The sequence below is a fragment of the Coenobita brevimanus genome, chromosome 93 (assembly GCF_032717465.1).
Source record: "Coenobita brevimanus isolate Jiangsu-jjx chromosome 93, ASM3271746v2, whole genome shotgun sequence".
NCBI classification, from domain to species: domain Eukaryota; kingdom Metazoa; phylum Arthropoda; class Malacostraca; order Decapoda; family Coenobitidae; genus Coenobita; species Coenobita brevimanus.
This window is the reverse complement of record NC_137046.1, coordinates 41862714-41934802: the sequence shown is the minus strand read 5'-3', so window position 1 is coordinate 41934802 and position 72089 is coordinate 41862714. Positions and strand designations below refer to the sequence as shown.

The 72089-nt window shown below is 41.5% G+C and overlaps 1 protein-coding gene across 1 annotated transcript; it reads right to left on the bottom strand.

Moving 5' to 3' along the window:
• Positions 1-15771: 15771 nt before the first annotated feature.
• LOC145412524 (transmembrane protein 19) lies at positions 15772-63604 on the bottom strand. The gene is made up of 7 exons (XM_080282417.1): positions 63381-63604; positions 55720-55827; positions 31760-31897; positions 28146-28295; positions 25533-25637; positions 19611-19826; positions 15772-15923 (listed from the first exon to the last, which is right to left on the bottom strand). The coding sequence occupies exons 1-7, from the start codon at positions 63475-63477 to the stop codon at positions 15772-15774; spliced, it is 966 nt and encodes a 321-aa protein (XP_080138543.1). The 5' UTR covers positions 63478-63604.
• Positions 63605-72089: the final 8485 nt, after the last annotated feature.

The window sequence follows — 72089 nt, the reverse complement described above, 5'->3', positions numbered from 1 at the left end:
TAAAAAGGTTGCAAGAATACTGCAGAACTTTGAACCCGTTTTTTGATGTTTAATGATTTGGCATGAGAACATTTTACATTGCATGACCCCTCATATCTATTCAACTCTTCTTTATTTTTCACCAAAAGCTAAAATTCCAGTAAAGTCAGTACTTTTCCTGGAAATAATGTAAGGATTTATCTTTGGGATCCAAACTGGAAAAATCTCAATGATATGTAAACAACCATTTATCAGTTTTGTTTGATATGATGTGGTCAGTGATTTCCTAAAACCACAAAATTATCATATTTTAAACTCTCTTCTTTTTCTGATTTACTAAGACCAGCAAGCAATGTTAAAACATTGTGTTACTTGTGCTACAATAACCTGACTGAAATAAAATACCTGTACTACTGCCAATACACTCTGAAGGAAGAGTAAGACATTGACAAATACTGTATGCATATTTATTATCATAAAAGACAAACTTTGACATACTGAACAGATACTATCCTAGCTGATGACTGCTAAGGCACTGGGCAGTACTTAGGTTGACGCCCCACTAGACAAGTACAGTACTGCTTAAATACTTTGATGGTGGCTCTGGTGTGTATGCATCAGCTAGCAAGCACACCATCAGCCACTTCACTGTGAATACAGGAGCAATAAAAACTTTCATTGATGAGCAACTGGGAGACATCATCAATGGCTGATGCCACTATCTAATACAGGTAGACTTTTTTGTTTATGACTTCTAGTATAATTCTTAAGTAAGAGTTGTTTAGTGCATATCAACTTACCTACTACAATTATTTTCCTTTCCCATGTTCTTACAATATATATATATATATATATATATATATATATATATATATATATGAGAGCAAGAGAGAGAGAGAGAGAGAGAATGCCAACACAAGATCTGTTACTCATGCACTACTCAATCAGTGCCAGTCACCAGTGAAACATTCTCTATTTAACAATAAATAAATTGCCTGGAAGTGAAGAAACTATAATTTTGACATCAATATTCCAAATTAAGAACATATTATACTAGCGCCTTGGTTTTCCTGACCAACCCACGAAAATTTAAACTAATAAACCAGTATACAGGTATTCTACAGGATAAGGCATATCCTAAATCAAGACAATGAAATTATTCTACAAAATATAAGAAAAAAAGGTCTTGCTGTCTTAGCAGTGATTCATAACAAACATCAACCACAGCTAACCTACTTTGCCTCAAAAACAACATTTATCATGGCTGCTTTAATAACTTTATGCAATGTAACTGACAAGAAATGTACTGTAACCCTAAAAAATTAAAGAATTATGCATACCTCTGAGGTGCCCTACACTTAAGCATACCATAAGTGAATCAGATGCAAGAAGAGAAGGGGTTCAGGGAAAGGAAGCAGGAGTTTAGGGTCTGAAGAGAGGCTACGAAAGAAGTATGTTCCAAGAAGTTCTGACACTGAAATGTCAGCATCAAGCAAGGTGCAGACTGAGAGAGATAATGTATGGACAAGAGGAGATGAAGACCCATGAGAGGCAACAGGAGTCAAGAGTACAATCAGATACTGTTATTAGAAATGTGATGGGGACTACAGTAGTCAATTTCTTCTACTTAAACTATGCAAAATTATTATTTATCAATCATCATCCTTCTTATCTCTTTTTCACGCCAAAGGACGGGGTGACAAAAAAAAAGGCCGGGGGGGGGGGTACCCAATTCAATAGCCAGACTCATTTACACACCATTCAAACAGAATCCAGGCACTGCCTCACTGTGGCACATCTGAGGATCATACCACCTCTTCCTCCATCTCAAACACTCACAAGCACAACATGCTGCACTGCCAAGCTTATGATTTTTACAACAATATGTCATGTTCATATATAACATTCTTAATGTATTTGCATTCATAAACATCAATGTTTCATTTTATTCATAAAGGCTCCAACATGCTTGCACCTAATAGTGGTTCTCCATGCTGCTTGATTTCTAGTAGCCTCTCTATTCAGTCCCATATTCCTCAGGTCACACTATACGACTTTCTCCCGTCTTTTTCCAACTGCCTCTGGCAACTCTACGCTCAATATTTACACCCCTCACCGTCTGCATCCAGTTGCCATCCTCTATCCTCTCCACATGCCCAAACTATCTCAATCTACCCCTTCTCATCAAAACAGTAATACATTCAAGACCCAATCTTCCTCTCAACCCTAACCCCCCAAGACTATCATTTAGAAAAGTACAACACATCCATCTAATCATTCTCATCTCTGTAAGTTTAAACCAACAAATATCCTCCTCCATCACTGCCTAAGTCTCACTACCATACACCATTACACTCCTACCACATGCTGCACACAAGGACCTCAGCAAGGAGGGTAAGTCTTCTCAGTGTCAGGAGAGGCAACAACTCCCTGAACTTCTTCCACATATTCCTTACCCTTGCTACTGAGCTAGCTCCAGTTGCACCTTCAGAATTTATGTTCCCCAAATAACGAAACTCCTCCACACACTCAAGATACTTCGGCAGGATTAGTCATTTCCTGCCTCTGTAGGCACTCCTTTTAATACCACACACAAAAAATCTTTATTCTGCTGCCTCCCTCTAATACTACTGTATCTCTCATTCAGCCACTAATCACACAGACTGAACAAAACTATGTCACTTTCCACACCTTTACAGCGAACTGCACAAGGCCACATTCTTACTTTTACAGTACCATCACCTGCCCTAAACATACACATATATCATCACTTTGTTTCATCAGTGTTTACTCTCTGTTGAATGCTGTGAAGAGTGTGTTTGAGAGTGCTAAGGCTGCAGTGTGTGTGGATAGTGAACTGAGTTAATTTTTCTATTTGAATTTTGGACTGAAACAGGGATGTGTCATGTCTCCATGGTTGTTCAATCTGTATATGGATGGGGTAATAAAAAGAGGTACTGTACAGTACAAGGTAGGGCAATGGATGTTGGAGTAACCCTAATGAGGGAGGGCAGTGTTTGGAAACTCCCTGTACTGTTGCTTGCAGATGATACTGTATTGTTAAATGAAGACAAAGGGGAACTTCAAGGCTTGATGAATGAGTTTGGAAGTGTGTGTAAGAAACAGAATTTAGAGGTGAATGTAAGGAAGAGTAAAGTTATGGTCTTTGAGAAAAAGTATGCCGCTGAATGTACAGTGAGGCTGGATAAGGTGGAAATAGAAAATGTGCGGGTGTTTAAGTACTTGGGTAGTGTAATGACTAATGAGTAAGGATGGAAGTTTAGAGAGTGAAGTGCTTGAAACGGTACAACAGGGAAGAAAGGTTGCTGGTTCTTTGAAAGCCGTGATAAGGAACAGGGAAGTGGGCATGGAAGTATAAAAAAAGTCGCTGGATGACAGTATTGATACTAACCCTAACCTATGGAAGTGAAGCTAGGACCTTGCTGGAAGGACATACGTCAAGAGTGAGAGCAGTGGAAATGAGTTACCTGAAAGCAGTGTGTGGAGTTACATCAAGAGACAGACTGACGAATGAGGAAGTGAAGGAGCATTATGATGTGGATGTGGATGGGACAGAAAACATTAGGAAAAATACACTGAGGAGGTCTGGCCATGTGGAGAGGATGGTGAGTGAGAGACTAACAAGGAGAGTGTATGCGAGTGAGGTGGAGGGACGAGGAGGAGGGAGGAGGCCAAGGATGGTATGAAGGGATGGGGTGGAGAGGTATATAAGAGAGGAGGGTGTGAGCTGAGAGTAGGGCAGTGAAATGGCATTGGACAGGGCAACATGGAGGTGATTTGTTTGTGGCCACCCCTTATGGGACTGAGGCATCTATCAATAAACAGACAGATAGATACTCTCAAACAAGTGTACCCGATTTCATCTGTCCACTTCCTAAATCTTCTGCTACCCTCTCATTCTCCAAGGCCTGCATTCTCACCAGTTAAAAAAGCTCCCTAACACCTCCTCCACAGCATTTTGGTTTTGCTTATTACACATGACCATCATCATCTTACTGCTTAAATCATTCTAATATCACCATACTCTTCATAGGTAAAGTACAAAATTACATCAACTAGTTGGATCAAAAAATAAATCAAGAAGTGATATCAGGAAGCCTCCTTAAATGACGAGAACACAAGTTCAAGTCATCAACACTCAACATCTCCCATGGCAATCCAGTTTTTAAGTCACATGAGAGACCTTCAAGCACCATGATAAACAAGAAAAGGCTTTAAAACTGACCCCTGGTGCATACAAACATGCACAGAAAACTCATCACTCAAACTTCTGTTCAACCTCACTCAATGTGAGTACCCTTGTACACTGCCATAACCATTCTTTCCAACTATTCATCAGTCTAAGCATCCTCACTGCCCACTTTGCCACCTCCCTGGGCACTCTGTTAAAAGCCTTCTCCAGACAACAAAAACAAAATACAACTCTCCCTTCCCTCATATATATTTTTCCTGACGCTGCTGAACAACGAATATTGCATGAGTGGTCCCTTTGTCTGGCATAAACTGAAACTGCATCTCACCAATATTCACCTTACCCCTATCACATCTTCCAGGAGTCTCTCCATTACCTTCATTATCATGTCCAAAAGCTCTTTGTCCTTATAATTTCCACTTTCTAGGGATGAAAAGAAGAATAAGAAAACGAGATAATAATGAAAAAAGAGCAAAGGAAATGACAGAGGAAGATGGTAATGGTGCAGTGAAGCTGGGACAACAAAAGTTAACCCTTATGCCATTGGCATTTGGGCCAAATCTGGATAGGAGGGAGAAAGTGTAAAATTTTTCTGGTAGTGACAGGTGTCACCACAGCTAATATCTGCTTTTTAAACCTCCCAAATCACACTCTCTTATATCTATTTTACCTCTGAATAGTGAAATATGTCTTTAGAATGCATATTACGGTAAAAGTTCTCTCGTTCGGCATCTGGTCTTATGGTATTTTCCATCTTTCGGCGGTTTTCATAAATAGTCCCAATCAGCTCAGCACATATGCTGAGCTGATCGGGAGCTGCAACGGGGTCGCTGTCGTCACTGGTACCGGTGCACCCATAGTTGCCAATCTGGCACTGCTGGTGCTAGATCTAGCACTTTTCATAATAATTTAGCACTTGTCATAATAATTTAGTGCAAGTAAATATTAGATATTCTTCCACATCTACTGCATCTTGAACTCCAATTTAGCACAAAAATCTGAACAGTTCACCTATTGCTTAGTGCGTTTTAAAGTTATGCTTAACACTTTCAAAGATTTCTGTTTGCCAACACTGCATGCATCGTTGGCCATCATGACTTGTGAGTGTTTGGCTTTGTAAGCGGGACCTTTCGAAAGTTTGGAAACTTTATTGTTTTTTTTTTTTTTTTTTTTTTTTTTATGTGTCCGACTCTGGGCATAGGCTTCACAGCCTGCTATCAAGGCCCAGCAGTCCTCCTACATGCCATACACCTCTACACCTCTACATGCTATTTTATGGTGTACATATGTAAATACACCTAGGTTAAGGTAGGTTCACATGTACTGTATCATTAAATACATTAAATATGAGTTGCTTATTAAATATTTATTGCTCAGGGTTGACTAATAATACTTGCTAGACACTGTGATTGCATTTGGGTGCCCAACCATGATTGCTAGAAACTTTTTGGAAGGTTTTCCCAGTCACCCAGCAGTTTCTGCTCTTTCGGCACCTGCTTGGTCTCGAAGATGCCGAATGAGAGGACTTTTACTGTAGTATGCATGCCTGGGAATACTAGAGTTTGGAGGTGAAGCTGGGGTCATGTTTGAGCTGTAGTTCACATGTTAACTTTTACATAAAAGGTTCCATTGCCTAAGATACATGGCTTCAAGCTACACTGGACCCTAGGTTAAAACCTTTACTGTATAACTCAGAGGGATACTGTACTTCAGTGTGCTTACACCAATATATAAATCATAAAAGTGAGAATGCCAGCATTATAAATCATGAACAAAACACGTATTGATTACACAAAGCTGCTGCTTTTTATATTGCAATAAATCTTTGTTTTCTGTTTTTGTTGTTGTTGTTGCCATTGGGATGCTGGCAGTGTCACTAGGGTGAATGCAAGAGCAACAGGGAAACCGATCACCCTCACCAGATCTCCAGTGAGGAGATTACCACCCTGGCTGCTGAACTCCGAGTGGATGAGGCATCCCACAACAGAAGTAGCACTGAGACACCACACTTCACCAGAACAGAATAATTGGGAAAGTTTGGCTCCCAGGAGATCGCCTGATAAGTGATGCCACCACAAAGAGGTGTTCCATTGGCACCTATGTTTTCTGTATTGTGCAACAGTTACAGCAATACTGTATTTTACTTCTAATGTTTTGGTACAAAGCACATTCGAAAGAATACAATACAAGATACATTCAACAACACCTGCCAGCAGGTTATGCTCTGCACAACCAAGAAATTATTTCCATCCATTAAAAATCTATCACAGATATGGATGTTGAGTATCAGTTGTGCATTAATCATACCTAACTCAAACTGTGATTGCATATGATTTTCCTACAACAGTTTTATATATGAAAGTGGAATTAAAAAATCTAAGAACAAAATGCTGTAGCTACAGTGTAATCCCGGATATCTAATATCAAGATAACCAGGATTATTAGACAGCCAGGATTTTTTTTTTTTTTTTTTTTTTTTTTTTTTTAACTAAAGGAAAAATAAATGCAACAGAAAAAATTTCCACACACCAGATTACATGTGTCCTCCATTCATAAAAAATCTGTAACAGTTGGACCTGAACTACTGTAGTTGAAGTCTGGGGGGAAACTAATCTGAGAGAGCAGGTTCCAAAGAGAAGCGGCTCATGATAAGAATATCAATAAAAATAAAACAGTATGTGCCACACTGAATGGCCGCCACATCGTGGGGTAGTCATGTGTCACTTGAGACTAGGTGAAGCCTGGTAGTTAGGTGGAAGCATTTTTGTTCTAGGGTATTTTCCAGTTAATCCCCTTCCCAGCCCTCCTCTCCCCTCTCTTTCCTCTCCTCTAATTCAGTCACCCTCCACAAATAACCAGTCTGTTTTCCACTGCCAGTCATTAGAGAAGCTGTTGTGCTGTCATGATAGACTACTACTTCTACACTCTGTTGTGCCTAAAGTGCAAACTATACATAAGCATGTTGTGCTCATCTTGAAACAGAAGCTGGACATATACAGTACAACAGACTTGAAAAAGGTGAACATTATAAGACACTATATATAAGCATGTTGTGTTCATCTTGAAACAGAAGCTGGACATATACAGTACAACAGACTTGAAAAAGGTGAACATTATAAGACACTGATGAAAGAATATAACAGGAAATTCCATGATTTTTAATATCAAGACTCAGGGACCCAAGCTCAAGGACTATTTCATGAAAAGAGAGATGGGTAAGTCCTTTGAAAAAGAGCATACTCTCCAATGCCCAAAACTGAAGATCTAGGCTTAGCAGTGACAAGTCGTTTTGCTTAGAAAGATCTAGGGGACCATCTACTTCCGGTCCTCTTATTTAAGAAAAAGTGAGAAAGATTCACAGTAAAATGAAAATAGAAGTTGGGTGTGATTTTTTTTTTATAGGATGGTTAAATCTTTAGTTGGTCTGAAAGTCATGAAAGAGTTTGATCAATCAAGGACCATGTAACTGTGCTGTTATGACTAATGCAGCCGGTACAGTACTGTATTCCCGGGATGAAGTTATTCATAGCAGGTAAATATGGTAACCCTCACTGCTGTTTTGTACAGTATGCAATGAACACCAAAAATCAAGGCATGGTGGTGCTTGTACAGTTTTTTATCTAACGACTCCAACTTACACCGCATACAATAAATTCATCTTAGAACACATTTGAGCTGGCAGAGAGGACAAAAATCTAGCTGACAGGAATAAAGATTTGCCTTGTTGGATAAAACCACTGTGCTTCTAACTCCTACTGCATGTATTTATTTTTTTTCGACAAAACACCTGTGTAACAAGTGAGGGGTGGAGTTACGGTGGTCAGAAGGAAAAAAAAAAAAAAAAAAAATAGACAGGCAGGCTGCAGCAGTATAATGTAAACAGCTGATGTGTCAGCACGGGAGTTATGATAATTCTGCAGTATAACTATTCTTTCCATATTATCAGTTCATCAATAAATATTCAAGATTTCTTTCATTAGTTTATTTTTTCATGTTATTTGAGTAAGGTACCAGAATGGACATACTTAGTGCATTTTGCACTACTGCAAGACACTCCACACATGTGAATGTCTATGGGTTGTGTTTAAAAGGAGGTAATATTTAAATCAGAATCTGTCAGCGTCACCTCAGAAATGAGAGGTGACTATTATATGCTGTATATATTGCAGTGATCTAGCCTATGTATGACAGTACAGTTACGACTTGGTATGCTATGGTTTGGTATGCAATAAATTGATAGAATGATGAAGTTATGCTATACAGTGCAATCTCCAATATCCATATTCCAGATTTCCATGAATATCAGTTTTATAAAAGAAGTTTAAGAGTCAATTTCCAGAAACAATTTTTTTTTTTTTTTTTTTAAGAATATATTTACCATAAAAAATCCTGTTTTAGCTTCCAGGATCACGGTTATGCTGACAAAATAAACAAACAAAATAAATAAAATAAATGAAAAGCCACAGCAGTCTACAGTAACCCAACCCAGTATAAGCTGAACTCACTTGAATGACAAGATTAATTTGGTAAATTTTTATCCTTGATGCTGTCCCTGTGGACAAAAATGAAGTCACAGTTAATTACTGAGTTTTCACATGAATACCATTAATGTGGGATAATATACAGTAGCATGGATACAGTGAAGAATAAGGGGAATGCAAATTAGGTGGGCATCTATGCACAACTGATGATAATGACAGACAGTTCCAGTTTTTCAAGAAATCCAGTTTTCCAAAGCCTCTTGATCCTAACCATTTTGGATTTTGGGACCTGCACTATGCAGTAACTAGTTTCATGTTATCAATTGCGGAATTCACTAATAAAATTTTTAGATGGCCAAGAATGATGATCCCATGTGGACATGTGCCACCTGCACCTGGCTGCAGTGACAATAGCATCACTGTACCATCCACCACCCATCCCAAGTGGTGAGCACTTTCCTAGTCTTAGCTGATGCAACACTGAGGATGTGTAGAGAAAGTGCGTATATAGGTACGCACATTTATTTTTTATTTTTTTAATGCAAGGAAGAAGGAACGAAAGGAGTGGAGCTAGCAAACTGTTCCTTCCAAGAAAAAACAAAAACAATACAAAAGACAGCCAAATTCAGGATCTGTTCATTTCGAGATGCCTCGACACTGCGTCTGAAAGACTGGAAATCATAGGAAGTAGGAAATACAGATAGAGGGAGACAGTTCCAGAGTTGACCTGTTGCATAAGGACTGACAGTAACAATTCACTCTTGCATTAGAAAGCTGGACAGAAAAGGGATGAGAGTTTGTTGCTCGACGGGTGCTATGTGCCCGTTGTAGTGGTGGAGGGATGCAAGCAGGCAGTTCAGAGAAGCAGTGGCCATTGAAGTAGTGATAGAAGAGAGATAAAGATGCAACTGTTCAGTGAAGAGACAGAAGTTGAAGGAAGCCAGTAAGAGGAGGAGAGTTAATGAGATGAAAAGCCTACACAATAATACACGACTGAGTGAGTGTGTGGACACTGGTGCTGCAGTGGGTGTGACGGTCAATGAAACTGTGTCAGGTGAATGTGTCCTGCTGAACTGGCTGGCTCCCTCACTCATTTACCCAACAGTTTCACCGACAAATACACAGACTGCAAGACCAATGACCACAAGCTGCAGTCTGTGTACTGGTCAGTGAAACAATTGGGCAAATGAGTGCAGGAGTCATTCAGTGACAGAAGCCAGCCAGTTCAGCATCACAGTGCCATCAAACTGTATATAAACACAAACCCATTCTTATATGACATATTTCACTAAAATCCTGACATAAATGCTAATGATGCAGATATGTGTTTAGTAGTCAATGGCGCAGTGGAATGGATGGCCTTGTACACATGAAAATGTGAGAAATGACAGTCTGGCACACTTTTTTGCGGTATTTACAGTCACAAGAAAAAGTTATTGACAAATTTCTCCCAGCATTAAGCACTGTCTTCCATATTTCTTTTTCCTTCCTAAACAACATAGTATTCTTTGTTCTAATAATATCTTGTGTAATTCATATAGCTATGACAAAAACAGTTTATGTAAGGCTGGCTGGTCATGAATTTGAAATTTTGCTCATGGCTGTACAGTACATACACATCCTGAGGCTGGCAGTCTTCAGCTGATTAAATGTTGCCATGGGATGATGTTTATCCCAATAATAAAAATTATAAATACGCTACTGTCATGGTTATGTAAAACACTCCATCACAACTTTGGTGACAGTACAGTAGAATAGCAAATTCACTTCTGTAGAGCAAATAATATGGACAAATAATAAAAATGTAAGCTTATGAAACTTAACTCTGCCACTATATTCATCTTCAATTTGAGGAGAATGGTAGTAGAAATATGCTGTTTGGCTGACTTTTCAAACTGGAGGATTAAATAGTATAGCCCTTTCCCTTGAACAAGCTCACAATTTTTTCAGACATGAAGTGTATGGCATATTTTCTTTCAAATGATGTTACAGACAATATTTCACCTGCCTTTAGTTTTTTTTATCAATAATATCATGATTTTCAGCCTGTGATTAACAATGCTTAATAAATTTTTAATTATTCTGAAATGATGTTGAAGGTTGGACAACGTGGAAGGCCATCTGATAAACATAAATGGGGATAAAACCAGGTGGCTCATACTCGGCAACTCCTGTCTAGGGTGTGACAACTATGAAAATTACTTCGAAAATATGACAATCCAATATTGCCCCACAGAGGAATGTAGGAACCCAGGGATAGGCAAGTTGGTCCTGACATTTAGATGAGAGTGACCAGCCTCACTCATCCCTGAGTGGCATTGGGTGAGCAGTAAACCCCAACCACCCTTGGATATAAACCTTCACTGGCTCAATCCAACTGGAGTACCGTAATTACCCACTAAACCACCAGGCGCCAAAATTTGGTTTTATGGTTACCACCCAGCATAGTGAATGGTTTCCTGGTGTACAGAAAACCATTTGGCTTGTCACTCAGTGTACAGTCACCCACAGGCAGAAGGACGATGAAAGAATGAAGGAAACAAGGACAAGAGGATGGAAAGAAAGATGGGTGGAGGAGAGGAAAGGGTTGACACCTGAAAGCAGCACTACATTGAGTGGATGGTGAGCGCCCCCACCTACTACAATCACAAAATTCTACATTCGTCGGGGTTTACAGATCATGTCCTTCTTTCCTTCCATCCTCTTCTGTTTTTCTTTCCTTCATTCTTTCCTCATCCTTCTGCCTATGGGTGACCTTCCACTCCCTCTTGTCCTTCTTTCCTTCATTCTTTCCTCTTCCTTCTGTCTGTGGGTGACTCTACACTGAGTTGAGTGACAAGCCAAATGGTTTCCTGTATACCAGGAAACCATTTACTATGCTGGGTGGTAACTATACAACCAATTTTAACACCTGGTGGTTTAGTGGATAATTATAGAGTTCCAATTGGATTGAGCCAGTGAAGGTTTATGTCTAAGGGGTTGTTGGGGTTTCTTGCTCACATAATGCCACTCAGGGATGAGTGAGGCCGGTCACTCTCATCTTAAATGTTACAACCAACTTGCCTAGCCCCGGGCTCCTACGCTCCTCATGGGGCAATGTAGGATTGGATGATGGATGGATGGATGGATCCCCTGAAAATGTTGGTGCTGGTGTAGTGCTGTGTATGATTTATTACATGGAAAGATTACTTTCCTGTGTGAAATACTGAAACTTGTGACTTGGAAACACCACATCATTTTCCCCCACCCTCAAGGGGGACACATTGTGATGACTCAGATCAACCTAGGACATACTTCAGGTGGGTGAGAAAAATGTTCTTTGAGATTTTCGGTTACATGGCCTTTGCCCCCCAGTGTATCCCCAGTGAACCCTTGTTAAATCAACATGAATTTATGATAAATTGATATGCGATAGGTTTTCACTTGACATAACCCCATCTCACAGCAGATCATAACTTATATGTCATATATCTGGGAAAAATCAGTGACTGGGAAGTTTAACTGGGACTGTACCATACGAAGTGAGTATCACTAAATTCTGAAATGTATGCTAAAACACATTACCATTACTGTTTATGCCATATTGACTTAAAATGACTTCCCATAAACCGTACAGTGCTATTGTACTAGCATTTTTATTTACACCCTTATGATGCAAGTATCTGAAAATTACTGTTCTGTGCATGACAGTGATCAACTGGTAAAGGATAGGACTCCTGATTGCATGGTCATAATACAAATCCCCTATCGAGTTGCCAAGTCTTCACTAATCTTCCAGAAGACCCACTGACATGACATAACCCCCAGCCCTATTTGAGAGGCCCAGTATCTTTAGTATGCATAGTAATGTGCTATGCCCAAGTGGAGACACTGGAATGTGTGACACCATCTGCTGTATATGACTGCAGTGCTGTGCCTCAGGAATGGGCTGTCTAGCCAATGCCCATAGTTGGATATACAGTATTTGTGGTGGTGACCATCATCTACTCACTTGATGTAGTGCTGCCTACTTCTTCCTTAGCCTTCATCATTCTTTTTCTGTGCCTGCCCTCCTCTCTTCCTATTTCTCCCATCTTTCCTGTCCCTTCTTATTGCTTTTCTTTCCTATACAGGTGGCTTTACACTGAGTGACAAGCCAAATGGTTTCCTGTAAGCCAAGAAACCACTTACAACGCTGGGTGGTAACCATATAACCAAACCATACGTGCTCCCTACGTGTCAACAAGTGGGTTGGTGGAGGGTTAGTGCACCTCCCCATAAAACAAAAACTCAAAGTCAAATGGCCACCCCTTGCGGGATTATGGCATCTGGCAATAGATAGATAGATAGATAAATAGTCTTAACCTTGGCCAACTAGGACTCTCTAACAGAATGAAACACCAACACACACTTATACCAAGCCACCACCTCAAAATGGTAATTTTCGGAGTTAACTTTTTCAACACGACACTTTCTATGAATGAAAAAAATACAGGTTCTCTCTTCACTTTCTATGAATATGACAATATTCAGTCATACTCCTTATTTAAAGTAAAGGTGATGTGTATGTGTGAATGCATGCATCCACTAATGAATCAGTTACATTACTGTATTTATTAATCTAGGAAATCATTCACAATACGGGGTGGTAACCATAAAACCAAATAACAGAGTGATGTGGAACCTACTACTGTATGGTGCCCCTGTTAACTAGGTGGACAGATGCAACTGCATGATCCATTTAGGAACCAAGTCTGCACACTCTTCCCCATGCTTCGCTGTGGCATGGCGTTGGCCACTGCGAGGGAACATTGGTTCACTGCACAGGACAGCTCTGCAGGGATGATCTCTTGCCTGCAGTTGAGCAATTTACCTGGACATGCTACAAAACACTACATTATGCAAAATAACATCATTATCTTGTTATTATAACTTATAGGCAATGCTTTACAAGTTTCTCTATATGCCCGCAACATAGGCTAAAATTTGTAAAAATATCTAGATGCATAAATAGTTCTTTGAAATTACTTATAACAAGGATCTGGACTATTATGGAATATAATGTAAAGTCTGAATGATTATTAAAACTGTTACTGAACCAATATAACTGTAAGGAACAATACTGCACACTAAAATAAGGAAATGGAAGTACTGACAGTGTGCCTTAAAGAGTATGAAAGCATACTAAAACTTTGTATCCCAGAGACAGTTATGTCACATTCATCCCATCAGAGGATCCTATGAGGAAAAACAATTTAAGATCATGCTGTACTGTACTGCATTCACAAGCACTTCATAACTTAACCAATGATTACACATTACAAAAATCAAACCATACAAACACTCCTCCACTATTACCAATGACATCAATGACATTTTCCCAACATGTTTTCAAGATGAAAAGTCACTGCTTCCTAAGGAAAAGAAATTGTTTATTTGAATGCTCTATGTTCTTTCCATAACATCTCTGTTAAGAATGCATTCTAGGGTCTCTCTTCATAAGAAAGCAAACTGCATTAGTTCCTACAACGTAAGTATAGACTAGTTTGTTTTACACCGGGACCATGAATTAATAAATTGGTCAAATTTACCACTGGAGTGGCTGTAAATATACTTCTAACAGATTCTGAATGAATCTCAACCGGTATGTAAGTAACAATCTATTTTACTTACACAGACTGGAAGGCCTAGACCAATACAAAGCTGGACATTCAGTGGGATAATTGGGCACAATTTGATGCCAGCCACAGTTGTTATTGTGGCCCTATGCTCGTCTGGATGTGAAATTGGCAAACTGCAGATTGATAGAGCCTTTCTGCAGTTCAACATCCTCCTTCTGAGGCAGAGGGAGGAAGGGAGGGAGGGAAGGAGGTGAAATATATTTGTATGACCAGACCGCGGAGCCACCTTGTGAAGGCGTCCCTCTCCAGCACATCATGCTGATGTTTAACAAATCTGCAAAAATTCTTACTATAACAATAAAGACTACCTTAACAGCTACAACTGGGGCAGCATCATGACCAATGTGAAACTCCTTGCATCACAAAGCTACCAGAATATAATACTAATCTGATTTTAAACATCCAAAATTCCATGCAAAAATTCCTTTACTTATTCACCAGTTTCCTAAAAAATATGAGCCTACATATAGTTACTTTGTACTGTACAGTCAGCCACAAATTGAAAAAATATCCAGTTCTGGTCCATTACAAAGCTTAAAATCACTGCAAAGAACACAAACTGTGACTTTTAAGAAGCCTGCAAGGGCCACCACATTAGGGCTATCATCATAAAACACCAGCTACAGTACTAATAATCCATTTTTAGTAAAAATTAGATATCATACTCCATACAGACCTGCATCTATGATGCAAGAGTAAAAATGTACTTGTGTTCTGCCCTACAGTACTTGTGATTTTAATAGACAGTAATGTATAAATTATTAACATTTCCTTCATTGAATATTATCCAGATCTTTACTCTTTGGTTCAATGGCTGACATATTTAGAAAATACATTCAAAAGATATATCATCAAACCAACTCTGCAGAAACAACCACATTCTATCATACAGCAGTGCATTTTCAAATTTCAGAGAGATTCAAAATACTGTAGAAATAAAAACAAGCCTTTTTTTTTTTTTTCTTTTTTTTTTTTTAATGCAAGAAAGAAGGAACCAAAGGCTAAGAGCCTCTATCAACACTGTACTAAGGCTAAGAGTTTATTCTCTCAACACTGTACTTTTAATAAAATATCTAAAATATGAATAATTTGAATGCCTTAAAATCATATTTCCATTAAAAAAGTTAAACTCCATCATGTACAGTTGCTCTGAGTGGAATCAACTCCAACAACTTTTGCCACCAATGTTACAACTCATAAAACAACAAGCAATTTCTTGAACCATGCACTGCCCACCACACAATAGCAGTCAGAATGTATACAGTACTATGTAGAGTTGCCACTCCTAACCTACTGTACACAAGCTGCCATTTGGTAACAATACTTTAACATGTCAGTACTACCCAGACCAACCTGTGCTCAAACCAAAGCAGTTCCTTCTAAAATTGATTGACCAAAATCCTTCCCCATTCACAACAAAATCAAGACCCCTTAGCATCTACATAACCAAAAAGGCAAGTCGAGGCAGCAGCACGGCTGTGAGGAGGGAGCTGATCAGGTTAACAGCATGGTTGTCCAGTATATGTGAGCCACTGATCCACACCACACCATCACCCCCTCGTTCTACAATCCTTCCTTTAGAATCCACACCTGTGCCACACACATATAAAACAAGATGTTTACTTCTGCCACAGCACATATCATGTACTTCTACAACTCTACATTATGTTAGTACCAACAAATCTAAATAAAAATTACCATTCCCTATCTTACTGAATAAAAGGGGTATGCTATAAAATATTGTTTTAAGTTTATACAGTATTACATGGTGTATGCAGGCATGGAGAGATGATTCCATTCATCCAATTATTATCCACTCCTGGAATGCAGGGGTCTCGGGCAATATTACTCTGACCAAACTTTAGGTGAAAGTAAACAGTTGCTCTTCACTGAACTGCATTACATGAGCAAAATCAAAACCATCCTTTGATTTAAACCCTTAGTGGCCATATCTGGTTGACAGCTTTCATATGGTTCCTGTACTACCCAAAGTGATAAGTAATTTCCTGGGTTACAAGACATTTTGCTTTGCACTTACTGTTGAGGACACATGAAGGTAACATTCTATCCAAAGTGTTGATGGTGGGCACATGGGACTGTATCACTTTAAGGTGTGTGTGTGTGCACGTGTGTGTGTTTGAGAGAGAGAGAGAGAGAGAGAGAGAGAGAGAGAGAGAAAGAGTGTGTGTGTGTGTGTGTGTGTGTGTGTGTGTGTGTGTGTGTGTGTGTGTTTAACTAATTGTGATATACTGTACAGGAAACGAGCTACACTCGTGGGGTCCCATCTCTGTTTCTCAATAAGTCAAATTTAGCTTTAAACTCATTTAAGTTTTTAGACTGGACGATCTCTTTGTCCAGGCTATTCCACAGGTCTATAAATCTATAAGGAAAACTATATTTCTTGATATCTTTCAAGCAGCTTGGCTTCTTCAATTTCATTCTGTGTCTTCTTGTTACTCTCTTATCCCATAAAAACAGATCTTCCTTGTCCCATCATGATCCTGAACACTGCAATCATGTCGCCTCTCTTTCTCCTTTCTTCTAAGGAAGGCAAATCCAGCTTTTCCAGCCTCTCTCTCTACAACAGATCTGCCAGACTGGGGACCATTTTGGTTGCTGTTCTTTGTATTCTCTCAATCTTGTTTATATCTTTCTTGTTGTGTGGGGACCACAATACTGCTGGATACTCTAACCTGGGGCGAATCATGGCCACTATCAATTTCTTCATCACCCCCTCATCCATATTATGAAAAGCTTCTCTTATATTAGTCAGGAGTTTATACGTCTCTTTACCTGTCTTGTTAATGTGTTTTTCAGGTGACAAACTGTCCTGGACCAGCACTCCCAAATCTTTCTCTTCTCTCGCTTTTGTGATTGGTTCATTACCCATCAAATAATTCAGTGATGGCCTCTTGGTAATTTTTCCCATTTCCAAAATTGTACATTTTCTTACATTGAATTTCATTACCCACATCTGGCTCCATTCATGTATCTTATCCAGATCCTCCTGCAGCATTTTACAATCCTCCTCAACCTCTACCTTCCTCAAGATCTTTGCATCATCAGCAAACAGACTTGCATAACTGTTCACTCCATCTACCATATCATTTATGTAAATCAGGAACATTACTGGCACCAACACCGAGCCCTGTGGGACTCCACTTGTTACTTCCCTCCATCCAGACATTCCATCCTTTATTACTATCCTCATTTGTCTGTCTCTCAAAAAGTCTCTCATCCATTCCAGGATGTTCCCCTTCAGTCCTCCTATATGCTCTAGTTTCCACATTAGTCTCTTATGGGGTACCTTGTCAAAGACCTTCTCCAAATGTGCAAGCTCCTTTCCCAACACATGCCCTTCAGTCACCTTACATTATCTTTCTTCCCTGGTACTCCATCATATCCTATTACATTATCCACAGAACAAGTGTGAACACGCCGAATCAAATCACCCATCACAAACATTTGATAACTTCTGGGCATCCGTTCCATCACTTAAACCAGCTGATCCATAAACCTATCTTTCTCTGACTCACCCCTATCACAAGGCACATACACTATGATCAGTGCCACTTTCACCCTTCTGAATTGAAACTTGACACACACACATCTCGACCTGGCATACATTCATTCATTCATTCCTCATCCAATCCTACATTGCCCCATGAGGAGGGTAGAAGCCCGGGGCTAGGCAAGTTGGTCCTGACATTTAAGATGAGAGTGACTAGCCTCACTCATCCCTGACTGGGGATTACATGAGCAATAAATCCCAACCACCCCTTGGATATAAACCTTCACTGGCTCAATCCAATTGTGGCACCGTAATTACTCATTAAACCACCAGGTGCCAAAAGTTGGTTATATGGTTACCACCCAGAGTAGCAAATGGTTTCCTGGTGTATAGGAAACCATTTGGCTTGTCACTCAGTGTAGAATTACCCACAGGCAGACAGAAAAGGAAAGAATGAAGGAAAGAAAGACAGAAGAGGGAGTGTAAAGTCACCTGAAGGCAGAAGGACAAGGAAAGAATGAAGGAAACAAAGACAGAAGAGGATGGATGGAAAGAAGGATGGAGGAAAGGAAAGGGCAGACATCCGAGAGCATCACTACATCGAGTGAGTGGATGGTGGGCAACTCCATCTGTCACATATATAATCACTTATTCCTCTCTGCCACTCACCAATATTGCAATTCCTTCTTTGCATTATTCACAAACATTCATACTTGACCTTACAAATTTCACACCCTCCCACTACTCCACTTCATTCATCCATCCATCATTCAATCCTACTTTGCCCCATAAGGAGCATACAAGCCCGGCTCTAGGCAAGTTGATCCTGACATTTAAGATGAGAGTGACCAGCCTCACTCATCCCTGAGTGGCATTACGTGAGCAATAAACTGCAACCACCCCTTGGATATAAATCTTCACCGGCTCAATCCAACTGGAACTCCGCAATTACCCACTAAACCACCAGGCGCCAAAATTTAGTTATATGGTTACCACCCAGCATAATAAATGGTTTCCTGGTGCACAGAAAACCAATTTGGCTTGTCACTCAGTGTAGAGTCACCTACAGGCAGAAGGAAGAGGAAAGAACGAAGGAAAGAAAGACAGAAGAGGGAGTGTAAAGTCACGTGTAGACAGAAGGATGAGGAAAGAATGAAGGAAAGACAGAAAAGGATGGAAGAAAAGAAGGATGAAGTAGGGAAAAGGGCAGACACCTGAGAGCAGCACTACATCGAGTGAGTGGATGGTAAGTGCCCAAACCTACCACCACCCTCCTACTCCCCCACTTCATACCCTATAATGTTACCAAATCCTTTACAAATTTCACATCCTCCCACTCCCTCACTTCATACCCCAAGATGTTACCAGATCTCTTACATTTTTTACACCCTCCCATTTCTCCACTTCATAACCTATGATGTTGCCAAATCCCTATCTCAAAAAGAAGAGAGGAAATACTCGGTTCCCCACTTCCACCCCTTTTCGTCACATCTTAAAACACTTACAGAATGTGAGAATGAAATTCTTACCCAATCAACAGGCTTAGTCTAAGCCAACTCTGATTAGCTTTGCAACACAAATGACATAAATATAATCTGGCTAATACCTGATATCACTCAGGAAATGAATAACTTCGGCCTTTATAGTTAGTTCAAAATTACTGATATGTATTGACATATATTTTTAAAATATAACTAACAGCTAACCATATGGAGAAAAAGTAACTGCTAAATAAAAACAAAGAAAAAATCCACAACTACACATACCTGAGAACTGTACAGTTGCTCCCAAGAGGGAGTCAATAACACTGCCAACCAATCCTCCCAAAGCCCCAACAATGATGATGGGCCATTGGGATGGAGCCGAAATCATGACTGAATCTGACACCATCATAAGCAATGTCAGATAGTGTCCCAGCCCCACCACTAGACCACCAAGACAACTTACTACAAGACCCACCACTGTCACTCCTCCATTGGTACCTGAAATCATCACTTCTTACAGCACTGAGGAATTTGATGCACTACTTGGATACAACACATATGAAAAACATACAAACAAATTCAACTACTGCAACAGTCATCATTAAATCTTTCATTCTAATCAAGGAGTGACAGGTTAGAGTGGTTATGGTAATGTACAAGGGTACTTGTACCTAGGTGAGAGTGAATGGAGATCTGAGTGATGAGTTCTCCAGGAATGATGGCATGAATCAGGGATCAGGTTTGAGCCCCTTATAGTTTGTCATGACACTTGAAGCTCTCTCATGTGATTACAGAAATGGACTCCTATGGATGATGATGTATACTGATGACTTGGTCTTGACTGCAAAGAATGAAAGGGATGTGGAGGAAAGAATTAGGAACTGGAGACAGAATGGGGCACATGGGTTTGAGAGTATATGCAGATAAAATGAAAGTAATGATATCTAGAGCTGGTGATGGTACTGTCAAAGCAGAGAGAGTGTGGCCACGTGCATGTTGCCGCAAGGATGTGGGAAGTAACTCCATCCTGTACCATGTTTGTGCTAAGCAGGTGTATATGAGATGTAGAGGTATTACAAGTAGACTGTAAAATAATGCTGATTTAGTGTGTGCGGTGTGTCAGGGAGGGCATGTAGAGATTGTCAGATGTGAAAGGACTGATCTTGTTGGAAAGTCTCTTGAGTGTGCAGACGAGTTTTGTTATTCTGGGGACACGTTAAGTGCCAGAGATGGAGATGGAGCTCTGTTGCTAGGGTAAGGAGTGGATGGAGGAAGTTCAAAGTGCTACTGCCTCTCCCAACACTGACAGGACTCTTCTTCCATGCTACGGGATCTTTGAACAGTATGCAGTATGTGTTAGAGTGTACAGCTGTATGGTAGTGTGTAGGCTCAAACACAGAAATGACAACGATTAAATGGATGTGTAGTGTGTCCTGGAATACGAGGCCTGGGAAGGCTAGGATTGTGATTTAAGAGTTGAATGGAAGGATGGGACCTGAATGTATTGCTGTGATGAGGGGTAGATGGAGATGGTTTGGGCATGTTGAAAGGATGGAGGATGATAACTGGGTGCACAAGGTTGTCAGGGGTAGGGTTGCAAGAGGCAGACCAAAAAGAGACCTAGGCCAAAGTCAAAGAGTGTCATCTCTGGGATAAGGGATTCAGCAGGGAATCTGAGAGAGATTGTGCAGCATGGAGAGCTGCCATTAGGTGACCATGGCCAATATATGCAAGCACGTTGGGGCCTTTATAAATGATACAACAACAGTAAGACTATTCTAAACATCCTTGATGCAGCCAACTTTGTTACAACTCTTCTGTAGCACATCTTACATACTGTATACTCAACCCTGTTTCTGTTACTTTGTGATCTGGCATTTACAATGACCCTATATGTGCTTACACTGAGCACCCTGAGTGGAGCAAAGCAGCTTTGGCATCCACCTGGAAACCAAACTTCATATTTCCCTGTATAGTCAGCCAAAAAAGTCGTGTCTTCTTTCCGAACCCCGCAAATAATCGAACAGATAAGTCGAAGCAGAAGGGATAGCTTCACAAGTCTGGCAACTGTGTCAAACCAAACGGTGGTGGGGGTGAGTGGTTTGGGAGTGGAGGTGGGATAATGAAGGATGTCTGTGCTGTAGTTGTTGTTGGCAGTGTAGTCTAGCATTACACCACATAGTAGAGGTGCTAAATGTGATATTACACATGATTTAATACCTGTAAATAATGAAATGTATCGTCAACCACAAATAATGCCTAGATCATGTAGCCAATCAAATGTTAAGTGAAACGACAAGGTGCAACCTTGCCCCCTCCCCACTTTCCTGTCACACCCCTCCGCCAGGTATCAACAAGCCATATGACATCGAAATAAAGGACAGAAAGCTGTGTTTTTACAGTATGTTTACCTTCTGAACATAGAAGGATATACTATATATATACCATGTGTGGTGTGGAATACGTATGCGGTGCCTTCACAGTAATAATGAGAAAAGCATTCCACAAGTGGTTAGTGTTTTGGTAAAGGGGTGAAGTCTAGATGCTGCATGACATTACTTGAGATGCGTCTACCCGGCCGCCATCTTGGAATGGTCAAGGCAGACAATGTCGTGTTCCTGACAATGGGCAAAGTTGACCACCATTTACCTAGAAATGCTGCAACATTGCTGCTTTTGGGTGCAGAAAGCGTCAGAATATATCAAGAGCGCAAATATCTCTCAGCTGCTTCCTTATCCCCCGAAAGGAGGATGGTGGGTTGCAGAAGGGAAATTTAAACCTACAGTCCACCGAGTTATGCATGTTTCAGATGAACCAGGAACCACAACCATTACCACCACCACAACAACCACCACCACCACCACCACAACAACAACAACCATAACAACGACAACCAGCACCACCACCATAACAACAAAAATCACCACCACCATAACAACAAAAATCACCACCACCATAACAACAAAAATCACCACCACCACCACCACCACCACAACAACAACCATAACAACAACAACCACTATCATCACCACAACAACACACAACAACAACAAAAACCACCACCACCACAACAACAACAACCACCACCATAACAACCACCTCCACTACCACAACGACCACCACCACCACCATAACAACCACCACCACCACCACCACCACCATAACAACAACAACAATCACAACAACCACCACCACCACAACAGCCACCATCACCATAACAACCTCCACCACAACAACAGCAACAATCGCCACCACCACCATAACAACCTCCACCACAACAGTCACCACCGCCACCAAAACAACCACCACCACCACCACCACCAAAACAACCACCACCACCAAAACAACAACAACCACTACCACCACCACAACACCACCACCACCACCACAACGACAATGACAACCATCACCACAACAACAACCACCACCACAACAACCACCACAGCCATCACTACCACATTCACCACCATAACCACCACAACAACAACCACTATTACAACAACCACCACCACAACAATCACCACCAACACAACAATCACCATCATCACAACAATTACCACCACAACAACCACCAACACAACAATCACCACCAACACAACAATCACCACCAACACAACTATCACCACCATCACAACAATTACCACCACCACCAAAACAACAACAAAACCACCATCACCATCACCACCACAACAATAAAAATCACCATCACCACCACCACCACCACAACAACAAAAACCACTCACCACCACCACCATAACAGCAACAACCACCACTACCAATACAATAACCACCATCACCACCACCACAACAAAAACCACCATCACCACCACCACAACAAAAACCACCATCACCACCACCACAACAAAAACCACCATCACCACCACCACAACAATAACCACCATCACCACCTCCTCCACAACAACATTCATTCTCAAAATCTGAATTCACTCTAAAAGAAGCCCCACTATTACATGCTTGACCGCTCCAAGATGGCAGCCGCACAGATGCACCGCTGCTGTACTGAAGAATGGACGATGTGGCATTTAGTCTTATTTATATCTATGGGGAAACCCAGCCACAGGTGTTAAGCAAGATGATGAAACCAAGATATACACCCACCAGCATATAGTCATATCTTCGCAGTCATTCAGTTATCTATACTGGACGACGGGAAATAGAGGGGAGATTCTAGTTATCACTGATAAAAACTGTTTTACATCATAATTGTAATGTTTCATTAAATTCCAAACACTTGCTATGAAACGTATTCCACCGTTATTCTGTCATCTGAAGTATTCCAAATATCAAAGATGAATTGGACATGACAACCCATGATATGAAACTGCAGTATATTTTGATTACATGTACACCCATGATGATGCATATGTAGACATTTAGTGACATAATAGTGATAAAAGTTGACTATAACCCTATTACCCAGTATGTTATTCCCAACAACTTCCATCTGACAATAATACATGGCACCCCAAACCACCCACCCCCACCATCGTCTGGTCTGACACAGTTGCCAGACTTGTGAAGCTATCCCTGATGCTTTGACTTACCTGTTCGAATATTTACGGGGTTCAGAACAAAGGCACGACTTTTTTGGCTGACTATACCTCACTGTAGGGAAGGACCCTGGTCTGACCCTAGTGAGGCACTGTCAACCACAGGAGGGTGCCAGTTCCCTACACAGTTTATTTACTGTACTGTGCTGTATCTGTAGGATGGCTCCATAGAAGCAAGTGCTTACCTGTAGTTAATGGATCTGCCTTCCAAAACAGACCGGGGATAAGCAACACCAAAAACAACTTGTGGTTTTATCTTTCCCTAACCTTCAATTCACACTGCTTGAACATGCTACTACAACTCAACATTTCAAAAACTCTGATTAAAAACAAACTAGAATGAAAGATTGTTATGGGATGTTCACATGTCGAACTCCCGGGTGAGGCAAAAGTCTCCATACAAACATTGGCTGTTTATTAAGAAATAGCTCTTAACATGTTTTTTTTTTTTTTTTTTTCCAGATAACAAGTGGATTTTTGATCTGATCCACAATGGATCAGAACTTCCACAGCAGATCTGAACACTTTGTTAATATCATTAACTAGTTGTAGTGAGTAAAATGACTGTATGTTTATATGGAGACTTTTGCCTCACCCTGTACAAAGAGAATGGACTAATGTTCTAGTGGCCATAGGCTCATCTGGCTGTGAATCCAGTGGAATACATGAAACCAGGCACTTCCAATGATATTTTTCTTGAAGTTATGCTGAAGGATTGTTTGTGTTGTGGAGTAGTGAGTTGCACGAGAAAAGTAGGTGTGTTGAGTGAGGGGCTGCATTACACTGAAACTATCTATCTATCTATCTATTGCCAGATGCCATAATCCCGTAAGGGGTGGCCGTTTGACTATGAGTTACTTGTTTTACGGAGAGGGGCACTAACCCTCCACCAACCCACTTGTTGACACGTAGGGAGCACGTATGGTTTGGTTATATGGTTACCACCCAGCGTTGTATATGATTTCTTGGCTTACAGGAAACCATTTGGCTTGTCACACACTGAAACCAAAGTGGATTATTTGAGAGCTGTATCTTGTGCTGGTGCTGCATGCTTGGCTATAGGTTCTGGATGGCTGCTGAGGTTATTCATTTGTGTACATGTCTGTGAAGTACAGTGGTGAAGTAGAGTGTTGGAGGAGACGGTGGATGGACTGTACACAGTGAGATATAAAGGAAAAGAACATAGCAGGGGATGCATTTGGACATAGAGGAGAATGAAGACGACTAGTCAGAGACAGCAACCCCATATAAACTTGGGCAAAGCTGCGGGAGAAGAAGTATAGGGTGGAGAAGAGATGTTTTTGCATTATTCTGGAGCTTGTGTTGAAGTGAAATGGGTTTCTCCTATGTCCATTTGAACGCCACTGGAAGGTACTTTTGTTTCTAAGTGCACGTGCTCTATACTCTATTTATGGACTCTGTGCATCCTGTAAGTCTTCAAGCTGTGTTTTGCATTTTTTAAAGGTTTTCCATGGTGGCTGCTATGGTGGGGGCCCAGCTGAGTTCACATTACTGTTGCCCATATGAATGTTTATGGGATGTTTTCAGTTATTCTTTCTTGGTATGCAATACAACTCTCATTCATATGAAGAATGTCTAGAGCCCCAACAACTAAGCTTACAAGATAACTTACCTCGTGGGACAGGCTTGAGCGAAGTGATAAGGACAGGGTTGGCTGATGTGAGCACTGTGCCCAGCTCTGAGGCCCAGGTGTCACCATTGCAGCATGACAGTGCACCTGTAACATCAAAATACATAATGTTCAGAACCCAGAACAAGTACCTAAAACCAGTATACTTTATTAACAAGCAGATTTATAATAACTCTTAAGTACTGTAAAACTTTGTCAGAGAGTGTGTTGTACATGTGTATGTTTCAAGTGATAAATTACTACATAAATTTCTCTTCACATGAGATAGCTGTATCTATGGTACTGCAATATAATGCACTAAATACACCTTTATATTGCTTAATATATATATATATATATATACAGTATATATATTTTTTGTGAGTTTTACGCCAGGTCCCCTTTTTTTGGATAAGGGCTAAGGCGTTGCCCCTGGTTAGAGGACTTTGGTTTGGAGCATGTAGCATTTTATGACCGGATGCCCTTCCTGATGTCTACCAATGACTCTTGGGTGGATTCGATCCTCCGACCCTTCGGTCAGAGCGGAGCGCTTTAATATATATATATATATATATATATATATACATACAGTATATATGTAATAAAATGTGAAGATAAACATTACTGATGATAAACATTACTGATAGTATCAGCAATCTGGTTACCATTCATACTAACCATGGGTACTATGTCATTACTGATGAGAAACATTACTGATAGTATCATCAATCTGGTTACCATTCATACTAACCATGGGTACTGTCTAATTCACTGAAACTCAAACTGAGGTCCATACTCCAAAAAAGATCCTAACATTAGTGCATACTAGTACAGACAGATTCTATTAAGTTCTTAAATGTTACTTCACAAAATATTAAACACCATGCCCAATGATGTAGCCCACACATTCATTCATACACCACTCAACCCTTCAAAGACATGGCTCCACTGCACAAGCAGAAGAATCTGCTTATATATACTTTACCTTGCATATGTCTTTTAAAAATTTCCTTTATAGGTGCATTTCACACATTTGTGGAACAGTCATTCTGACAGCTACTAAGTTAAAAATGGGATGCTAAACCCTGGTAATGTGCTTCATACATATTTCATCTATCTATTCTTAGTCTTTGTCTATTCTCTAGTTTCCTCATCTTTCATACCATCTTTCTCACACAATGATTTACCTTATCTATCTGCCGCATTGGCTTCCCAAGCCTCCTCCCATCTTCAAATTCACTCAAAGATATCCGTTTCACCATCCCATCCATATTCAACCTCTCTGTATGATCATACTTTTCAAGTCTGTCTTCCCTGATAGTTCACCAAGTAAAGCAACAACTTCATCAAAAGTAAAAAGAATATTAACTGCCCTTTACACTAAGGGTTAGACTTCCTTACCTGACATCTTTCAGGAAACTCAGCATTTCTTATCACATCCCTTCTATGAAACCCATACACATTCCTTAACAGTCCCATTTCCACTGTCCTCTCCTACCTTTCACTTTCAAGTCATATCAAAGTAACATACATGCGCTAGTATCATCAATGGTACATCTTCATCCAATACCCATGCAGACTTGGCACTCAGCCTTCTGTTTCCTGATTCACTATCTTTAATGCCTCCATAATATTTTATTCATCGGCCTTTACTCTGTTCCACAGTTTCTCCACTTTCAGTCTTTCACTCTTAGTACTCAGCTAATGAAACTTAATCCAAGATACTATACTCTCAATTTCACTTTGCATACCAAAGGCATTTTATCTGACAATTTTCCAACCCATCCTGTCACTGTTCTTAAACCTATAACACTCATGAGCATCCCTCTCTTTAAAGGCACACAATTTAACTAAAACTGAAATGCTGGTTAAGGGATTCTAAGAGTGGTCAGTGGTATGTGCTGATGTGCATTCAATCACAGCTGTTCCAAAAAATAATGAAAAAATTAACATTATGTGGTAGGTGGGAGCACTCACCATCCACTCACTCAATGTAGTGTTGCTCTCAGGTGTCTGCCCTTTCCTCTCCTCCCTCCTTTCCATCCTTCCTCTTCTGTCTATCTTTACTTCATTCTTTCCTCGTCCTTCTGCCTACAGGTGACTTTACATTCCCTCTTCTGTCTTTCTATCCTTCATTCTTTCCTGTTCCTTCTGCCTGTGGGTGACTCTACACTGAGTGACAATCCGAATGGTTTCCTGTACACCAGGAAACCATTTACTATGCTGGGTGGTAACCATATAACTAAATTATGGCACCTGGTGGTTTAGTGGGTAACTGCGGCACTCCAATTGGATTGAGCTGGTGAAGGATTATATTCAAAGGATGGTTGGGGTTATTGCTCACATAATGCCACTCAGGGATGAGTGAGGTTGGTCACTCTCATCTTAAATGTCAGGACCAACTTGCCTTGCCCACGCTCCTCAGAGGGCAACGTAGGATTCGATGATGGATGGATGGATGAATATTATTTAAAACAATCTTACATTATAAGCCATCAACAATATAATAAAAAAAAAGCCACTACCCCCACCCAAAACAAAAACTGTGTGTGTGTGTGTGTGTGTGTGTGTGTGTGTGTGTGTGTGTGTGTATACATCAAGATTTCCAGTGCCAACCTAGAACAGCCAGATTAAGCCAGGAGCAGCTGTAGTTATATGTGAGATCAATGGGCTGCTCCCCACACCCACAGTCCAGGATGTAGAACAAGGACATTAGGCTTGCAACTCCGCCATTACACACCACCTGCACCCAGTTACGTTCACCACCTGAATGAAAGAGATTCAGGATATCAACATGATGGACTAATTCATGCTGCATGATCATCAGATAACATAGTTATTTTTTGGTGAAAGTTAAAACTAGACCCATCCATGACAAACCAGAAGTAAACTGCTTAGTAACAAAATATACTGAATTCCTAAAGTATGGCAATTATATCAAAGTATTATTCAGCATACAGCAGAATATATATTCCATTAAAACGTCACAAAAAAGTTCAGTCAACCCTCGTTTTGTGCAGCTAATGCATCGTGGAAAAATATCAATGTAAACTGAATTGTGCATTATATTCCAAAGTACCAATTTTTTTTTTTTACTAAGGAAATCCAAAAATTTCTGTCAGTTCCCCTTTTGTCCCACTTGAAAACATTTCACTTCATCAGTGCATACATGGTATAAATTGCAGCAGGTATGCTATACAGTTTCTACAATCACTGGGCATGAAAAACGGTGAATGAGAGGGGTAAAAAGCAGTAAATAAATTACAGGATAAAAACTGGTAAATATGTGGTACTTTACATTTACAGAGTGAAGCTTGGGCGTATAGGATGGGATTAGAGCTCATATTAATAAGCCTTACTGAAATGAAGTAATTCTTAGTTAAATCCGAGTTAATTTTTTTTTATGTATGAACAAAACATATTTAATATTAGTTAAGTAATATGAAGACCTGTTTAATCTGTGAATTGGCTGTGATAATTTCTTCCCCCATCTCATCACAGCCATTCCATCTTTTGTTTTTGTTCTCTACTCAGTACTCACTTAAGAACCCCCCACCACACATACACACACAAAGATGGTTAGAACTGTTAAATCACATGCCATGAGCATGATACAAGGAAAAAGTCACTTTCTCTGAAAAATAAATAGACAAAAGTGGAAAGAATCTTTGCAAATATATTAACACCACACCCCATCTAAAGGTTTTCTTTTGTTCTTCACACAGTCACTTATGAACTACCTCAACATATAAAAGGACAAAAATTGATGGTTAGAACTGTTATATCACCAGTTATAAGGAAGATAAGGAGGGAAGTAGATAGTGCAAGGAGAAAGCTGAGTGCATATGCATGGTGTCTATGGTGGTGCACATCATCATGCAGGTATTTTGAAGACTGGTGGCTATGATGGGACTTGGCCTGGGGATTTTGGCATACAAAACCTGGATGCAACCAAACTATCTGGATTTGGGCATAGGTTTATGTTACCATCCATAACCTGTTTCATACAAACAGAACCTGGGTACAACAAGGGTCTACTGTATGCAAAAAGCCATGGTGAACACAAATGGCAATAAATTACACAAAATACTGTAAATGTCAATCACTAAACAGAATATCATACCTAGCTTTATACACGATGTGTGTGTGTGTGTGTGTGTGTGTGTGTGTGTGTGTGTACAGTATATATATATATATATATATATATATATATATATGAAGTGCTTGAAAGGTTACAGCAGGGAAGAAAGGTTGCTGGTTCTTTGAAAGCAGTGATAAGAAACAGGGAAGTGAGCATGGATGTGAAAAAGTTACTACATGACAGTATTGTGATACCAACTCTAACGTTTGGAAGTTAAGCTTGGACGTTGTTGGAGGGACACAAGTCAAGAGTGAGAGCAGTGGAAATGAGTTATTTAAGAGGAGCCTGTGGAGTCACATGGAGAGAGAGGCTGACGAATGAGGATATAAAGGAGCGTTGTGGTGTGGATGTGGATGTGATAGGAAGCGTTATGAAGAACACACTGAGGTGGTTTGGCCATGTGGAGAGGATGGAGGGTGAGAGACTGACGAAGAGAGTGTATGTGAGTGAGGTGGAGGGGGGAAGAGGGAGGGGGAGGCCGAGGATGAGATGGAGGGATGGGGTGGAGAGGTATATGAGAGAGGGGGGTGTGAGTTGGGAGCAGGGCAGTGAAATGGCGGGGGACAGGGCGACATGGAGGCGATTTGTTTGTGGCCACCCCAAACGGGATTGAGGCATCTGGCAATAGATAGATAGATAGATATATATATATACACACACACAGGTATACCTGTATATGATATAGCACAGGTATATGACACTTTGTATTCCTGTATCTGCATCTGTGTCTACTTGTCTGAAATGGAAATTTTGTGTGAATTATCATGCAAAAACAGTAAGAAATATCAACAAACTCAAAAAAAAAAAAAAAAAGTTGTTAATGACCCTTCAGTGTATTAAAAAAAAAAAAAAAAAAAAAAAAAAACTCTGCCTCCTAGCTGTACACATAGGGATGTACTAAAAATAAAAACAATAAAATTATAGAAAGCAATCCCGTATGGTAACTTTCAATGCTCCCTATATGAGCAGTAGTGATCCACAGACTCAAAAGGTTACTAAGAAAAATAAAATAATTTTTGCCATCTTTGGCTTTTTGTTTTTTTAAGATTTTGGCAAAGCTAAAGCAAGTTAGAGAGAGGGCATCGTGTGTAAAATACCTATACTGTTGTGCACAGATGATAATGTTATGTTCGGTGAGGAAGAGGAGGAAATGAATGAGTCTCTATGTGTATGCAAGAAGTAAAATTCAAAAATGACTGAAACAAGGAGTAAAGTTATAGTTTCTGAGAGGAATGAAATCACAGAGTGTATAGTCAGGTTAAATTCTCAAAAAAAAGGAAAACATCAACACCTTTAACTACCTTGGAAGTAGGATGAGTAAGGATGGTAGTTTTGTGAATGAACTGCAAGTGAGGGCACATCAGGGATGATGAATTACAGGTACTGCACAGTGAAGGCTGTGACAAGGAATAAGATGAGCATGGCAGTCCTCTGTGTGATCCCCAGAGTATTATATGGAAATAAAGCATGGACTCTGCTAGGACACATGTGAAGAGAGAGAGAGGAGTGAAAATGAGTTACCTGACTGATGCATGTGACGTTACATGGAGAGACAGACTGATAAATTAGAATGTTCTGAGTGCTGTCATGTTAAGTGGATGTGGTGAAAAGTGTTAGGAGTACCCAAAAATTATTTGGCCTTGTGAAGTAAATAAGAGTGGGGCAGATAACTAGAAGAATGTGTGAGTGAGGTGGAGGAGGAGGGGCAGAGACTGATAACTAGGTAGAGAGACATGCATGAAAGAAATTGGTGCATGGTGGAGGAAGGTCCAACTGAAAGCAGAGGACAGGATGACATGAAGGTGGTGTGATATGTTCAAGGTCACCTACTCTGGCATTAAGGCATCTGGATATAGATAGATAGACAGACAGATTAACAGACATGTATGGAAAATAGACATGTTGAAACCAATAATTAAACATAATCAGACTGACAAATAATGACAAACAGACAGGTACCTGTACAAAGGTAGACATTCATGTACTGTACCAGGTACCTGTACAAAGGTAAACATTCATGTACAGTACTGTACCAGTATACTGTGTGGTGTATGCCCATGCAGCTGGGGATGGATATAATTTCCTTTACCTTCCTTAAAATCCTCTTCAAACTTTCTTTTGAGAGCAGAGCGATACTTGGTAGCTCTTGATGCTGATACAAAAAATACAAGCAGGTTGATGAAGAAAGCATAGCTTCCCAGTGTTAACAGAAAGCCCACTATTAAACCTGAAACAAAAGAAAGATGACATGACAGGAGTCTTAAGACAGGCATTTTATGATAAATCTTGTTTGTTACTCTGCCCTTCCATAACCTTTGTTACCTGTGCCAACTAAAATGGATGGTGGTTATGTATTTGCCCATGTCTGTTTATCTGCGTACATCTCAAAAATTTGTTTTCGGAATTCAATGACAGCTTGTGGATAGGTGGGCAGAGGGTCATGGAGTTGATGAAATTTTGAGGTGGATCCAGGTCCACATGCAGGAGTAAGTCATTACTTTTACTTGCATTGGCAGAGGTACTGTATGTGCTTATGTGCTCTCTGAGATTATGTAACAGTGCAGACTAAGACTATAGAATTAACTGGCTATGAAAGACCTTAGAAATATCTGTCTGGTAGAAAAGGGGAATTACGGTAGTAAATCATAAATTTTATTGGCACAAGCAGAGGTTTATGATCCTTGAGTACTTTCTCATTTATTGTTGTTGGTCTTATGGCTCCACGCTCATCTGGATGTGAGCCTGGGGAACTGCAGGGTGAAGCTGCCCTTCTGCAATCTACCATCCTGCTTTGGGGGGAACTTGAGGGAGTAGAGGGATGCTAGAATGCTGGAATATCAATTCTGTACTACTGTGTGAAGGTATACCACTGCAACACATAAATATATAAAACAGCATATCAGTATAAAGTACATACAAATCATTCTCACTATCTAGAATTTCACCATTCTTGTGGCACATACTACATCAATATATATATATATATATATATATATATATATATATATATATATACATCCATCCATCATCCAATCCTACGTTGCCCCATGAGAAGCGTAGGAGCCTGAGGCTAGGCAGTTGGTCTTGACATTTAAGATGAGAGTGACCAGCCTCACTCATCCCTGAGTGGCATTATGTGAGCAATAAACCCCAACCACCCCTTGGATATAAACCCTCACCAGCTCAATCCGACTGGAGCACAATTATTACCCGCTAAACCACCAGGCGCCAAAATTTGGTTATATGGTTACCACCCAGCATAGTAAATGGTTTCCTGGTGTACAGGAAACAATTTGGCTTGTCACTCAGTGTAGAGTCACCCATGGGCAGAAGGAAGAGGAAAGAATGAAGGAATGAAAGACAGAAGAGGGAGTGTAAAGTCACCCGCAGGCAGAAAGATGAGGAAAAAATGAAGGAAAGAAAGACAGAAGACGATGGAAGGAAAGAAAGATGGAGGAGAGGACAGGGCAGACAACCGAGAGTAGCACTACATTAAGTGAGTGGATGGTGAGTGCCCCCACCTACCACAAATATATATATATATATATATATATATATATATATATATATATATATCTCTGTATATATATCTATGTATACTGTATATATCTATCTCTGTATATATATCTATGTATACTGTATATATCTATATCTGTATATATATATATATATATATATATATATATATATATATATATATATATATACATGAGGGAAACCTAGTTGAGGACAATGAAAAAAGAAGCAGGAGAGGAGTGTTGGTGGGACCTGAAGGAGATGGCAAGAGACAAATATGTATTGGTGGAGAGTTCATTGAGGCCCTATGCATCGCATGGGGTGCCACAGGAATTGACATATATATATATATATATATATATATATATATATATATATATATATATATATATATATATATATATATATTTATATATATTTATATATATATATATATATATATATATATATATATATATATATATTTATATATATATATATATTTATATATATATATATAAATATATATATATATATATATATATATATATATATATATATATATATATATATATATATATATATATATATATATAACACACACACACACACACATATATATATATACAGTATATACATATATATATATATATATATATATATATATATATATATATATATATATATATATATACTTCTACAGTATATCTATATCTATTTATCTATACTGTATGTTAAATATATATATATATATATATATATATATATATATATATATATATATATATATATATATATATATATTATATATATATATATATATATATATATATATATATATATATATATATATATATATATATATATACTTCTACAGTATATCTATATCTATTTATCTATACTGTATGTTAAATATATATATATATATATAGTATACTGTATTACATATATAAAACATGGCTTACCATTGTAAGGCTATCACTCTTGTACGACACTAGGCACTTTTAACTTCATGCTATGTCTAACACTGGACACTCTCTACTGTACAGAAGACTAGAGGTCTCAAATAAATGGAAAGACAGACTGAGAAAGAACCTTGCAGCAATAATTGCATACATGATAGACTGACAACACCAAGTAACTCTTGCATTAGACAATCACAAAGAAAAAAAACTGAGAACATGAAGATGGACAGGAGCTGTGTGCTAGCCATAAACGGACATGGCATGCTGGCAAAAAGTTCAGAGAAGTACTCCAAGCACAGTCAACACACCTACGAAGTGGCATTTTGACAACACAAGGAACAGTGTTATGGAAATATGCACTGTGTCATCTACAGGCCCTACAGAGAAAATGCCTTTATGTCAAGACCCTCTCCAGTCAACCCTCATGACCTCCAAGCATACCCTGACCATGTCAAACTGGCCTTAAATGTACCAAGCAGCGTTAATGAGCCAACAGCACCCTATGCTGTAACTAACCTTTGGATTTAAAGGTAGACCACACCATCACCTAGACCATCACTGTACATCAACACCTTCACCTAGACCAGGGCTTCTTTACCTTTTATGTTCATGGCTCCCACCTGAGCCTCATTAATCTCTGTGACCCCCATCATAGCCACTGGTAGTTGGAGAAGCAAGGGTGTAATGTGAATCTAACATCCAAATGATACCTTGTGTTGGGAGAAAATAGTAATTAAATGCACATTGAGTTTCAAGCTGGACACAGTTTAGCAACTAACCTTACATTGCTTGAATATGTCAAGAGTTGCTAGGTTTTGCCACCTCAATGTTTATAACACTAGTTTGTTTTCATGAATATAAAATTTTATTAAATACAAACTGTCTTTTCTGTTGAGATATGTATTGTAAATTATAGTAATTTTCAATATTTATGCAGATGAAATTAGCACCGAGTGAAATATGAGTTATTAATCATATACCTGACGGTTAAAGTTTGGGTGGCCCCTTAGAAACTTACTGTTGTCCCCTAATGTTCCATTTTTTCCCATGTGGCACTCTAGAAATATGGCATGGCCCCCTGGGGGGTCCATATGATCCAAGATGAGAACCAATGACCTATGAGAAGACCATCACCTCACTCATCATCACCACCTTGACCATCACCCACACCCAGAGTTGTAATGTAATGAAGTAATTACTTGAGTACTAGTACTTAAGTAACTTTTGTGTGTATCTACTTTCTAAAAAGTAGAGATGTTTATCATTACTTTTACCTTAAGAATGGTTTTCAAATATTTCTATTATAATTGACAAATCAGCTGAAAAATACGCCTCATAAGTAATTTCCCTAAAGGGATTTGACTGTGGCCACTGTTAGTGACAGAACATGAACCAGTGCAAGCATGGATGCCGACCAATCACTGTCAACTCTTCATATCTGAAACACTCTTGTGTTTTCTTTTACATGTTTTTGTCTCAGCTCCAGATGCTTCCTTCCTGTTACACAAGCTGCACCTAAAGACAGAGTGAAGTAAGATTAGAAAAGCAAGTAAAGAAAAAGGGGCCATGGAGGGATAACTTATAACAGCATCCCCAGTGATATGGGCCACACACTCATTCACTCACTATTCAAGCCCCCAGAATTCTGACTCAGGCATGATCATCTGGTAATATATATATATTTTTTATGTTTCCCATTATCTATGAGACAAAAGTTAACCAACAACTACCAGTTTAAAAAGGGGGTGGCAAACCCATGATATGTACTTCCTCATACATATTCATCCAACCATCTCAATCTCCTGTCAGTTCTTTAACCTCAGCTTCTATACCTTGCTTCCTCACACACTCATTAATCATATCTATTCACTTTCTTCTCACCTACTATACCTCCTCCCATCTTCAAACTCACTCACAAACACAAATTTTCACCACCCTTGAGGGGAAGATGGTGGGCAAGGGAGGGGGAGGATGGGAAGATAATGAAGAGAAGAATTGGAAGAGGGGAAGATGAATGGGATAGTTGATGATGATGATGATGTGGAGAGGAAGGTAATGGAGAGGGAAGATAATAGGGTGAAGATGACTGGAGGGAAGATGGTAATAGGGAGGAAATATGATGATGATGATGATGATGATGATGGTAACAGGGAAGGATGATGATGATATAGCACTGAAGCACACACTGTTCAACTCTAGTGTCAGCAGAAGTCCTTACTCCACATCTTTCACGAATCACATTACTTCTTCTCTCTCCAATGCTTCTCAATAATCCCAGATCCACTCATCTGACTCCTGACTTCATTCTCCTGTCACACCAAAGTCGTACAACCTCTTTCTTCTACTACTGGACCAACATTAGTGACAGCAATGGCAGCAGCAATAGTAATACACGTGTAGTAGTAATAGTAGTAGGAGCAGTAGCAGTAGAAAAAAAAAGTAACAGTAATAGTAGTAGAAAAAAAGTTAACAGTAGTCATACTAGTAGTAGTAGGAAAAAGTAGTAGTAGTAGTAGCAGTAGTTGTTGTTGTTGTAGTAGTAGTAGTAGTAGTTCTAGTAGCAGCAGCAGCAGTAGTAGTAGTAGTAGTTCTTTTAGTAGTAGTAGTTGTAGTAGTGAAAAAAATAATAGCAGCAGCAGTAGCAGTAGTGGTAGTAGTTACCCCAGGTTCATCTGAAGTGTTAAGTAACTCAGTGGACTACTGGCTGAAGAGGCCCTTCTATGGCTGTCCACCATCCCCCTTTCAAGGGACAGGGTGGGAGTTACAGACCACTTACAACTAGACATCTGTCTGGCTATATCGGTGTCACCACATGAAGGCATCCCTCTCCAGCACCCATATGGATGCTAGAACACCATTATGCAAGCCACATATAATCATCCCTCTCCAGCACCACTTCCATCATGACAAAAAACTTTGAACAGCATTCAGCAGCTTTCCAGCCAGACCATAAATATACTAAACCTTTCCAAATATTTCTTGCATTACCCAGTCATACTATTATCCTGACCCATAACTGCCCTAAATACCTTAGTCCTTTTCACATGCTTTCTCCAATATGTCTGATGCAAATACTTGATCATCATATTCCCTACCACTACTAAATCTACCCTGTTAGACAATCACTAAACATTTCGTGCATCCCCTTTCTTCTCTGTGATTATTCTTCCATATAACTTTTCTATACCACTTGACAGCCTTACATCAAGATAAATTTTACACTCAATTCTATCACCTTTATTTTTATACAGATCATACACAATCACAGCCTTCTTTCACTCTATCAGTATAATTCCATTCAATGAAAAAATATTTCATTGCCTATCTCCACCATATATAATAATCTCTGCATAAAACTCATCAACACCTGTTGGCTTCTTATTCTTCAACCGTTTAAGAGCAGTCTTCTGGCAGTGTCACATTCCTGGCACCAGATAATGAACTAGCATATAGAATGGATGTGACTAAGACCTATAAAATACTTTTTACTTTCAGTACTTCGGTACTTTACAAACAAGACACAACACTTTATTGCTCTCACTTGAGTATATTTATGATCCTTTTACTTACACCTGAGCAAAATTTTCTAAATGAAATAATACTTTAACTTATATATTTGAGTACTTTTAACAACTCTGCTCACATCACACCATCAACCAACATCATCACAGCAGACCACACTATCACCAAGCCCTTTTACCCCACACCATCACCCAGACTACATCGGCTACATCATGTCCCCAACCATCACCCCACTCCACCACCAGTACCTACACTATCACCCCTCTCCATCACCATTATCTATTTTGCCACACAATTGGCATATCAAGTCCAGGTTTGCATGGAGAACTCTGTTTTGGTTATGCCTCTGTTTCTGTGCTCTTCTCAGGCCAGGTTCTGAGCTTCTTCAAAATTAATGGCTCCTCTGTTCCTCTGTTTTCTGTTGAAGGCATTGGTTTCAAGATCTACTGGTATGATGTTGCATTCCTTCAGATTTGTCCTTATATGCTCTTTTTATGTCTTCTGTCCCCCCAGGTTGCGGAATGCGGCAAGGAGTTGGCCATACATAACCTGGCGGGGAAGGGGATGCTCAGGCATGCGGAACACGTGTCTGACCTATCGTAGTTGCTTTTTTTAGCCAGCATGGTTTTTATGCTGGCTGACTTTGCCCAGTGGAGTAGTCAGTGAGGGACTTTATCCTCCCATGTGAATCCTAGGATGTGCTGTAAGCATCGGATGTGAAACAACTCAAGCTGTTTGATGTGACGCTGATAAGCAGTCCATGATTCAGAACTGTACAAGAGGTGTGAATTAAGTATTGAGGCCTCCTCCACGGCCCTCGGTTCTGTCTCTGTGGATATATAAGCAGTTTCTGATGCCTGGAGTCTGCTGTGTGCATGTGAATTTTGTTTCTTCTGAGAGTGCAATGAGTATGTTATGGTCATGGCGAAATCTTAAATTTCCTGACATTGAAGGAATGGAGGCCATCAGTGTTTAACCGTTGCAAGTTTATGCATGTTTGAGGCAAAGGCCACCTGGTATGGATCTGTGTTGTAGGTGTAGTGCTTGTGCACAGGGGCTGAGTTGTGGTGGCTGTGGCTGCCTAAGTGGGTGGAAGGGGATGCAGGCTGTGTTTTGTGTGACAGGAGTGTCTGTGGTTGTGCTGCACCTGTCACGCACCCACGTACTGTGGTGTTGTCTGGCATTTGTCAGAGTAGACTATGTGGTGTGGATCCACCTTTGGCAAGAAGTGCACTGCACACATCCACATATTCCTCTTGTGCTTGTGATGTGTTGGATGCAAACCAAGTACAGTATGTATACAGTACAGTATATTGTTTGTGGCCAGGGAACACTTTTGATATCTTCAGTAAGTGTGTGGAGTAAGGAAATAAATCCCGGAGGCATCTTCCCCATATGAAAAATGGTGCAAGGAGAAGCTGCCTCCATGCAAAAGATGACACCTCACCTGGCTGAACAGGGGTTCTCCTTGTTGGACACTGGGGTAGTGATGGAGGTGTAGCTCCCAAGTTGAAACTGCAGTTGCAGTTACTCCTCCTTGCCTGAGGTGCACAGCACCACCTCAGGCAGGCTTCCCTCCAACACCATAAAAATTGAAGTAAATGTGCAAACAAAATGATGACATGACCGATAACCTGGTTACCTTATAAACAAACTGACTGCATTTTCCCAGTTCAAAGCTCTGCTTACCTTCACTGATAGTTATCCTTAGCATTACCAATGTAATACAACTATGGATGACAATTTATATTTTTTAAGCTTTAACCCGTGGACCGCGACATACCTCATGTGGGGGTCTCTCAAAGCTGCGACATACCTCTTATGAGCGAGATTTTCAACAATGCATCAGAAATGTTCTACAAGGATCAGCGAAACACAAAATTTATTGGGTATTAGGGTAACTGGTAGCTTTCATACCCACCCCCTATCTTGAGCCCAGTTGCTAAGTTGCACCAGCAACAATGACCCAAAAGTAACGCATTTTCCGCAGTATCATCACCCCAGAAAAGGCAGTCGTGGGTCAAAATTGTTTAGAATAACATAAAATCAAATGTAAGGTCAATGGGAGGTAATGGAACAGAAGTACTGTTGGGTGGTAAATAATGGATGTAAAAGTAGCGCCCTATGCTCATATTGCAGCTTGCGGAGCGAGCTGGCAACCTACCTGGTGAGCAGGGAGACTGGCAAAAGTCTATTTACAGCCTGTCTTGTCTGCCTCAATATTCATCACACGCTCTCTCTCTCTCTCTCTCTGAAAAGCATAGTTTTCATGTTCCTCCAGAAATGCAATTGATGACAATTATTTCTCCAAAACTTCGCTGATTTCAATTTTAAAAAATTCTGTGGAGAGCTGCACAATGCAATTTCCTAGCCATTGATACATATCTCACAGAAATCTGTAAGAGTAACCAAAATTGCCATTTTGCCGCACCATGGGGGATGTCAACACGACCCCTTGTCGCAGCCCACGAGTTAACCCCTGGAGCTCTAGGAAGGACTAATTTATTTCCCCAGGAGATGGAGTAGAATCAAACTCTTCAAACACCACCTTTAGCTTTATGAAATGGTAGCATATAATACACTGACCATGAACATGTACTTACCTTTAACATGCAAATACCTACCTATTACAGGATGCTTAGGTGCTTCTACCTAAATTGGCAGAGTAAGAAGCATGCAATAATTCTGCTATATAACCTAAATTAGTGCAAAAAAATTTCATGAGAATCACCAAGCAGCTCAAATAACTTACATATTTTCAAGTGGTACTAGTTCAAATGAAACAATAAAATATAACATTTTGTGTTGTGTATTTATTATGTCAGGCTGATACTACATTGCAAATATAACCTACATTAGTGCATGATAATTTCAAGAAAACCATCTTAACATCACATATAACGTACTTCAAACTTTCAATTGGTACCATTCAAATGAAACAATATAACATTTTGTGTTGCATACTTAATAGATCATGCTTCCTCTTACTACAACAATAAATCGTTTTTGTGTTCATAGACTACCTTGAAAATTACATTTAACACAGTAAACCTTCCCTATACTGGATCAACTCGGGGGAAGCCTGATCTGATAAAGCCGATAATGTGGTAAGTCCAATGGTTCCCCCTCCCTGACATGGGATTTCAAGCACATAATTGAAAATAAATGAATGAAATAGCATATTCTGGTACTAAAAGTGAAAATTATACAGTACCCATTTTACACTTACCTGCCCCATAATTTCACACCCTTGTCATAGCTTTTCTTCACGACCAGCAAAAAAAAAAAAAAAAAAAAAAAAAAAAAAAAAAAAGTGCAGCCAGCACTGGTAACTGCATTCTGAGTTACCCCACATGAGGGAAGCAAACAGGTTTGATCCAATAGGCCAGCGTCCTATGCCCTATGTAATGAGTAGCCCACGTGGTTTTTCCCACTTAACCCTCTGGCTGCATGAGGCGGCTGTGGTCACCCTGCTAATTATTCTTCACGACACGTAAGGAGACTACGGTCCACAACCAACAAAAATTTTTTCCATGTACCGCGTAAGATGACTGCATTCCTTTGAATATGAGCTGTGCGTCAACCTAGGATATTCTGTCATCTGTTGGAGAAAAGAGTAACTAAGCCTGAAGAGAATGGGCGGGACCACAGCTGTCGAGATGCAAAATTAGGCAATAGTAAAAATTTATTTTTTTTCGCAATTTGTCAGAAAGTGACAATTTTCTCATAAAAAGGTGCATTTTTTACCATTACCACAGTAAAAATTGGAAACTTCATGGTAATTTCCTATTAGAAAAGTAGGAACAAAGTTATGGCTAATCAGCACTCATTTTTTAAGGACTTAGGCGATGTCCAGGGGAATGGCCTAGAAATCCAAGGTCGCAGTCAAAGAGTTAAAAGGATGGCATCTGGTATGTAAGGTCATAAGAAAAAGTATCATTACCCCAGCAATGTTTGATGCGAAACAAGCGTTAGCTGGGCTATGTGGGCCGGCCCTTGCTGTTCGCCCCTCCCCTATCTAGTGTTGCCATATCACACTCCCATTACAAGGGTTGGAATAATGAGCAAGAATGAGCCATATGGCAGGGAAATATATAGGACATGTTTGCATTACCTTGAGCGCCCCGCCAGGGATTAATAATGAAACTTGGCAGGTTTACTATTTTCCTAATATTCAACACTTATTATCTATGGAATACAACAAATACATAATTTTGAAGGGTATTAAATCTATAGGCATCGACTGTACTTTTTTTTTCTTTTTCTTTTTTAATCACAGTCTAGTAGGGGTGCACAGGTTCATTTGTTTGTTTTAGATGGGTGGTTAAATGCTTCAGATGGATGCTTCAAACATCTAGAGGCTGTTTTGGAAGCAGGGGGTGGGTATACAAAATATAAAAGCAATGAGACTGAACATGTATTATCATTTTCCTTCTATTTAACATTATATGTAGAAAGCAATACATATCATTATTACACTGAAATTTACTAACTTGGCTTGTATTGGCTGAAGTACTATCAAACATCTGGCATGGGTGCACATACTCATTGCCCATCTGAATGTGTGTTGCCGACTTCAGACCATTCAGTTATATTTTTATTTAATGAATTAGGTGCCGGACAATAAAGCGCATTGTCTCTATGCACAGAGGCCAAACGATCTAATTAGTTTTTATTACCTCTAGCACAAATTCTAATAACTGCGTCTCACATAACTGACACTGACGGGTTTGGGGTACAAACGTTCCTGTCCCATCATTCCACAACACTTCGTCGTTGTGTCACGCATAGCTCTGGAGGGTAACAATAGTTTTTCTTATAACTGTGCAATGGTTTGTCTGGGGACCTCAAAGAGTTCATGAAATCCAGTATCTGGTCTAGTGGGGTGCAGTAAAGCAAGGCTTTACTGCACTTACAAAATTATCAAAAACTTTTGCAATTAATTTCATTTTACTTTTTCTCATGTATTTCATATACCATTGTCCTCTATGATGCAATATATCAGCATAGACCTTTAAGGAGACACACAATTACCTCCCTGAACATAATAGATCACTGAGTGATAACTGAAGACAAATGAAAACCAAAAAGCAGGCCTACAGCAGATTTTACACACCAAAACTTGTCAAAGTGGTTTCAATTTGTGAAACCAAACTTCAAGCAGTACAGTGCATATACCCTACCCAAGCACAAATTTTGGTTGCTGCTGCTGTAGCAAATATGTGGCACACAAATCTGAGGGGTTAAAAGAAGTGATGTGTGTCAATGGCGTCCTGGGACCTGATGCTCTAACTTCAGGTGGTGATTCTAGGGCTGACTTTGTGGGAAAAAAAAAAAAAAAAATTATATATATATATATATATATATATATATACAGGTCCAGCTCTTAACCTTTATGGAGTTACAGTTACTGATAAATCTATGGGCAAAATTGGACTCTCTTATAATTCACTGATAAAGTCATCAATAACTGTACCTACATCATGGATGAGAACTGAACCAATGCTGATGTAGTATTTTTCACTCAATCTGGAGTAGATTCACTCCCTGAAGTTAGTACATTAAGTTCCAGGAAACTCTAGTATGCTGCATATGATTTTTCAATTTACCGAAAAGCACTTCGCATCAGGAATCTACAGCACAAAACTATGGCACATCAATGTAAAAATTATCTGAAAACTTCTCACATTCTCTACAACTGAATGTGACCAAAAATTAAACTGGACAGACATGTAGGATGGGTCTCTCTCAGGTTATTAAAGTTGAACTTGGATGATACACACACAATCAGGAACTCAGGTTATGAAAAAGCTCCAATGATGACAGCTTACTTTATTAGAAGAGGTTCATCCTAATCTTTGGATGCTTAGTTGCTTTCTGCCTCTCTCTAATTTGATCTGGAGAGATGTAAAGGGGGAATCACATATAACCATTGCCACCACATTGCACTGAGTGAACCTACTCTCTGATCTGTACACATGATGGTCTTCTCAGTATTCTCTTCCTTACTCTGCACTTTTGAAATCTGAGGCTGTCAGCACTAGATAGTACAGTCAAGCCAGTAGCTAAATCATCATAACATACTGGCAGCAGAGTCATTGCACTACACAACAGCTACATTATCACTCACTCACACACACACACACACACACACACACACACACACACACACACACACACACACACACACACACACACACACACACACACACACACACACACACATTTTTGTACAAAGGATGAGGTAGTTGATCTCCCTGTGCCACAGTTTATGGGTTAATTGTGTGAAAATTTTAAGGAAATGAAGCCACCATGAGGTTAACCCTTTAACCGCGGGTGTCATTCCAGAATGACGTTGCAAAAACTGGACCAAACCGCGGGTGTCATTCTCGAATGTTTGTGAATATTCTCAATACCCCGCGTTTTTTCCGTGCGCCAATTGTTTCAAAGGAGAATAGCTATTAAGTTCTTTCACTCCAGCCGACCCCCACCTCCCTCTTCCCCCCCCTGGGGCCCCACCTCCCACCCCCTGGGCCCCCCACCCCACCCCGGACCAAACACGCATCAGTATCTGTCCAGCTGTGTGAGTGACAACACTGCTGATGTGATAGTGAAGTGCAGGCAATTACAGTGCCTTTTACCTGCCTTAGTGAACACAGAGTGGGTGTTTATCGTATGTGCAGTGTTCATATATGTTTATAGTATTATTATCAGAATGAGGTTGGCATTTGGTAATGGTGTGTGAGCGAAAAATAGTGATTACAACACCGCTGATATGGCGGTGAAGTGCGGGCAATTACAGTGCCTTTTACCTGTCTCAGTGAACACAGAGTGGGCGTTTATCGTATGTGCAGTGTTCATATATGTTTATAGTATTATTATCAGAATGAGGTTGGCATTTGGTAATGGTGTGTGAGCGAAAAATAGTGATTACAACACCGCTGATGTGGCAGTGAAGTGCGGGTAATTACAGTGCCTTTTACCTGCCTCAGTGAACACAGAGTGGGTGTTTATCGTATGTGCAGTGTTTATATATGTTTACAGTATTATTATCAGAATGAGGATGGCATTTGGTAATGGTGTATGAGCGAAGGTAATGGTGTGTGAGCGAAAAATAGTGATTTTACACCCCTCACTTCTAACGGCACTGCCCGTCCTGTGAAAGTCAACAAAGTCATGAAACCTACATCAATGGAAAGCTGAAGGTTAGTACTTTCTATTGGTACCTTATTTTTTTCTCTAGCTTTATTCTGCGCAGAGTTATTAAGGTTTAAAGGTTTGTTTACATTTGGCTGAAACCCCCGCGGGAGAGGACAGTCAGACCAAAACAATACTCGCGGTTAAAGGGTTAATACAGTAATCCCTCATTTATCCGGACATACGGTAATACAGCCAAATGCATGTCTGGGTAGTGGCAACATCCGGATAATGAACATTATTCCCCTACCATACCCAGACTCTACCTATACCCAACCTCCAACCTATACCTAACCTATTTGTACAGTACCTATGCTTATTTGGCAGTGTTTTCTGATCATTCTGGCAAATTTAGACATCAAAACACACAAAAGGAGTTTCCAAAGTAATGCTAAACGCTAAGAAAACCATGAAGAAAAACCACTGAAAACCAGAAACACCCTACCTATATACCACTGTAAGTACAGTATCCCTCCTTATTTTGGCAGTGTTTTCCAGTCATTCTGCCATATTCTGACATCAAAACATGCATAGGATTATCCAAAATAATTTTCAACACCAAGAAAACCATGCAATGAAAACACTGAAAACCAAAAAACACCCTACCTATACACTACTGTACTGTATGTACGGTACCCCTCCTAATTTTGGCAGTGTTTTCAGGTCAATCTGCCATATTTAGAAATCAAGACACACAAAGGAATATCCAAAGTACTGCTAAACACCAAGAAAACCATGAAAACAACACTGAAAACCAAAAAACACCCTACCTATACACTACTGGATGTACAGTAGCCCTCCTGATTTTGGCACTGTTTTCAGGTCAATCTGCCATAATTAGACATCAAAGCACATATAGGAATATCCAGAGTAATGCTAAACACCAAGAAATCCATGAAAAGAAAAAATGAAAACCAAAAAACACCCAGCTTATACACTACTGTATGTACAGTACCCCTCTCAATTTTGGCTCTGTTTTTCGGTCATTCTGCCACACTGAGACATCAAAACACATATAGGATTATCCATATTAATGCTAACTCTCAAGAAAGAAAGCATAACCAAAAAAAATCCACAAAAAACCTGAAGACAGTTTAATAATCAGTTATCTGTGACAAGTGATTGCTCCTGGGGCTCAAAAAATATTTCAAGCCCAAATATGCCACCGGAAATTGGTTATATTGGCATAAATGGTACACCATCATCTTTGCTGGTGTTTATACTATAAAATAAGCTAATAAAAACATATAAAACTGATAAGTACAGAAATGCAGTGAGAATTAAGTGTTCAGGAGTAAAACTTACCTTCAAATAACTTTCCACCATCCCAGTGCAAAATTCTGCCAGCTCCTTCCAAAAGTTAAGCATATGTCTAGATGCAGAATTTCATGAGCTTTCTCATGGATTTTGTGGAATTTCAATAGGACCAACAATAGTTGAATAAACAAAACTATGAAAACCCATGATTCAGTGTTATCACCATGGAGGAAGGTAGGGACTGAGGGAGTGAGGGGGGGAGCCGGGAGGGTATGGAGGAGGGACGGGAGAGGGGAAGAAGCGAGGCTGTGGGTAGGATTCTCCCCCTTCTGTCAACAGGCATATGGGAACTTTTACCGTACATTTACTCATGGCTTGCAGTCTGTTAGACGCCGAGTGGCCAGGCGGAAACACAACTTACAGTGATCAGGGGACTTTTGACATTCAGCAGAGAGGCAGACGGCCGTTGTCATCAAACATGCATTATGGTTTGTGGTTCGTGTTCAGTAGTGGTGGCGGATGGGAAAGACTTAGCCCGGTGGCTGCTGGACGTTCAGTAAAGAGGTGGACGGCCGCTGTCGCTGAACATGTACTTGTGGCTTGTGGTCTGTGTTCGATGGTGGTGGCGGTTGGGAAAGACAGCCCAGTGGCCACGTAACACTGGAAATTCGGTGGGGATGTGTACGGACATTTTGACACTGTCAGCGGGTTACAGTTGTATTACTCAGTTGCTGGAGGTTCACTGGGAGAGATCAGACTAGCACGCAGCTTTGACCATTCAGTACGGGGGCAGACGGGTATTTTAGCTCTGGTTGTGGGTTACAGACTACTTCCCATTCACGGCTCGAGCCCAGCGGCCACAATACCGAATGTCTGAACATGTTGGCTGGCCGGCCGAAGTTCTCGGGGACTTTTACGTAGAGATACTAGCAAGTAAATTCAGATAATGGTTTAACAGAACCAAGGTCCAGCATCCAGATGAAGAACACATCCAGATACTGAGCATCCGGATAAATCATGGACTACTGTATTACTTTCTATAGTCATCAGTTGTATGAAAAGACCATGGAAATCTATGCAATAGTTGCATGAGTTACGTTAGAGCAGCCAATCCAGAACCTCTGTACTAACAAGGGATGGTTGAACCAAACAGTCAAGCAGCAGGGGGCTGCACCATGGCTGACACTGATAAAGCCTCCTCTACTGCCACCAAAGCTGCTGGTGACTTACTTTCTGCAGAAGCTGAAAAAAGTTATAGAGGACGGTGGCTACAAAACAGCCCAAATCTTCAATATGATTGAGAATGCCTACCTTTCTTTACCTTTCTAACAAAGGAAGAAAGGCAGACACCACACTTCAATCCAATCAAGGAGTGCACCATCAATGCAAGCAAGGTGTGCACCACCATCTTGATATGGGATGATGCAACTGGTGAATGATGTACAAGCTTCAAATATTTTTCATCCACTAGCTCAACCATTCCTGGTTACTGGCTGCTGTGAGCCTAGAACTGCTGGCCAGAGTGGGATCATTATTCAAGGAGGTGTGCCACTGACAAGATCATAATTCAATGGATTTAAGACATGTCTGTGCCCAGAGCTGAGGTTTTCATTTTCGTTCTCATTTTCATTTAAAAAGGCTCAAACACGCTTGCATCCGTCGGCCTTGGTCACCTAATGACGGCTCTCCATGCTACTCTATCTCTAACCCTCTCAGCAGTATGTGTATTTACCTAGTTGTGATTTACAGGAAATGAGCTATGCTCGTGGGGTCCCATCTCTTTTTCTCAATGTCAAATTTTGCTTTGAAGTCATTTAAGTTTTTACACTGGGCGGTCTCTTTGTCCAGGCTATTCCACAGGTCCATGGATCTATATGGAAAACTATATTTCTTGATATCCTTCAAGAAACTTGGCTTTTTCAGTTCTATTCCGTGTTCTCTTGTTACTATTCCATCCCATACAAAATCTTTTCTGTCAATTTCATCTATTCCTATCATGGCCCTGAACACTGCAATCATGTCGCCCCTCTCTCCTTTCTTTTAAGGAAGGCAGATCCAGCTTTTCCAGCCGCTCTCTGTACAACAGATTTGCCAGGCTAGGGACCACCTTGGCTGCTGTTCTTTGTATTCTCTCAATCTTATTTATATCTTTCTTTTTGTGTGGGGACCACACAACTTGGGGCGGATCATTGCCACTACCAAGTTTTTCATCATCTCCTCATCCATGTAATGAACTGCTACTCTTACGTTAGCCAAGAGATTACACAGCTCTCTAACTGTCTTGTTAATGAGTTTTTCAGGTGACAAACTATCTTGGACCAGCACTCCCAAATCTTTCTCTTCTTTCGCTTTTGTGATTGGTTCATTACTCATCAATTAATTCAGTGATGGCCTCTTGGTACTTTTACCCATTTCCAATATTTTAAATTTTTTGCGTTAAATTTCATTTCCCACATCCGGCTCCAATCATAAATCCAATCCAGGTCCTTCTGCAGCATATTACAGTCTTCCTCAACCTCTACTCTCCTCAAGATTTTTGCATCATCAGCAAACAGACTTGCATAACTGTTCATTTCATCTACCATATCGCTTAAGTAAATCAGGAACATTACTGGAGCTAACACAGAGCCCTGTGGGACTCCACTTGTTACTTCCCTCCTCCCAGACATCCTGTCTTTTCATCACAGTCCTCATTTGTCTGTCTCTCAAAAAGTCTCTCATCCATGCCAGGAGGTTTCTCTTAAGTCCTCCTATGTGCTCCAATTTCCACATTAGTCACTTGTGGGGTACTTGTCAAAGGCTTTCTCCAAATCTAAATACACACAGTCTACCCAACTGTCTCTCTCCTGTAGCACGTCAGTCGCTCTTGAATAAAAGCTCAACAAGTTAAACACACAACTTTCCACTTCTGAATCCAAACTGACTTTCAGCCAAAATGTTCATCTCCTCCAGATATTTTATCCTTGTCTATCAGGATTCTCTTGCACAATTCTGCGACTATGCTGGTCAGGGACACTGGTCTATAATTCGGGGTTCTTCCTTGTTTCCTCCTTTATGAACTGGCACCACATTGACCCTCTTCCATTCCAGAGGTTTTTCCCTTCTTCCAAAGAATGCACAATTAAACTGTGAATCTTATCCGCCAGGTGTTCTCTGAATTCTTTCAGTACCCAATTAGAGATTCTGTCAGGTCCTAGGGCTTTCCTCACATCTTGAGTTTCCAGTAATTTATACACTTCCTGCACTTACCTTTTATATCTTTTATCACCACATTTTGAGTCACTCCCTCCCCCTCCACAAAATCCCTTTCTTTAGAGAAGACAGATTGGAAACATCTGTTCATTATTTCAGCTCGCATTGCAGCATCTTTATAGACCTCTCCTTCTAATTTCATTTTGGTGATTCCTTTCTTCTGTTTCCATTTGCCATTAACAAATCTACAAAACAAGTCAGTTGAACCAATCCTTTTTCCTGTTTTCCCACTTACTCTTGGAACATATTTTCCACTCCCAAATTACAGAGGTCTAGAAAGATATCCCACTTCCTCTGCATCTCTCGTTTCTCTGAATTTCCTTCAATCCGCATTTTCGAAAAATTTCCTCAATCCTGTAAAGTTTGCTTTCTCAAAGTTATATCTTCCCTGCCTATAAAGCTCATCTCTTGGTACAACATTCCCTTTAATCATCTGGAACTCAATGTCCACATGATCACTTTTTCCTATAGGACACAGATACAGGTATTTCAAAGATTCAATTACATCAGGTTCTTTGGTTATCAGTACGGTAAACCTAGTCTTGCTGGTGTGTCATCACCTCTGATGCTTGTCTCCTCTTTGACTCACTGGGTCATTATATTATTCATTGCTATATTTAACAATATAGTGCCCCACAAATCTTCACTGCCTTGTAAGTCCCATTCCTCCCAGTTCACCTCTATACAATTAAAATCACCCACTAGAATTATGGTGTTGCTTTTCTCTGTCACTTCCTGTAGCTATCTAACCATGTCTGACAACATCTGGTATTCATCACCATTCCATGCCCTTGTCTTGGGGGAACATACACTACTGTGATGTCTCTCTTGCCATTCTCTCCAGTTTCTAATTTCATATCTATAACATAAGCCCTACCCTCTCCCAGTTCCACATTATCCACATTTATGTTGTTCTTCACGGCTATCATCACTCCTCCTCCCGTTTTTTCTTTTCTGTCTCTTCTCCACAGTTTGTATTTACCATCTCCCACATGGACATCAGTACCCTCTCTTAACTTCTTCTCTACAAAGCACATAATATCTGGTCCATGTACCCTCAAGAAATTGTTGATTAATAACCTTGTCAATATTAAACCATCAACATTAGTATATGCCACTTTCCAACTTTTTTAGTTGTCCTTTATTCCCTCTTCTCTCCCTCTCTCCGTCGGTCCCGCTTCCTACATTTCTGATTCATAACTCTCCAATGGAACACTGTCTTCTTTTCCTCCGTTCTCTCTGTTTCTCACCTTTGCTTCCTTTATTAGCTCCTCGATTTTAGCTCTTCCTTCCTCATTTGCATCTCTCCTTATCCAAACATTCTTGAAATCCTCTTTGTCTGATAATTTCCATGTTCTGTCAATTATTTCATTTACCATTACCTGAGACTTAAACTTTACTTTAAGTGGCCTCGCCCCCCCTGCCTCGTACTTTCCTAGCCTAAACACTTCTTCAATCTCTTCTTGAACTTCATTGTTACCCTTCATAACTACTGATACTATCTCTTTAGCCTTACTCAGTTCTTCTCTTTCCTTTTCTGATCTGACTGTCATACATTTTTCTTTAACTCCTGAAATTATCATGCATTTTTTCTTGTCTGCCACATCCCTGACTAATGATTCTCTATTTCTTAATACCATAACCCACTTCCTTGTCCACCTTTTCCTTGCTTTGTTGTTCTATAATCACTTTCAAATTTATATTTGCTTCCTACTGAATTTAACTCCAACCCTTGTGTTGCTACTTGATTTCCTTAATGTGTTCATCTTGCATCTTTGATTTTGATTCATGCTCATCTAGCTTACTTTTCATCCTGTCCCTTTCTTCTTCCAACCTCTTATTTTCCCTCTTGAGCTGTTTTATTTCATTTGACGCAGATTCGTTACTCGCTTTTAATTCTGTAACTTGTCTTTCTTGTCCAGCACTGCATGTGCTGATGCTCTCCAACTTGCTGTGCATTACCTTAATCTCTTCCTCCTGTTCTAAGGTCTGTTCCTGCAACTCACTAATTATTAACCATACATTTTTTAACTCCTGGACATTCCTCTCCGCCATTTTCTCCACTCCAGCTACTCTTGTTTGGTTCACTTTAGTAGTTCCTTTACCCTTATCTTCTTCAGAGAAGCCCGCAAATTCACCGCCACCAGATGTCAACAATGAATTATCCCTTTCCGCCATAATGCAACCTACGAAAACTTTACATTTCCATTGTGTCTTGTACTCTTGTATGACCGAAACCTGTGGTTTTTTTCACTAATATCAGATGGGACCACCACTCACCTATTGATTCACATACTCACAATAGGCTGGTCTCTTTTTCACCACTTATTTGGCGATTATTTCCCCATGATCCACAGAGAGCTCCGTGTGTATGTGTGTGTGTACAGTAAACTCCTGACTATCTGGCGCGCATTATCCAGCATACAATATTATCCCGTGTAGCCAACAGCTGAATTAAAATGGGATCTGGCAGTAAACATAAAATGTTTAACATTATCTGGCATGAAGGACCCTGTCTACTGGCTAAAGGTACATTATTATCTGGAATGAGACAGTTGTCATCAAACATCCAGCCATAATCACAAAAAAGGAAAATAAAGAAATACACAAAAAGAATGGGGTTATACTGTACTGTAATATGAAACTGGTCAGTGTTGAGGTTCGCAGGGTTGACGGTTGGTGGGCCTCGCAGCTTACAGGGTGTTGGTGGTGGGCAGGGAGGGAAGATGCAGTGGTAGGGAGTAGAAGAGTTTTGATTAACTAAGGCAGGGGAAGGAGAATTCTAATGCAGATTTTTCACTGACTGGCAGCAGGTAGGTGGATGTTCTTTCACTCTCCACTGTATTCCTCTGCCGCAATGGTGCCGATATACAAATATGCCTACTTTGCACTCTAAGTCTCTCCCAAAACATTATTATTGTAATCACATTATATGGACATCAGTAAATCCTACATTAGTGCTGTATAATGCAAGACGTGTTTGGTAGGGGTTTTACAATGCATGTGTTTATACAGTACTGCTGTATGAAAGAAAACAGGTCTCCCAGCTGAGCGGACTTTTATATTATCACGATCATCATCATGAAATTGCTTCTGTACAAAAGACTACAGTGTATTTATGAGTACATTGCAGTATTTTACTATTAAGAAATCCATTAGCTGTTTTTGGCACTTTAAAGCATTCTGTAGGAGTCAGACAGTGGATAAAAGTTACAGAGTTGGGGTTTAGGGGCCCCTAGGAGAGAACTTTTGCATAATCCAGCAGCTCTCTGGCCTTATTATGCTGGATAATTGGGAGTTTACTGAATACTGTACATGCATACATGTATTTATCTTTCAAAGCGGTGCTCATCATGGAAACTTCCCAGGGAATCTTGCCTATCTACATGGTTGTCAACCAACATTATTACAAGTGATGTTTTTACCACCAAACACCACTACCATGATTAAGCCTGTGCATCACAAAATCAGTGGCTAAGGAGCTGTTCTTTAATACCACCTACAAGGAGATGTGGTAGGAGACAGACAGGCAGGTGGAGCTGGATGGTGTCGAATGAGAGGAGTGAGGTGGAGTAGAATCTATATCTTGCATGCATTCAGCTTAAAAGATCGCAGATCAAAAGATCTTACCACATAATTACCCAGCTTGGTCATCAACAACAACCTCAATGCTTTATCAGCTGTAGCACAGGTAGTGTACATCATACATGGGGAACCTTTTGCATCCATAACCAGGGAGGACAATCACAACCTACTATACTGTATGTGAGAGCTGTAAATAGAATCAGTGAGCTCAACAAGGAAGTCGAGGAGAAGGCATCTCAAGAAACCAAGGAAGCACCAGTGGTAATACAAACAGAACCAGAGGCCTAGCATCACAGAAGGCCCAGTGATCTACAAATCCTCACTGATGCCAGAGACAAGGTGCCTAACATTTATCACAGGATAACTTACAAAGAATTCAGTGCAGAGACAAACCATCTTGTACACAAAGTGATGCAGGACCTTACCAACAGCTAAAGAACAGACCCCAGCAATTTATCAAAGCTTACGTATTGCCACAGCCACAACCAAATTCACCCTCCTCTCCCCACAAGCAACCCAGGACCAATTACCCACTGCTACACAGGACTCTCAGATGGCGACACCAGTGGGTCTGGGGTTTCCTGAGATGCCTGGTAGAACTGCAGAGGAGTCAGAGGTCAGCCCTATTCCCAACACTTCAGCCTTGGATCCCCATCCCAACATCAAGCCAGTGGTTACCGTTTGTTCAGTTGATTTTTTTTTCCGTTTTTTTGTAATTCAGTACAAGGAAGAAGCAACCAAAGGCCAAAAGCCCATAAATTGTTCCCTCCAAGAAAATAATAAAAAGATAATCTATCAATCTATCTATCTATAGCCAGATGCCATAATGCAATAGGGGATGGCCATTTGTCTTTGAGTTTGTGGTTTTATGGGGGGTGCCACTACCTTTCGGCCAACCCACTTGCTGAGACGTGGGGAACACATGTGGGTTGGTTATATGGTTACCACCCAGCATTGTAAATGGTTTCCTGGCTTACACAAAACCATTTGGCTTGTCACTCAATGCACAGCCACCTGACAAGGAAAGAAGAGTCATAAAGAGTGACAGGAAAAGTTGGAGAATTAGGAAGAGAGGAGGGTGGACACAAAAATTCAATGATAAAGGTGAAGGAAGAAGCAGACAGCACTACATAAAGCAAGTGGATCATGTTCGTCGCCACCTACCACAAAAAACAGAGAGCCAAACTCAAGATCCGTTCATTTCGAGATGTCTGGATACACCGCATTTAGGTCATAAGCAGTAGGAAATAGAGAGAGATAAAAACAGCCCCAGAGTTGACCTGCTGCATAAAGGAAAGACTAGAAGTCCTCTAGCATTGGAGAGTTGGACAAAACTGGGACGAGAGTTTGTTGCTAGACAGGTACTACACACCCAACATAGTGGTGGAGGAATGCAAGCAGACAGTTCAGAGCAGCAGTGACTGCTGAAGTAATGATTGAAAAGACAAAAATGCAACAGTGCAGCAAGTGATACAGGTTGAAGACAGCTAGTAAGAGTTAATGACACAAAAAAACTTTGACTCCACACTGTTGCTTTATGCTGTTTCCAATGTCAGTCTTAAGTCTGTCCTAACTCTGAAGAGTGGGATATGTCTCTGGAAAGCATATAAGTAAGCATGTTTGGCTATATAATGGTCTTGGAGGAAAGTGGAGGGTCAGGCTGATGATGATCTCAACACATTTGCCCACATATAATGGGCTTCAACTGTCCAATTTGCACAGATGCAGGTTAACCTTAGGTTTAAGAACTACATAACTTGTAGGATAACTGTATTTTCAGTCTCTTGTACCCTCAATAAAAAAATGTATTGGCACCCTTTTAGTATGATACACAGACTATGATTTACAGGAAATGACATGGTTATGTTGCTTTGTATCCTTCATTTGTTTTATATTTTTCTGATACAGTAAACAGCTGGATTCATCATAGTCATATTGCACTACTTGGATGAAACAGACACGTCAACACTACCAACTGAACCACAGACAAAGCATTTCACATCTTATCCAACCCCAGGATGCCGATACTTCTTTTACTGAGGGTACAGAGTGACCAAACAAGTGTTGGACTGGGAGAATTAAATCCCTTTCATGATGTACTGCTTAGGGGATGTGGGAGCTCCACTGGCAAGCACTTGCACAGCAAGCTCTGTATTACTTAGACTCCTATGGCAGAGGCAAGGAGAGACTGAACTTGTAGCATCCTTTCTCCTCTAACTCCATTCCTAATTCATTCAAAATACTGGATTAGAATAACAAACATGCATGCTAAATATTTCCCAGCAATAAGTCACTGATTTCTTAAGCTCAAAATGAAGTTCTAAAATTCTGAATGCTTTCAATTTCCAAAATAAAACAAACAATGCTATGTATTGGTTACAAAAAAAGTTAATATTAAGGCCATGACAAGCACAACCTAAAATATCGAGCATCCCGCTCTATTTATTCAGTCCCTCTCTGAAACACCAATTTGGGTGGCTGTTCTATTTCTCACCCTATGGAAGTATGTCATACTCTAAATAGTTTTCGAGAGTTCATGACAACTCTTCCCTAGCACTTTATTCTGCAAATTACACCTCAACACCCTCTTGCATGCTACTGATGCAAATTATGTTGATATTAAAATTATATGAATAAACAAGACAGTGTCTGGGTGAGATATGTAAAATAAATCACTATGGAAAAGGTGCTATGAACCCTCCCATGCTACGGAGAATACAGGTTTATATGTTCTGAAAGGACAGCAGAAGTATGTGTCTGTGCACTGTATACCCACCAGCCACTGCGCCACTGAAGGAGACTGAATGTCTTCGGAGCCCCCAGCATGCCACTAAGATGGGCAACAGCGTTGCATTCAACCATCGCACTGGTGACACCACTTCACCTTTGAAGGGAAAACACAGCGCAGAGATCAGGACCAGATATCATGAAACATTACCAGGCATTATAATTTCTTAATCAACAATAACTTAGTCTACAACTGTTGTTTTCAAACAAAACACAGTTCAAACATGACATGTCAAAAAAATGTTTAACAATCACAGTAGAGTAGTAACTTACCAGGCAGCTATCATATGCCTAGCTATGAAAGAAGAGGGTACTGTAGTACAATGTCTCAGTGAGAAAGAAAAGTTAAATAAAACTGGCCATAAATCTACGCAATTGAAAAGGCCAAAAAACAATGCCACATCTTTCTTTGTCAGGAGGGTGAAAAGTATGGCGATGGTGGCCGTTATTACAATATAAGTACCGTAAATCATTGATTTTCTGGCACCTATGGTTCCAGAGCCTTGCCAGACTATCTGCTTTGCAAGATCTAATACTCTATCTATCAGAGCCATGCAAGACTATCTGCTTTGCAAGATTTAATAATCAATCTATCTACAGCCAGATGCCATAATCCCATAAGAAGTGGCCATCAGACTTTAAATGAGATGTTTTATGGGGAGGGGCACTAACCCTCTGCCAACCCACTTGCTGACATGTAGGGAACATGTATGTGGTCATTCTATGGTTACCACATAGCGCTGTAAATGGTTTCCTGGCTTACAGGAAACCATCTGACTTGTCACTAACTGTAAAGCCACCTGATAAGGAAAGAAGAGTAAGAAAAAGTGACAGGAAAGATGGAAGAAACAGGAAGAGAAGAAGGAAGACAGAAAAAGATGACAAAGGTGAAGGAAGAAGTAAGCAGCACTAAACATTGTACAATGGACATCCTTAGTGTAGCATTTAGGGTGTCAGCTCCCCTTCAAAAAATAATGAAACTCAGAAAGAGGGGATTGTGTTATGCACTCCAAACCTTGGTCCTCTACTCAGGGGCATTGCCTTTGGGGTGGGGGGAAAGAAAGAAAGAAAGAAAAAAAAAAAGATACCGTAGTATTGTGATACCAGCTCTAACATATGGTAGCAAAGCTTGGACCTTGTAAGAATGACATAAGTCGAGGGAGAGAAGTGGAAATGCGTTTGGGAGGGGCTTATGGAGCTTCTGGTATATGAAGAGACAGACTGACACATGAGACGTGAAGAAGCATTGTGGTCTGGATGTAGATGTGATAGAAAGTGTTGGGAGAAATACATAATGAGGCCCCTAGTAACATAGTGTACCAAACGCCACATGTTGAAAACGGAGAAAAACACAGTTAAAGTTGCGTAACTTTCAAAATGCCGTAACTTTGGAACTAGTGAATATTTTATAGTGCTTTTTCTTTTTTTATATTTTAGCTTGAAGCTTGTACCTTCACGTCATGCTAATCTTCGTAGAAGAGAAATTAGTAGTATTCTGAAAGGTACAACAATAGCTGCGTTTTTCTCTATCTCTATCTATCTATTGCCAGACGCCTCAATCCCGTTTGGGGTGGCCACAAACAAATCGCCTCCAAGTCGCCCTGTCCCCCGCCATTTCACTGCCCCGCTCCCAACTCACACCCCCCTCTCTCATATACCTCTCCACCCCATCCCTCCATCTCATCCTCGGCCTCCCCCTCCCTCTTCCCCCCTCCACCTCACTCACATACACTCTCTTCGTCCGTCTTTCACCCTTCATCCTCTCCACATGGCCAAACCACCTCAGTGTGTTCCTCATAATGCTTCCTATCACAACCACATCCACACCACAACGCTCCTTTATATCCTCATTCGTCAGCCTGTCTCTCCATGTGACTCCACAGGCTCCTCTTAAATAACTCATTTCCACTGCTCTCACTCTTGACTTGTGTCCTTCCAACAATGTCCAAGCTTCACTTCCGTACGTTAGAGTTGGTATCACAATACTGTCATGTAGTAACTTTTTCACTTCCATGCTCACTTCCCTGTTTCTTATCACTGCTTTCAAGGAACCAGCAACCTTTCTTCCCTGCTGTACCCTTTCAAGCACTTCACCCTCCAACCTCCATCCTTGCTCATCTCCAGTGTGGTTATTGAGAGAGAAAAGGTACTCTCAGTAAGCATTTTTAACAATCAAACCAACCAAAGACATCAATGGGAAATGTTTACAAAAGCGAAAGCCCAGTGTTCCTGAGCTTCTTATTAATTATTTTGTGCCCACATCTCTGGCCTCCTCGCTCTTTTTCTGTTATGAGAAGGACCAGCAGCTTTTTGCTCACTGCTAGAGTCACTCATGTTCTCAAGACAATGAAAAAAACACTAAAACAGCTCTGAAAATAGCCAGTTAATCCATGCAGTGTTCTAGGCCGGCTGGTAAACAAAAAACTGCGTCGTCGCGACAGATTCCCAGATCGCAGTTGCCAATGTCTTGCTGAGCTCTCTGCCTTTCCTATTTTCTGTACATTATGGCTAACTTACCTTTAAAATCATGCAATTTTATGCTAAAACATTCCATTATGTTAGAATAATGGTACAATAATTAATAATGCTATAAAAAAAATGCATGACTGTGAGCATAAAGAAATGCTAGTATCTGATAACACCACACAACACACTGCTGGGAGACACTTGGTACATTCTGTGACCAGCATGAAGGCTTGTCGACGCACTGAGGTGAAGCGGGCAGTGAGACCATGTTACAGAAGAGGAATTTGGACCCTAATGCCAGTTGCTTTCTGTACCTCGTGGTTGCTTTCCACATCAAAGAGGGTTTGGGCTACATAGTGGTATACTTAATTCATTTTTGCTTGCAGTGGCGCTTGGTGCACTATGTTATTAGGGGCCTCATATACAATACTGAGGTGGTTTGGCCATGGAAAGAGAGAGACTAATGAGGAAAGTGTACGTAAGATGGAGGGGGGTAGGGAAGGGGAGGCTGAGAATGAGATGGAGGGATGGAGTGGAGAGGTATATGAGAGTAGGGGGTGGGATATGGGAGGCAGAGTGATATCAAGGCGATTTGTTTATGGGCACCCCTTATAAGATTAAGACATCTGGCAACAGATGATAATAATAATAATAATAATATATAATAATAATAATCCATACATCCATCCATCATCCAATCCTACATTGCCCCATGAGGAGCGTAGGAGCCCGGGGCTAGGCAGTTAGTCCCGACATTTAAGACAAGAGTGAAAATAATAATAAAATAATACCGTACATGTAGATGTGAAGTTAAATACTACTGCTACTACTACTACTACTGCTAATAATAATAATAATAAAGCACATTATTATTACTATTATTATAAAGTAGATATGCAGTTTCCTCCTGTGCATTCAGAGAAAACACGGAAACTGCATACCCAATTCAGCAATACTGGTATGTATGCCGATTTCTTTGAAACCCATCTGCTCACAATTTCCTATTTTTTATCATTATTATTTCTGGAAGTGGGGCTGACATCTCTCCCAAGAATCACTGGGGGGTCATGCTCCCTAAATACTGCGCTAAAGATGTCCATTGCACAACATGTACGGTACCATCTCCATTTTATGACACGTACTATGATATCAAAGCCACATCAGGGCTCCTTTCACTATTTCTGTATAAATTTGGTGAGGGGAGGCTAGCAACCCTAAAAATTATGGTTGGAAAATTGCATGTTGTGAGAGACCTTCAGAGTAACCAAACAAACCCACCTGGGAAGTTTTACTCAAATTTTTCTCCTATTTCTCTATAGTTTTGATTTTTAGGAGGATGCTGATGCCTCCTCAGCAATCATTGGGAGGGATCATGCTCACCAAGTATCACATTAAAAATGAAAGTCCACTGTACAACTTCTACTAAGATATCAAAGCTATATCTGCCCTCCTTTCACTATTTGTGAAAATATTTTGCATGGCAAGGGGGCTGACATCCCCTAAAATAAAGGTGGAAAACATTGTAGCTAGTATATGGTGGAAGACATTATCAAGGAACCAGATGAACTGACCTAAGATGTTGAGTTTAAATCCATATGCTACTTTTCCATTATTGATAGCTTCATTTTAGGGAGTAGGGGACCCCACAAGAATCATTAAGGGGGAGTATCACACTCCCCAAATATTGCATTACAGATGAGCCAATTTTACAAGTACTAAGCTATCAAAGCCATATCTGCCTTCCTTTCACTATTTTTATGAATTTTTTATTTAGTGGGGGGGTTGACTCCTCAAAAAATAATGGTTACAAAATTGTATATTGTACTGTACAGTGGAAAACCTTCCCAGTAACCAGTTGACCTAGAACTCACCCATCAAATAGCCCTGGAGTTGATCTGTATCTTCAGGGTGAGTTTGTAAACTAAACCCATTTGCAGTTTCACACAAGCTAGAGCATTTTGGTCATGTACAGGTTTTCCTAGTCATGTACTGTTATTCATAGTATGATTCATTCAGTTTTGATAGTGATTTCCCTCAGTTGGTTCATTTTAGAGTACACTATGTACCTATCTATCTATTGCCAGACGCCATAATCCTGTAAGGGGTGGCCATTTGACTTTGAGTTACCGGTACTTGTTTTACGGGGAGGGGCACTAACCCTCCACCAACCCACTTGCTGACACGTAGGGAGCACGTATGGTTTAGTTATATGGTTACCACCGTCATTGTAAATGGTTTCTTGGCTTACAGGAAACTATTTGGCTTGTCACTCAATGTAAAGCCACCTGTAAAGGAAAGAAAAGCAATACCGGTAAGAAGTGACAGGAAAGATGGGAGAAATAGGAAGAGAGGAGGGCAGGCACAGAAAAAGAATGATAAAGGCTATGGAAGAAGTAGGCAGCACTACATCACGTGAGTGGATGATGGTCGCCACAACCTACCACTAACATTTTGTAACTTGTTCTAACCGAAGTGAATCTGGATGGGGCAAACCTTGTCCAAACCTAATGGTCATATCACCATACAATATCTCCCACGAAGCCCATTTCTGAAGTCACGTGAAAGAGCTTCAAGCAACATGACAAATAATAAGGGGCTCAAGACTGACCCTTGATGCACAGCAACATTCATTGAAAACCCATCACAAAAATCTCTGATCACTCTCACTTGGGTGCGAGCACCCACAGCCAGCCACTCCTCAATCCCGAGCTTTCTCATTGCCTACTTCACCATCTCCCCACGCACTGTCAAAGACCTTCTCCAAATCAACAAAAACAAAGTAGAGCTCCCTTTTCCTTCCTAGCTATATGTTTTTCCTGAAGCCATCACACAATACATATGGCATCAGTGGTCCCTTTGCCTGGCATAAACCAAAACTGCATCTCATCATTAATGGTACTGAATCTTTCCCTTATCATACCTTCTACAAGTCTCTCCATTATCTTCGTTATCTAGTCCAAATGTTTTATGCCTCTATAAAATACTCATTCTAGGTCATCACCCTTCCCCTTATACTGTACCTCAGTTAATACTGATGTCCAAGGGAACTGTCACTAAGAAATGTTGTTTCTACGGGTGAGCCGTAATAGTATAACACCCTAAAACTGACAGGTAATCAGGGGATGAAACTGAAAATTTACCAACCATTACATTAAAACAGACAAGTTCCAAGCCTTTCATATGACCATTAGGTTTGGACAAGGTTTGCCTCATCCAGATTCACTTCGGTTAGAACAATTTACAAAATTTTAGTGGTAGGTGGTGACAACCATCATCCACTCACTTCATGTAGTGCTGCCTACTTCTTCCGTACGGTAGCCTTTATCATTCTTTTTCTGTGCCTGCCCTCCTCTCTTCCTATTTCTCCCATTTTTCCTGTCACTTCTTACCGGTATTGCTTTTCTTTCCTTTACAGGTGGCTTTACATTGAGTGACAAGCCAAATATTTTCCTGTAAGCCAAGAAACCATTTACAGTGATGGTGGTAACCAAATAACTAAACCATACGTGCTCCCTACGTGTCAGCAAGTGGGTTGGTGGAGGGTTAGTGCCCCTCCCCATAAAACAAGTAACTCAAAGTCAAATGGCCACCCCTTACGGGATTATGGCGTCTGGCAATAGACAGATAGGTACATAGTTTACTCTAAAATGAACCAACTGAGAGAAATCACTATCAAAACTGAATGAATCATACTATGAATTACAGTACAGGACTAGGAAAACCTGTACGTGACCAAAATACTCTTGCTTGTGTGAAACTGCAAATGGTTTTAGTTTACAAACTCACCCTGAAGATACAGCTAAAATTTTGCTCCTCTTAAGTAGTACAGTACTTAATCGATAATCTTACTCCTTTGGCATTTCTTCCACAAACTGGTGTGGGGTGATTAATAACCTGGGGAGGTGGGGAGTACAAAGTCCCTTCCATTTGGAGTTGATTGTGACAGAAAAGAATGTCAAAATCAAACGAATCACATATAAACGTATCATGAATAACGATTCTGAGCCTAAAACTGAGTAAATCAGACTTCCAGCATTTAAAGTTACCTTCCAAACTGACCACAATTTGTAGTGGTGCCCAATATATCTAGTTTAGGTAACCATGAGTATATGACACATGCCTAAGATTAAAGTGCCTGTCGCAATCTGATCAGCAGACATTTTTTACCCAGTCCATACATTTGTCAAAAGGGTTCTGCATTATTCACATTTCAGCCCATAATCAATCTGGTTGTTTTGGGGGTATTCTACTGGTACAGTTATAGGCCTAGCTCATTTGTGCAACACCTTTTCTACTACGGGGCGTTTACTGGATATCAATAATAACCGAAATATAGCATTTTTTTTTCTCACTTGGCTAATCGGCTGCCAGGATAAGAATCACGTAAATTACTCTAGCCAATCACCAGACAAATCGCTGCTGCCAGAGCCTCTGTGTGCAACAAGCACTCTTCCATTCCTGCTGTTGTTTTTTAGAAATGTGAAACCTATAAGTATGATAAGGTTGGATTTTGTTTTGGCTGGGATCTGAGTTTGACTAAGTGAGAATCAGGGTAGGTTAATGCCTAATGCATGTAATTTTCTTACTTTTTGGGGGGGAAGAGTTATCTACCGTAAAAAACTGCTTATTTCCAGCTGAAGGGTGAAAATAACAAAATTACCATATAAAGTGTGGGTAAGATGATATTTTACCACTGCAGAGGGACTAGATTTCTTTCAAATTGCAGCACTGGTAAGGTTTGATGGTTTGGGTGGCATCTACATGTTGTACTTCATGCAATGATGGACCAGGATGGCACTGTAGCTTATGAATGAAAATATTTGATCATGAAGTATTTTCTATGTAATGGTGCACCAAAAAAAATTTCAGAATATCAATATCCTTGTGCTGTCACTTCACATGCTTTTGGTAATTAGATACCGTATCTATAAACAAGAGTCAATTAGCATACCAGTAACATCCTATCGGTTGACGAAAGCCTGAATTTACCCTACCACAGAATATCTGGCTTCATTAACTTTAATTCAAGCAATTCATATCGCAAAATTAATGTATCCCCTACGTGCAGTACATCAGGTCATTATCCTGTAATACCCATGCACTCCTGAAACACCCTCGCACTTCATAACTATCTCATTAAAAACAAACTTTAAAATTTTGGCCAAACACAATGCCGATATTTACCTCCCACTGTCGAAGAAAGGAATGCGTTTGATAACCACAATATCATAGAACTTGGAAAAGTAACTAGTAAAAGAAATAAAAACTTTTGAGCCGTCATAGTGTGGAGGTCTCACTCCGCATATACCCATCCCACACACAGCCTTCACATTCACTGAACTCAGCTGATCGGCTGAGCCAGCCAGCCAGCCAGCTGAGTCGTGTACGATTATGCGAGTAACGGCGTAACGGGCGTAGTGCGAATGGTACGTTTTAGCGTGTCGTAACTTCCCATAACCATATCGGCCTTCGGGCATCCATGGGGAGCAGGTGGGAGTACACTGATTAAAGGGAAGCAGATGCTTCGCCCATGAAAACAATAATGATGACGGTAAAATTGAAGGTAGAAAATAAAAGATTAATCGAGACAATGGAAGAATTAGAAGAAACAAACAGTAATAAATGGTTGAAAGGATATACAGTACAATACAAGGATGACACTATCAACTTTGAAGTTTAAAAGTATATGGGAACAAAAATGGTAGGTAACGGGACACAGTCCCCGCGCTGTTTAAAAAGCATATTTTTCTTTGTTAGATATCTACACTGTTGTGTGAAACTGTGAATCATGGTAGTATCATATAGCGTAATATAAATAATACAAACAAAACACGTATATATAACGTAGCGTGAATTGTATATATTTATCATAAACGGAAGTTAAAATATCATTAATGGAATATGATGGCAACCACCATTTCAGTGGTCCTATATTATTTAATTTCTGCTACATTTAGTGCAAGTTTGGTTCTTAATTCATAGTTTGTTCAGACTGTAAATTACGGCTAGTGGGTATCTTCACTTATTCAGTCTCTATGTGGTAAAAATTTAATGTTGAGTAAATACTGGGACTCAACATTTTGCTCACTCCCTTCTCGCATGCGCATATAACAGTCCGGTGCTTACGTTTTTTCACGAGAGATTTGTTTTCAAAGAAACGCACGAGGACTAATGCTTAAAATAATACAATTTAGACTACTTGTGGTCTGGTTAGGTTAGATCAAGTAAGGTACTGTGCTTTGGAGGGTCTGAGAGGGCAACACCACGGCCTTCTCAAAACGTGGAAACACGGGTAATGTGGACGTTGTTGGAAGGACACAAGTCCAGAGTAAGAGCAATGGAAATGAGTTTAGTTTTTTGGTGATATTCGAGAATTTTAATGGTATATATATATATATATATATATATATATATATATATATATATATATATATATATATATATATATATATATATATATAATATATAGAATATAAGGCGGTTTTCGTTTTAAGGTATGGTCCTATGGTGTATGGTATGGGATGTGCCTCTGAACCGACAGCAGCTCACCATCCACTTCCTGGGGCAGGGGGGATGGGGAGAGTTTAGAGCTGTTGTCAGGCCCAGGTGGATTCTTCATTCCGGCTCCGATTATTGTTTGGGCTCCGATGATTCGTCGTTTGGGCTCTGATGACTCTTCGTCCAGGCCCTGATAATTCCTTGTCCGGGCAGGTCCTACAGCCAGGCTCGTCGATTCCTCCGAAAGGGAAGATGCGTACTCCATTGTCGACTGCTATGGCAGGTAAATATAAAGATGATAATTTGAGTTTCTGTGAGCAGGTGGAGATTGTCAGACGTGAAAGGATTGAACTTGCTGGTGAATCTCTTGACTGTGTGGAAGAGTTTTGTTGGTTACTTCTAAAGTTATACCGGGGTAAATTTTTAGAAGTAACCAACGTTTTCTTTTATTATTATTTTTATGGTTTCCAGTGCAAAATACCGTGTTTTAATTAGTTTTTGACCTTCATTTTGGGGGGAAAATCCCCCTTTTGTAATTTTGAGTAAGATTTCCAAAAGTGGGTTTATCCCCCCAAATCAGGATCAAAATTAATTGAAAACACACTATTCTGCACTAACCCAAACTAACCTAACCTAACCTAAAATGCCCGCGACCGGACCTTCCGCCCCGCCACCCCCCACACCACCACCGGGCCACCACCACCCCACCACCCGAGGAGGAGATAACGGTCAGGTTAGTGACCCGGGACAAGAGGGTCATCCAACCACCACTGACCTGTGCCCCTTCTTCCCGCAACTGCCTCAACACCAGGTGAGCCTAGATCCGTAACAACTTACGCGGCGGGTTGACCATCGACAGCAGTGGGGTGGGACTGATACAATATCAGTCCCTAGTAGGTTTGTGGTGACGACCACAGCCTCACCCCAACGGGACAAGAGGTCCCTAGGTGAGCCACGAGGTGCCACCGCGAGCCACGGGGAAGTACCATCCTCTGCCGCAACAACCCTGGTGAGCCACGAGGGGCTAGTACCCTCTGCCACCGTGAGCCACGAGGGCGTAATACCCTCTGCCACAACCAGGACAGGAGGTCCTTTGACGAGGGAGAAGAACCCTCTATAACAAACAGGGCAGGAGGCCCAGTAGTGGACTATACGGGGCCCACACCCCTAGCCACACCAAGGATAAGAGACCCTCACACAAAGCCACAACTGGGTCCCAGGACCGATCAACCTGGTGCCACGGCAGCTGTGAAGACAAGAGAGTCGCCTCTGTGCTACCCTCCCTAAGTACAAGAGAGACCACGGCCTCCGTGTGTCCTCTAAAGTCAGCTAACTCCTGCAGGAGTAGCTGGACACCACCCGGGAGAGTTGCCCCGAAAGTGTCACCCGAACAGAGGCCCGGTCCCAGTCGGGACCTACCTCCCACCCCCGGGAAATTCTTGTCTTCCCCAGGTACCAGCAGGAGACGAGGCCGCAGCCCACACCTGACGGCGCGTCCCCCGGCAGACCTCCGCAGCCCTCGGACCCCCAGGCGAGCCCAGCAGCCCGTCAACGCAGACCTCCCCCTGCCGCAGACCCTACGACGTCAGACCCGTCTGCTACACCTGTTTGGCCCCAGTCCCTAGGGCCAACATAGACAGGCCTCCCTTCACCGTGACCAGAGGAGGGCCTACAACAGGTCGAGACCCCAGGCAAGAGGGTCTCCCTGCACCGTGACCAGAGGAGGGCCTACAACAGGTCGAGACCCCAGGCAAGAGGGTCTCCCTGCACCGTGACCAGAGTGAGGACCTACAACAGGTCGAGACCCCAGGCAAGAGGGTCTCCCTGCAACATCGGACCCGGGTCGAGTCTCCCCCCAGCGGGTACGGTGATTCCCGCCACGGGTACTGTAGAGCCCCCGGAGGTCCCCTTGTAGTGACAAAGTGATATCGCCCCAGAAACTCGGGCAAGATTAGTGACTTTTTCCTTTCCTATAGTGAGACAGAGATAGTGATCCAGTGACAAAGTGAACCAGCGGGATTACACCGAAAAGTGTCCGTAAATACCTTCCCTTGGAAAAGACTATAAGTTCTGGGCCCGTACAACTAGTGCTATTCCAAAGTACAGTCTAGAGGAGTCCCCCCCACTTGCCAGTGTACGCGCGGGCGAGAGTTGCCGCGCCGAGCCCAAACAGTGAATTATAGTGATCTGCTCCCCTTGTTCTTTTATAGTAATAATCCCTCCCCGGCTCATCAAGCCCAGACATCTCGATTGCACCAGTACCCTAAGACCTTTTGGACTTTAATGCAAGTTAGTCTCATTCACTTATGGACCCTTAACCTATTGTAAAGTATAATTATAGTGTGTGTGAATATCCCGTGTTGTACTAACGTAACTTTGTATATCTGTATCCTCTGTCCATAATATCATTCTATGTAGTATTGTCACGGTGTTAGAATTAAGGTAATAGATGTGTTAAAGGTGGACTGCCTAGTTTTTATGTCCTGTTCCTTTGTTAGTGCATTACTTCCGGTCCGGAAAGAGGACCCCGCTCAGTAGCTAGTGTTTTTAGTACGAGGAGTCGGCCTAAAAACACAGCATAACACTGGTGGCAAGCGGTGGTTCTGGATCCGAGTAGCGCACGGAGGAACGTAAAAGGAAACTTGCGCAATGGCAGCTAAACCGCACATTCAGTTACGAAAATTCAACCCGGACCAATGTGACATGGATGTTTATTTGGACATGATCAAACCCCTTTTAGACATAGGGTTTGACTCAGATAAGGAGAAAATTGCAGTCACACTACCGAATCTGGGAAAAATTATCACAAATGTCGCACCCAAAATAGTCCCAGAACTTTCATGGAACCAGTTCACTCAGATAGTAAAACAGGCTTTTATGCCTTGCATGGGCAGAGTTGTCGCACTCTCGCAACTCGACGCCCTCACCTATGACGGTAACCTGGATGATACTTTCACCCAGGCTCGGCGCCTCGTCACCGCCGCTTATCCCGAAGCTGAAGTAAATACTCGGGACACTCATACCTTCAACGCCCTGCTGAGGATCCTCCCAAGCATAGTCAGGGAACACTTCTCCATATATGATCCCTCAGGAAACATGGATCAAGACCTGCAGCTCGTCAGACGTCTCCTCGCCGCCCGTCCCACACCAGAACCACTTCACGCAGTGACAAAGTTCCCCACAAACCACAACCCCCCACCAAAACCCAAGCCGCCGCCTCACCAGTCGCCTGCAGAACCACCTCCCACACTACCCAGGGCTTACCCGCAAAGGAAGTGCCATAACCCCAGGGAACAAGGTAACTTCATTAGTATAAACCCTTGGGAGCTCACGGCTTGCAGCTGCACCTGCCCCCTTCATGACGTAAGGGAGCAACTCAAGGCGAATCAGCGAAAGAATCCCCAACAAGGCCGTAGGAAAGTTTCCTCCCTTGATGACGACGCCCAGGAGGACGACGTACCACCACTGCTCTACCAAGGACCGGACGACGACGAGCACGACGACTACCCCCATCCTCAGCAGATGGATTTTTTAGGCCCGCCCCCGCACCTCCCCACGGTGGCGGGGGCAACCTCACATAGCTACAGGCCCCCAGTCTACAACAAGATATGGCTGAATGGGGTCAAGGCAAGATTGCTGGTGGATACGGGAGCAGCCAGATCTTGTCTCTACTCCCATTTTTACTCCCGCCACACCTCAGCATTCGGCCCAATTCTCCCGACTTCAGCCAACCTCGTAGACGCCGGGGATGGCCCCCTACCCATCCGTGGGGAAACCAGGGCCTTACAAACTACCACCCAACAACGAGTCTCCACCGACCACCCATTCATCATTTTTGACTCCTCCTGTAGCCAATATGATGGATATCTTGGCCTGGACCTGCTTCAGAAACTCCACACGACCACTGATTGCTATCAACGTCGCCTCCACTTCGGTCCAGCCCACCCTAACCAAGCATCCACCAACAAGGAAAGAAAAAGAAAAGGAAACAAAAACAACACCACCACCCCCACACTGCCCACACACACACCACCCCACCACACTCTCCCTGTCCAACCCACCTGTACATGTAAACCCAACCTAACCTCCCTAAATGCCTCACTTCATCCCCTTCCAACCCCATCCCCCACCCCACCCTTGCCATCCCAGACTCCCTCATTCCCTGCCACTATCGCTTCCACCGTTACCATTCCACCTCACCACGAAGCATGGGTTACACTCACCAGACCCTCAGGTACATCAGTCCTCTTTTCACCGTCCATCCCCACCGGACCCCTGTCATCCTGTCTAGTCTCCCCCACTTTCCCCCCCCCCACGCCCACCAAATACGTATTGCCAATCTCGCCACAACACCTTTAACCCTGCCTCGAGGTCTCATCATCGGTGACACAGAAGAGGCAGAGCCATGCTCAACACCACCCCCCAATCACCCCATCCTCCCCAACATACCACCACATCTCTCCCCTGCCCAGTCAAACAGCCTCCACCAACTACTCCTGGACTTCCAGGACTTATTCTCCGTCGGCCCGACCGATCTTGGCCATACCACCTACCTAAGCCACGAAATTCACACTACAGGACCTCCCATTCGCCATCTCGCAGAAAAAATCCTAAACAACGGGCAGAAGAAGACCGGCAGGTTCAAGAAATGCTGGATACCGGTGTCATATCAAACTCGACCAGCCCATGGTCATCACCTGTAGTACTCGTGTGAAAAAAGGACGGAACCATGCGGTTTTGCGTCGATTACCGCAAAGTAAATGACGTTACCATCAAAGACGCTACGCCACTACCCAGGCTCGACGACTCTCTAGATTCCCTACATGGATCTACCTGGTTCTCTACCTTAGACCTGCAATCAGGCTATTGGCAGGTTCCAGTTCACCCTGACGACAAACACAAAACCGCCTTTTCAACATCAAACGGGAAGCAATACGAATTCAACGTCCTTCCCTTCGGACTCTGCAACGCCCCTGCGACATTCTCCCGCCTGATGGAATCTGTGCTAAGCGGACTTACCTGGGAAACCTGCTTAGCCTACCTGGATGATGTAATTGTTTTCAGCCATACCTGGGCCGACCATCTCCACTGCCTCAAACAGGTATTCCAGCGCATACGACAGGCCGGATTGAAGCTAAAACCAACCAAATGTGTGCTAGCTGAAAGATCAGTCTCCTTTCTCGGACACCTGATCAACGCAGAGGGCATCTCCCCCAACCCCGACAAGCTACGTGCAATCGCTGACATTCCACTACCCCACGACGTGCACGAAACCAGGGCCTTCCTAGGACTAACCTCCTATTATTGGCGCTTCGTGAAAGGTTTCGCGAACATCGCAAAACCCTTGCACGATCTTACAAAAAAAGGAGAACCCTTCGCCTGGACTGAACCCCGGCACATCACATTCACCACCCTCAAAGCCAAACTCACCTCCGCCCCAGACGTTGCCTTCCCGGACTACAACCTACCATTCCGCCTGTACACAGACGTCTCACTCCACGCAATAGGGGCAGTCCTTGCACAAGTACAGGACGGCCGCGAACACATCATCGCCTGTGCCAGCCGCACCCTGAACTCGGCGGAAAAGAATTATGCGGCCACCAAACGTGAATGCCTAGGGATAATATGGTCACTTGAGTACTTTCGCTCATACATATCAGGCACCCATGTGATCATCATCATGGATCACCAATCCCTACAGTGGTTGCACCAATCCAACACCACGAACGCCCAGCTCACTAGATGGCGCGAAACCTTAGAAGAATACGATTTTGAAATATCGTATTGTCCAGGCAAACTCCACACGAACGCCGACGCCCTATCAAGACTACCCATCAATGCCATCTCACCAGAACCCGACCTCATTAAGATGTGGCAAGACAACCAACGCCCTACCTGGATTCCGCCGAATATTTTCAGCAAGCTCCACCTGCATGGCGAACACTTGTTTGACCCTAACGGCCACATAGTCCTGAGCCCCACAACCGCCCATGACACCATGCTCCACCTCCATGCCGATAACGGTATCCACTTGGGCACCAAGAAACTCACCCAAGTGTTCAACGACATATACTGGACACCGAACCCCACCACCATCGCCAAAACCATCGTGCAATCCTGCCGAGCCTGTGCGTTAGGAAAAGATAACACCCGCACACCTGGCCCATTCGGAAAACAAACGGCAACAAAACCCTGGCAACTGCTATCCCTTGACGTTGTTGGACCACTCACTCCCAAAGCGGGATATAAATATATAATCACCTTCGTTGACGTCTATTCAAAATTCATCATAGCTTGTCCTGCTAAAGACCACAGTGCAGTGTCTGTCGCTGATGCTCTGACTCGCCACGTGTTTCCATACTTTGGCATTCCCCAGGCATTACACTCCTACAATGCACCAGAATTCACCGGAAAGGTTTGGCAGGAATTAGCTAAAATATTCGGATTCCACATCTCCCACTCATCCCCCTACTGGCCACAAGGCAACAGCATCTGTGAAAGAAGCCATCACTCCCTCCTCAATCAAGTCTGCACTCGCATCACACAAACAGGAAATGAAGACTGGCCTGCTCATGTCAAAATAGTTCAATGGGGCTTGAACACATGCCCGCGAGAAGACGGCATAACACCACACGCGCGAGTATTCGGGGAAACCCCGCTCCTCCTCCCGCTCCGCCACCACCTCCAGCCACCCTCCCCACCCTCCCCCACCGACCCTCTCCACCATCTCAAACGCCGCCTCCACCACCTACAAGCACAACAAGACCTTACACCCGATACCAACCACACCAACCCCTACAAAACCGGCCAATCTGTTGTCGTCGTCCAACTCCCTACCCCAAATAAAATTGCACCACGATTCATTGGACCCTTCACCATAACTCAAGTCCCCAACCCGTATCAAGTCATCATCAGTCAACACGGCCAGCAGCGCACGTATCGCAACCGCCATGTGCGACCTTTTCACCCTACCAACAATAACCACCCCCGCACCCGCACACCCAGCACCTCTGCCCGACCACCTGGCCACGACGACGTTTCCGGGAATTACCCCCCACACTCATATGCCTACTACTTCTCACCCCCCACCCAGTACCTCACCTACCACCACACCACCCCCCACCACCCCAGATCTTGACTCACCTCAACCGCCGCCCTCACCACCACCCCCACCCAGCACCTCACCTACAACCACACCACCCCTCACCACCCCGGATCCTGACTCACCTCAACCGCCGCCTACACCGCCACCACCACCCGGCACCACCACATACTCAACAACGCCCACACCACACTCCACCACCCATTCCCACACCACCCCTCACACCACACCCCCTCCATCCCCTGCCTCTCCACCACCCCAAACCACTACCTCCTCAAACCATACTCCTCCAC

Bases quoted from the DNA above. Each gene is read 5' to 3' on its own strand.
- LOC145412524 (XM_080282417.1), bottom strand. From the start codon at position 63,477: ATGACGGCTCAAAAGTTTTTATTTCTTTTACTAGTTACTTTTCCAAGT. The intron at 28,296-31,759 runs GTAAAGGAAATT...TCTTTCATTCAG, and splicing joins TGAAGAGGATTTTAAGGAAG to GTGGTGAACGTAACTGGGTG. The intron at 15,924-19,610 runs GTATGTGTAGTT...TGTGTGGCACAG, and splicing joins AGCAACTGTACAGTTCTCAG to GTGTGGATTCTAAAGGAAGG.